The following is a 72,089-nucleotide window of genomic DNA, read 5'->3' as shown; positions in this document are numbered from 1 at the left end:
AAATCTTCATACTTAGATTGAGATACGTAATATCTACTATTCGTACGATTAAGTTATGTTTATGTTAAATTGTAATGATTCAAAGCTCGGCTATGTCGTTTTTGTATAGGCTCGGAAATGACCTGAATATCAAGAGAGCCATCGAATCTAGACGACGTGAAAGGCGTTACAACACACCGACCGGTTAAACAATAACTTTGCGTTATAATTCATTAACCTGATCGGTGACCGGATGGAAAAAAAAGTTTTTTTAATTTTTATTGCTTAGATAGGTGGGCTGTGAACTCAGCCCACCTGGTGTTAAGTGGTTACTGGAGCCCATGGACATCTTCAACGTAAATGCGCAACCCACCTTGAGATATAAGTTCTAAGATCTCAGTATAGTTACAACGGGTGCCCTACCCTTCAAACCGAATCGCATTACTGCTTCACGGCAGAAATAGGCTAGGCGGTGGCACCTACCCGCGCGGACTCACAAGAGGTCCTACCACCAGTAAAAGCTATTTAGAGAGCTACTTTTCCAGCTACCAGTAGAGTCCGAGCTACTTTTAATCTTACCTTCGTTGAAATTAAAAATACCTGTTGCGTTCTTTAATATATATATATTAATAAGTGAAGCAAAAACTTTGTACCCATTTTTACGATAATTGCGCGGATGGAAGAGTATGCAATTTTTCCACAATTATACCTATATAATATAGAGAAGCAGTGCAGAATGTTTCTTTTTTTTTTTAATTACCCTTAAAAAATACATTAAATCAATAAATAAAAACAATTACACATACTACCATGTGTTTGACACACACACGCATGCATACTATAAACTTTTCTTATTGCCTATAGTCTGTCGTCAAATTGAGAATAGATTAAATATGTAATGTTTATCTTTATTAATATCTGTCTATAATGTAGTCCTGGCGAAATCTGTGATTATAGAAGTATAATAGTGTACAAACTTATAATTTCAATGAATTATAGTCGAATTTCGATCACCGGGGGACCACTAGTATTGTTTAAAATCTAGTTTTCTTAACTAATTCTGATTTCGGAAAGTTGGCGAAAGAGTTTTGTTTTGTATTTGCCTATTTTGGCCGCATCAAAACCACGCAATCCGCTTTGAGCTTTACATTACATTTGCAAATTCCAGGGGTGGGGTGGCTTTGGCGGTGTCGCTCGACATCGCCAATGCGTTTAACACCCTGCCCTGGTCCGTGATAGGGGGGGCACTGGAAAGACACGGAGTGCCTCCCTACCTTCGCCGGCTGGTGGGTTCCTACTTGGAGGACAGATCGGTTACGTGCACCGGACACGGTGGGATCCTGCACCGGTTCCCGGTCGTGTGCGGTGTTCCACAGGGGTCGGTGCTCGGCCCCCTTTTGTGGAATATCGGGTATGACTGGGTGCTGAGAGGTGCCCTCCTCCCGGGCCTGAGCGTAATCTGTTACGCAGACGACACGTTGGTCGTGGCCCGGGGGGGTTGTTTTGCCGAGTCTGCCCGTCTTGCTACCGCTGGGGTGGCGCATGTCGTCGGCAAAATCAGGAGATTGGGCCTCGACGTGGCGCTCAGTAAATCCGAGGCCATGTGGTTCCACAGGCCCCGGAGAGTGCCACCTGTCGATGCCCATATCGTGGTTGGAGGCGTCCGTATCGGGGTCGGGGTGCAGTTGAAGTACCTCGGCCTCATTCTGGACAGTCGTTGGACCTTTCGTGCTCACTTTCAGAGCCTGGTCCCTCGTTTGTGGGGGGTGGCCGGCGCGTTAAGCCGGCTTCTGCCCAACGTCGGGGGGCCTGACCAGGTGACGCGCCGTCTGTATACGGGGGTGGTGCGATCAATGGCCCTATACGGGGCACCTGTGTGGGGCCAGTCCCTGACCGCGGGGGTGGCGAAGCTGCTGCAACGGCCGCAACGCACCATCGCGGTCAGGGTCATCCGTGGTTATCGCACCATCTCCTTTGAGGCGGCGTGTGTACTGGCTGGGACGCCGCCTTGGGTTCTGGAAGCGGAGGCGCTCGCCGCTGACTATCAGTGGCGGGCTGACCTTCGTGCCCGGGACGTGGCGCGTCCCAGCCCCAGTGTGGTCAGAGCGCGGAGGGCCCAATCTCGGCGGTCCGTGCTGGAGTCATGGTCCAGACGGCTGGCTGATCCTTCGGCTGGTCGTAGGACCGTCGAGTCGATTCGCCCGGTCCTTGTGGATTGGGTGAATCGTGACAGAGGACGCCTCACTTTCCGGCTCACGCAGGTGCTCACTGGGCATGGTTGCTTCGGTGAGTTCCTGCACCGGATCACAGCCGAGCCGACGGCAGAGTGCCACCATTGTGGTTGCGACTTGGACACGGCAGAGCATACGCTCGTCGCCTGCCCCGCATGGGAGGGGTGGCGCCGTGTCCTCGTCGCAAAAATAGGAAACGACTTGTCGTTGCCGAGTGTTGTGGCATCGATGCTCGGCGACGACGAGTCGTGGACGGCGATGCTCGACTTCTGCGAGTGCACCATCTCGCAGAAGGAGGCGGCGGGGCGCGTGAGAGACGCGCAAGCCCGCCGCCGTCGGGCGGGGGCCAGGGAGGCGGATCTCGCCCAAGCCCTGGCCCTCTAAGGGTTTCGGGTCCCCTTCACATGTCGGTCTGGGGACCGGCGAAGGGGGCCTAAGAAGACGACGTGCAAGCTGCTCTGCACGCGTTTTACGCAAGAGCATCCGGGTGATGGAAGGCCGGCTATCCTCGACCCACGCTGGTTCTGACCCAGCGGGGTATTCCGTAGGATAACCCATTCTAACCGGCGTCATCTAGGCGGGCTCCGGATAGCCTGCCGACCGAGAGGGCTGGTGGTCGTGGCGCCGACGACCGCCAGTCCGGCGTCCCGAGGGGGAGGGTGATGGGAGAGATGTGCTCCGCACTAAACGCTTCACTTTCCCCCCTTTGCCTTTTCATGGGTTCTGTCTCATGCGAGGTTCGGACGCGGGTTGTTGAGCGACAGGAGGTTTTAGTCAGTTCGACTCCGACATGCCCCGCCCTTCATCCCCAGGGGAGGGCGGAAGTCCGGCGATTTCCTCCTGACAAAAAAAAAAAAAAAAGAAAAAAAAACATTTGCAAATAGCATCTCCGATTTTACACGTGAGTTTATTTTCGTGAAATTAGCCCCTACAATTGAGGCCGTCAGCGTAAAAGTGACCTAAGCTTACTGTAGTTAGTATGGAGATAATGAGGTATAAATTTACTTTTACATGACTTCGTAGCCCAAAACAATATGCGCAAAAATAATGGTTACAAAGCCATCTGTTATCTATGCGTGAAACTAAGGATAAACCGTTTTTTGCATCAAAATTTATTAGGATTTAAATAAATTGCTATATATAAACACGAATATGAAAAATTGTGGGTTAGGCCATTTTTACGCTGGCGGCTTCAATTATCATTAAGTAAAAGTAAAATCGTTGATTTATTAATTAAAGAAAAGATTGATTTAAGACGGGAAGAGGAAGTAAACATTTTTTTATAAAGAAACTGTAATAATGACAATAAATATTAATGTTAATTTTAAATGCCCAGCGAAGCGGGCGGGCACAACTAGTTTATTATAAAACTTGTCACGTTCTGATTGAAGACTCTTATTCAATTACTCACCTACATAATTTTCGTATAATATTACATATTATTAGAGTCGTTTGATGTTCGTTAAAAAAGAATAGAGCGGTATAGTTACGTGTGAAACAAAACTCTTTATTATTTTTTCAAACTTTTTATTTTTATTGTTTAGATGGATGGACGAGCTCACAGCCCACCTGGTGTTAAGTGGTTACTGGAGCCCATAGACATCTACAACGTAAATGCGCCACCCACCTCGAGATATAAGTTCTAAGGTCTCAGTCGTCGTGGCCTAAAGGATAAGATGTCCGGTGCATTCGTGTTGAAGCGATGCACCGGTGTTCGAATCCCGCAGGCGGGTACCAATTTTTCTAATGAAATATGTACTCAACAAATGTTCACGATTGACTTCCACGGTGAAGGAATAACATCGTGTAATAAAATGAAGTCGTCGTGGCCTAAAGGATAAGATGTCCGGTGCATTCGTGTTGAAGCGATGCACCGGTGTTCGAATCCCGCAGGCGGGTACCAATTTTTCTAATGAAATATGTACTCAACAAATGTTCACGATTGACTTCCACGGTGAAGGAATAACATCGTGTAATAAAAATCAAACCCGCAAAATTATAATTTGCGTAATTACTGGTGGTAGGACCTCTTGTGAGTCCGCGCGGATAGGTACCACCGCCCTGCTTATTTCTGCCGTGAAGCAGTAATGCGTTTCGGTTTGAAGGGTGGGGTAGCCGTTGTAACTATACTGAGATTTTAGAACTTGTATCTCAAGGTGGGTGGCGCGTCTACGTTGTAGATGTCTATGGGCTCCAGTAACCACTTAAAATCAGGTGGGCTGTGAGCTCGTCCAACCATCTACGCAATAAAAAAATAAAAAAAAAAAAGTATAGTTACAACGGCTACAACGAAGGGTGGGGCCCTTCGAACCGAAACGCAGTACTGCTTCACGGCAGAAATAGGCGGGGTGGTGGTACCTACCCGTGCGGACTCCCAAGAGGTCCTACCACCAATAAACTAGTAATATAGTGTTATTGTGGGCGGTGTTGTAGTTGTGACTTTTGAGGGCCTTAGTATTAACTTTACGCCAAATGTACAGTGAGCTTGCCTTGCGATTCTGTAAGGGCTGTTTGAAAGCTCGCACGTGAATTCGACGTGAAACCCGAATCTACACTAGCGCCCCTCGCGGGAGACCATGATATTTAAGAAACATAAACAGTCGTCCGTATTCTAAAATATACTTATAATAATAATAAAGTCATTCATATTTCACACAGATCCAGATTAATACATTTAGTTAACAAAAAAGAAAAAGGCAAATGGAGGTTATATGTGATGATGATATATATATATTTTTTTATTGCCTTTGTAGGCAGACGAGCATACGGCCCACCTGATGGTGAGTGGTTACCGTCGCCCATGGACTACAGCAATGCCAAGCGCAGAGCCAAGCCGCTGCCTACCGCTTAATACTCTCCACAAGCCTCGTTTGAAGAAGGACATGTCATAGCGCTCGGGAAACACCGTGGAGGGGAGCTCATTCCATAGCCGGATGGTACGTGGCAAAAAAAATCTCTGGAAACGCACTGTGGATGACCGCAGTAGCTCCAGGTAGTATGGATGAACTCTACTCCGGTGGCGGGCGGTGCGATGGTAAAAACGAGACGTTGGTATCATCTCGAATATGATGTTTGAACGACTATAATGTTCCAAGAATAACTAATTTAATCTAGGCAAATCTCGAAACATTCAATCTAGGCTTGATCTACATTTTAATTCGGAATTATGTAATATTTTTTTTTAAAAACACATTTTCTTAATACTTTAATCATGTTTTGTGTTAGTCTTAACTCATTTTATATATAGTGCGTTTTTTATTCAAACTAGGTATTTAAATTTAAGAACCTCTTTATAGTATTTACGATTTATGGTTTTAATTGTCTCACTTGACGTAGTCGTCAATTAGAAAACAATTGGCGCATACTTGTGGGAATTTAACAAGTTACGAAAGCAAACCCTTTGTCTAGTCGCCGACGAATAAAACGGCAGAACACATAAGAGAACCAGTCTGTTAATTTAAATAAACTAAAAAAACATTATGACACTAGTTAAAAACCCATATTTATTTCTGTTAAATCAATTGTTTTTTTTTGTTTTAGATCCGTAAATAATAGAACGGAAAATTTTTAACACCTTCCAGACTTCTAAATAGTATGCATAGTTGATAATACAACAATTTCTTGTTGTAATCATAGCAGGATCACTTATGGCCTGGTTTGTCGGCCAAGCATGTTGTTTGTGATTTATTTAGCTTTACCGATAGGTGAGGAGGTCCGCGAACACAAAAGTCAGTATTAGCGATAATCGATTAGAATCCAATGCGACTGACGGTACGTTTGAATACGTCCGTATTAAATTAAGTGATTTAACTTATCAATTAATCTGTCTCGAGATATATTGTGCAATATATGTTTTTTTTAGATCGATCCCCGAATGGGGCCTTAGAACTCATGTCTTGTCCTTCCATCTATACAATAAAATAATAAAAAATTTAGCAACTCTTATACCTATATTAACATAAGCGGTTTCTTGCCGTTTAATTTTAAAACCCATAGACACAGCCCACTGAGTTTCTCGCCGGATCTTCTCAGTGGGTCGCGTTTCCGATCCGTTGGTAGATTCTGCGAAGCACTGCTCTTGCTAGGATCAGTGTTAGCAACTCTCCGGTTGAGCCCCGTGAGCTCACCTACAAACGTTAGGGTGAAGCTGAAATAGCCTCTCAAGGCTATCGGCATAGGTAGGAAAAAAAAATTTTAAAATTTTCAAAATTAAAATAGTTGAGTCATTTCCCACAAGATGGGTGTGTGCGTGCGTCTTGAATTTCTTTAGGTAACGAATTTAAGTCTTCGAATTTAATTGATCGAAAGCGCGTCACGATGATCCTCTTATCGTTACCGCCTCTATCTGTAAGCCCGAACAAATCGACGAGGCAACGTGAAGCCGCCGGAACTTCTGAGTGGGTCACGCTAGTGGTGGTAGATTCAGCGAAGCACTGCTCTTGTTAGGGCTATTGTTAGCAAATTCTTTCAGGTTGAACCTGCAAGCTCACCTATCCATCCGTGCGTAGTTAAAGTAGCTCTGTAGGCATTATAGACGAATAAGTAGGGAAAAAAGCGAATGTTAATTTATGCAAAACCACATATGCACTTCATAGCTGAGATTTAAAAAAAAAAATGACTCGTGTTGGTTTGCTAGCAGATGTTTTCCTCAAGTGCCGATTAGTCATTATTTTTTTTACTGTAATGTGGTCGTTTGCCGCTCTTTTACATAACAGCGTTCAGGTGACCAACGTTATCATTGCGTAACGCCGCTACAATGTACCATTTCTCGTATGATACAGATTACACGTCCGAATCGACTGAATTTATCTTGAATGATGTTGCATTGTGCATAATTTGCACATTTCGACATTCTAGTACTGTAAGTTTTGGTTCTGAGAAACGTTTACAGAAATTTCGCCATTTGTGAATAAAGAATGTGTAACTCCTTTCAAAGATTTATTTATTCATTTAGTCTAAATATAGTAGTTATTCTATTGAATTTATGGAATCTATTTATTGTATTTAATATTGTTTTATGAATTTGGTTTTGGTTAATTTGTTAATAAATAATGGTTTTCTTTGATTTTGCTAAGTTGTACCAGTAGATGTACATGTAGGTACCTTCAAAAAACCATAAATAAAATTATAAGGAGATAAAATGACTCCATTTTGTTAGATTTTCTGTCATCTTTTTTATATATAATTGCGCCTATCTTATATAATTAACGTTATTCCTGAAGTTTGATATGTTTTTTTCAAGATTGCTTAACAATTAAGCTATAAATTATCTGGTCCAGTATCTAGTAGGACTAGATACCCTAGAGCAGTGATTCTCAACCACTGTTCCGCGGCACTTTTGTGTGCCGCCAAATTTCAAATGTGTGTCGCCAAATTTCAAGTGTGCCGCCAAATTTTGCGAATATATAATAATGTTAATATTATTAAATTATATCATTTTAAAAGAAAAATATTTTAAACATGAATATATATTTTAATCCACAAAAAAAAATGATAGTATATTTTAGTTTATTTCGTATATTAAAATTTTTTGATAAACTATTTATGCAGTGTGTTGTAATCATAGACCTATATAGTAGGGACACGACATATTGTTCTATACGTACAATTGCTTATATAAATAGCACCCATTTTGAAGGCACACACATAAACATATATCTTTCTCGTTCTTACTCAGCACTATAACTCGCAGGAAAACAATATAACAGTATTTCAGTGCGTACATAAAATGAAACATGAATATACGTAAATGTCTCCGTCTCCGTCTAATGAGGCCGAAAATCCGCCATGTTTAGCGCGCCAAATGTCATTGTCACGTCAGTTCGGCCGTCTGTTTTGGGTTGTACATTATTTATTGACTTTGATATCGATTTAATATGATTGCTTATATAAAATTTATAATTTTATCATGCTTAAAACATACAAAAATAATAATTAAAACATATTTTATAGGATCTCAAGAAAGTCGATGCCCCAAAACTATTATCTATATATATTTAAATTCATTATGGAGCCCTCATCCGAAACATAGATTATACACTTAATATATTTGAATCCGAAATATCGGACACCATTTTTCAGTCGGAATCTATTCATCATGACACTAATCATAAATACCTCTTTAAAATATGTCATCAAAACATATTTAGACATTCTGTTTAGATATTTCGGGAAAAAGGCTACCGACAAAATCTCTTCGGAACTATTTAAATAAAATAGTTTTATTCCGCAGTGAGTAAAACACTATTGTAAATTCGTTAAATATTTATTAATTATGTGATTTTAGAGAGGAAGTCACAAGGAATGACGTTTGTAATTTCATTAACGAATAAATGTTCTGTAGGTGTTTTTTTTTATCAGGCGGTCCCTTGATAAGTTTAAAATTTGCGTGTGGTGCGGTAGTGCGGTGCACCTTCCTTGAGGTGCGCTGCGGTAGTGTGTTACGGACTTTAGAGTCAGCAAAACAATTAAAATAGATTGTAATAGTCTAAGAAAAACACGTACTCAAAATACGATAACATTCAGCATGCTAGAAATGGGCTGATGGCACTGTACTATGCCATATCTTTATGTTTTGCGGCAAACGACAACTTTATAAAATCAGTGTAGCAAATTTTAAAAATCGTCATATCGTTTACTTGGAAAATTTGAAGCACGAACTCGTCTTAGATTTCACATAATATCTAAATCACATCATCTTTGCACATAACAATATACTTACTTCCTATTAAAGTATAAATTCTACAAATACATTCATACTCAACAATATTTAAAATAAAATAAGCCAAGAACGTTTATCGATAAAACCTACTAACATTAAAATCTTCTGGGAAGCGCTAAAGCCGCCATGTTTTGTGGCCAGATGACGTCACAGTGGCACGAACATAGACCTATATAGTAGGGACACGACATATTGTTCTATACGTACAATTGCTTATATAAATAGCACCCATTTTGAAGGCACACACATAAACATATATCTATCTCGTTCTTACTCAGCACTTTAACTCGCAGGAAAACAATATAACAGTATTTCAGTGCGTACATAAAATGAAACATGAATATACGTAAATGTCTCCGTCTCCGTCTAATGAGGCCGAAAATCCGCCATGTTTAGCGCGCCAAATGTCATTGTCACGTCAGTTCGGCCGTCTGTTTTGGGTTGTACATTATTTATTGACTTTGATATCGATTTAATATGATTGCTTATATAAAATTTATAATTTTATCATGCTTAAAACATACAAAAATAATAATTAAAACATATTTTATAGGATCTCAAGAAAGTCGATGCCCCAAAACTATTATCTATATATATTTAAATTCATTATGGAGCCCTCATCCGAAACATAGATTATACACTTAATATATTTGAATCCGAAATATCGGACACCATTTTTCAGTCGGAATCTATTCATCATGACACTAATCATAAATACCTCTTTAAAATAGGTCATCAAAACATATTTAGACATTCTGTTTAGATATTTCGGGAAAAAGGCTACCGACAAAATCTCTTCGGAACTATTTAAATAAAATAGTTTTATTCCGCAGTGAGTAAAACACTATTGTAAATTCGTTAAATATTTATTAATTTAAGTGATTTTAGAGAGGAAGTCACAAGAATGACGTTTGTAATTTCATTAACGAATAAATGTTCTGTAGGTGTTTTTTTTTATCAGGCGGTCCCTTGATAAGTTTAAAATTTGCGTGCGGTGCGGTAGTGCGGTGCACCTTCCTTGAGGTGCGCTGCGGTAGTGTGTTACGGACTTTAGAGTCAGCAAAACAATTAAAATAGATTGTAATAGTCTAAGAAAAACACGTACTCAAAATACGATAACATTCAGCATGCTAGAAATGGGCTGATGGCACTGTACTATGCCATATCTTTATGTTTTGTGGTAAACGACAACTTTATAAAATCAGTGTAGCAAATTTTAAAAATTGTCATGTCGTTTACTTGGAAAATTTGAAGCACGAACTCGTCTTAGATTTCACTTAATATCTAAATCACATCATCTATGCACATAACAATATACTTACTTCCTATTAAAGTATAAATTCTACAAATACATTCATACTCAACAATATTTTAAATAAAATAAGCCAAGATCGTTTATCGATAAAACCTACTAACATTAAAATCTTCTGGGCAGCACTAAAACCGCCATGTTTTGTGGCCAGATGACGTCACAGTAGCACGAATTTTTTGTTGACGTTTCATTTCCATAGGTATCCTACTTCAGTGGTTGTAATAAGTAAATAATTATTTTTATCTTTTTTTTTGTATGCCGCCAAATTTTGAAATCGTTAAATATATGCCGCAACAAAAAAAAAGGTTGAGAATCACTGCCCTAGAGGCAGGATCTAGGAGGAACTATGACGAAAATATCAAAAAAATCATATTCGATTTTTCTCAACTTGATTCGGTTCCATTTATTTTTATTTATGATTAAGTATTGTTAGACGTACATATTATGTATATACGAGTAACTCTTATAAAGTACAGCGAATCACAGTTCGGGACCAGTAGCTGTAGATCATGCGTGATTTGTATCGGACTATATTATTTACATATTATTATATATTTTATATATTTTTTGCTTTGCGCGTATTCACGATCATTTGACGCGCGAGGTTTGCGGTCTCAATAGAAACGTGGGGCCGGCTAGGCGGCTGTTCGTTTTGTTCGTGTTGTGTGGGGCGTCTCCGAAACATAAAACACACGAAAATTACAAATATGTAGGTATTACGTATTTTTTTCGGTCGTCGCTAATTAAGCTGTAGCGTGCAACATTCTTTTTCTTAATGGATTTTATGACCTGGTAACTAAGACCTGTAAGTCAGTCTTATTTTAATTTATATTCATATTTTTATGAAAAATTATATTATGGAGTGAAATGAAATGAAGGTGATTAATTGGAGACATTAATCAGCTGGGATGAAATTAAATGAAATGAGATGAGATGATATGGGATGAAATACTAGGGTCGGCAGACTAAAGCACATAAGTCAAAATTTTCAATTTATTTTTTATTACATCATCGCTTTACATTTTGCTCAACACACAATCTGACTAAAGCACATAAATCAAACTCAAGTATTTCATGGCGTATTCAAGCGGCGTTCTGTATCAACCTTATCAAATCCTAATATAATCAAACGAACTAAAAAACATAACTGGACTTATGTTCTAAGGAACACCATAAGTACAAAGTTATTAACGTAAAAAGTCTGACTTATGTTATAAAGAACATCAAAATGTAACATTTCTTTAGAGAAAGTGGTTACTTAAAAATATTTATAACGTAAACAATACTTCGGTAAGTGGTTTTAATTGACTAATGTTGTCGATTGTGCACAGTTTGTTGGTTAGTTGTGTTAGTTAGTTGTGTGTGAGTGCTTAAGTACTTTAATTATTTAAGATGAATATTCAAAGAGGCAAGAAATTAGTTGAAATGGCGTTATCCACTCATCTGGAAAGCAATGAAGGCATATTTTCACATATCTTCAAAATTATGATTTGCAAATTACGTAATTATATTAATATTATATCATTATAAATAGATAATTGTCTTGTCCTTTTTTAGAAAATGTAAATCAACAGTCGATTTTGAACACAGAGAACCTAGTAGTAGACGATCCTATACCGTCAACATCATCAGGTCAAGTCAGTAGTTTAACATACTATTCTGTACTTGACTTCTCTAGTGATGATTTTGTACGAGATCCATGTTATGAATCACCGAGACTTCTAATCACATCAAGTTCAAGTACTTGTGATGAAATTTCAGTGAATCCTAATGTGTCTCCAAAAAAGAGTATGCGTACTATAAAAAGAGAAAAAATAAAACGTAACTTAGGACAGGCATACAAAACTTTAAAAGGAAAATGTACATCAGATCGCAGTATGAAAAAAAATTTTTTTTGAGAAAAATCAAAAAAAAGCCTGCTGAGTTTGTTTCGCCGGTTCTTCTCAAGAGTGTGGCTTTTTTTGGAACCGGTGGTAGAGATAACATTGTTATTTATATTTTGACATTCAACAAGTGTGTTACACTGACATCTAAGTTGAAATAAATGATTTTGAATTTGAAAGAGTTACCTGTTTGCAGAATGAAATGTAAAGAACGTATACCATTAGCTGATAGGCATGCCATATTTACAGAATATTGGCAAATGGGGTCATATGTAAAAAGATCTGCATACTTGAGGTCTTTAATGGAAATTCAAGATAAATCTAAGCAAAGAATACGAGCTATAGAACCTGAAAACCAAAAGCTTAGAATGAAGACATAAAAATACTTTTTTACTGTGCATGGTAAACGTGAACCTGTCTGCCGAGAATGTTTAATGAAACCGTTAGATGAAAGTAACAATTTTATAAAGACAGTTGCTATGAAAAGGAGATCATCCATAGGGGGTGCTCAAACTGATGATATAATATATATACAGCCATTACCCATATCCATCGAGAAAAAAAATGATTTAATTTCGCTGCTCCCTTTAATACTAGATATTTTCCATGAATTTTACATAAGTCTTCCCACGTTGGAAACTTTACGAAATACTGATCCGAATTTTAATTAAATATTGAGTTGTTATTTATATTTATGACTTATATTATTATAATATATATCTTAATTGTTGATCTTTTTCACTTAACTCATACTATTATTGTGTTCCTTATAACTTAAGTCATCTAATTATTAAATAATCACATTTACATTAAAATATTTAATTTTAATAATAAGTTAGTGTTATAGACTTATATAATTCAAATAAACATTATTAAGTTTGTTAATGTATAAGATTCTAAATAGTTTTTTTTAATTCCTGTAAAGTAGAGTTTTTTGACTTATGTGCTTTAGTCTGCTGACCCTAGTCTCAGTAAAATGGTGGTCATTTACTAAGATTTTTTCAGTGGACTTTTTGGAGGATCCCGAGAAGTTACTTCTAGCGGCTTTGTTTTATTTTCCCACATTTGTGCACTTTAACAGACATTAAACAGTTAATAAACCACCGTTATTACACATTTAAACCTGAAGAAACACTAAATAGACAAAATAAAAAAAATCACACAACTTCACTCCTCGCGCTCCCGCCAAAAAGTCCCGTGCAAAAAAAATTTTTAAAGGGGTTTTATGACCTGGTAACTGAGACCTTTAAGTCATGTCTTATTTTAATTTATATTTATATTTTTATGAAAAATGATATTATGGAGTGAAATGAAATGAAGATGATTAATTTGAAACATTACTCAGCTGGGATGAAATGAAATGAAATGAAATGGGATGAAATATAATCTCAGTAAAATGGTGGTCATTTACTAAGATTTTTTCAGTGGACTTTTTGGAGGATCCCGAGAAATTACGTCCAGCGGCTTTGTTTCATTTTCCCACATTTGTGCACTTTCACAGATATTAAACAGTTAATAAGCCACCATTATTACACATTTAAACCCGAAGAAACACTAAATAGACAAAATAAAACAAATCACACAACTTCACTCCTCACATTCCCGCCATAAAGTCCCGTGCAACATTCTTTTTTTTAAGAGATTTTATGACCTGGTAACTAAGACCTTTAAGTCATGTCTTATTTTACTTTATATTCTTAATTTTATGAAAAATGATAATATGGAGTGAAATGAAATGAAGATGATTAATTTGAGACATTAATCAACTGGGATGAAATTTAATGAAATGAGATGATATGGGATGAAATATAATCGCAGTAAAATGGTGGTCATTTACTGAGATTTTTTCAGTGGACTTTTTGGAGGAACCCGAGAAGTTACGTCCAGCAGCTTTGTTTCATTTTCCCACATTTGTGCACTTTCACAGATATTAAACAGTTAATAAACCACCATTATTACACATTTATACCTGAAGAAACACTAAATAGACAAAATAAAACAAATCACATAACTTCATTCCTCGCGTTCCCGCCTAAAAGTCGACCGTGCAACATTCTTTTTATTTTTTTTTATTTTTAAGAGATTTTATGACCTGGTAACTAAGACCTTTAAGTCATGTCTTATTTAACTTTATATTATTATTCTTAATTTTATGAAAAATGATAATATGGAGTGAAATGAAATGAAGATGATTAATTTGAGACATTAATCAACTGGGATGAAATTTAATGAAATGAGATGATATGGGATGAAATATAATCGCAGTAAAATGGTGGTCATTTACTGAGATTTACCGTGCAACATTCGTTCGCACTCGGGCACAGACTATACACTTAATATTTGAATCACTCGGGTGTCATCGGAGTTCCCGAACGCGCAGGTGTCCCGTGACGTCATGCAACAAAATTCGCGCGCGTCGATTTAAGTTGAATGTAAAAACGTAATTTTAGTTTTAATTTGTATCTTCTAGTGCCTAGCGTTGTTTACTTTACTTTTGGTTTATATTTTAATATTGTACATATTATAGATATTGTTGAAATGGTGTGTTTGACTTTTATATGTTAGGAGTAAAATATCCCGCGAATGCGAGGGACAATTAACAAACCACAAAGCTACTTTTACGGCTTAATCTTCCTGTATTAATGAACGAATAGCACCAAACGCACCATTACCAAACCCTACAAACGAACTAATAGTATTTTGATACTATTAGTTCGTTCTGTGTGAAATGAAACGTAAAAGATGAGATTATTTAAATAAATAAATAATAGAATTTATTCAAATGTCGAATAACAATAAAAAAACGAGAGATTAAAACCTAAAATTATATTCATATATTCATAGTTTAATAAAGGCACAATTTTTTCCTATTAGTTTAAGAAAATAGCTAATTCTCGTTTGGGCTCCTTGAAGTAAATTTGTCACTGTTTGCCATTTTAAGAAATGATTTCAAATTTATTGTGCACTGTCAAAACCTAATCGGATTACAAGCGACTTTCTCTCGACAAATAGATTGTGATCCAGGAAGCTAAGCTATAATGAAACTCAAACAAAAATATTACCGCGTTACATAAAATCATCGTGGTCTGCCTCTTACCATTGTTGGTGTTCTTCCGCTAATGGATTAATTAGGCGCTAACCGGTCGTATTGTGACCCAAATATACGGTCGTGAAGCTTATTAATAACAGAGTGAGATACTGCTATTCATGCATGCAGGCTTCTAATATCCCCTTTGTTGTTATTTTCGGAAGATATACCGCGAAAATGGTCTGTATTCGTTAGATTAAATTGGGTTTGTAAGTTTATTGGACTAGACTTTTTTATATAGCTTAGCTGGGGGGAAGAGCTCACAGCCCACCTATTGTTAAATGGTTACCGGAGCCAAGAGACATCTACAATGTAAATACGGCCACCTACCTTGAGATATGAGTTCTAAGGTCTCAGTTTTCACAGTACAACGGCTACTCCACCCGAAATTCAAACCGAATAATATATAAGGTTAATTCTTGAAAGTTAAACACGTTCTTAAATTATTACACATATTTGGCTTACATCATAAAGTTGCGAAACAACATACATTCTGAATCCAGTTTTCGATCGGAAATGCGAACCTATTCGTTACTGATACAGGATGTTATGTATATATGTATATTATATATGCTATAATAAACTAAATTAATGTCGTTTATTGTCCCACTCACTGCCACTGTCTATCTATACATTAAATATAAGACAAGCCAAGTTAGTTTCGCGATAGGAACTCTTCTGAGTCCCCACGGGTAGGTACCACCAACCTGTCAGTGCCGTGAGGTAGTAATGCGTTTCGGTTTGCAGGATGGGGTCGTGCTATAAAAACTGAGACTTCGAACGCTTGTCTCAAGGTGGGTGCTGTCACTTACGTTATTGAGTCTTTTTTTTTTTTTGTAACCATTTAACACTAGGTGGGTCGTGAGCTCGTCCACCTATGTAAGCACACACTACCAGTAATTAGGTACGCAAATTATAATTTCTGCCGGTTTAATTTTTATTACACGCTGTTTATTACTTCACCTCGTGAGTCATTCGCGAACTCTTCTTAAGTACGTACTTCATTAGAAAAATTGGTACCCGCCTGCGGAATTTGAACACCGGTATCGACCGGTTAATAAGTACCAAATTTCGAGTTAATCCAACGTTTTGAATGGGGTCAAAATCATGTTCAAAGATTCCGTTACAAACATACATACGTCTGAAGCTAATAAAAGCGTATTAAAAAGCAATGTGTTTACGAGTCTATTTCATCGCAACTTTTCAATGTCTGTACAGATGTTAATGTATGGGATACGTAATTACTAATTGATTATAAATATTAGTCGTCTTATGTTTTTGAACGGTCGAAATATTTTTTTGAGTCTGTGTTTAAACTGGTATGGTGGGTACTCACCTAGCCGTGTAGCACGTAACGTAACAGATACAGTATCCAGTGAGTACGTAAGCACGAGCCCGCTGCGAGCCGCTCGCGGAAGGAGCGCAGCAAGTTCGCAGTGACCCGCCGAGTGGCGGTATCACTGCGAACACAAAGGCGGCTCGCAGTGTGCTCGTGGCAGCTCGTAGCTAGATACGCTGTGGACCGTGGACAAGTCGTATCCACTTGCAGGTTGATACAGTATCTGTTACGTTACGTGCTACACAGCTAGGCGAGTACCCAGCCGTACGTGTATATTGTGCAGGGTGATAAAGACAAAGACACGACAAATTTGAGACCCGTTTAATGTGAGAAGATTTGACACAGACTAATCTAATCCCAACAAAAAATGCTTTAGGCAAATACCTTTATATATGTACACCAGTGTTTGATCATTTGCTAACAAATATTGAACACACAAATAATACAATAAAACGTGTTGATCAAATAAAACAAAAATAATATCACAATAAAAAATTTTATTCTCTATATATAACATCGGACCAATAATCGTTCAATGAAACTGTACATTACATGTATATAGTATGTTTATATGCTATACAATGGCATATTATATATTCATCGAGTTGGATTGCTAAATTGTGTAAATTAGTTTATAGAAGTTACAACAATGGATTAAGGTAACAGCCCAATTACTTACAATTCAGTTCGATTTTGTCACCAAAGATACTCTATGTATTACATAATCGATAATTTAAGCATTCCAACCGGATGTTTAAAATTTTATCATAGCAACACCATTACCATTACCGTTAGCGTAACACAATGCTATGATTATTTTCTTACCTGATGTCCGAATTACGTAAATCGATTGTTGTTATCGGCAATATCGATTTTGGCCAATGCCAAATCGATTACCGACAATAAATAAAACGAGATTACAAGAAAACAGACTAACGCAATATCATTCTACAAAAAACATTTATATATATATAGGAAAGTATTTTTTTTATATAGTAAATGAAGTTGAAAATTCAATGAATTCGGACATCAAATTTGTGTATAAGTTCCTTGTTGGCTTTATTTAAATGAAATCATCGTAGTCGTCATCGAAATTCCCATATGATTCGTATTGATTGAGATGAGCCTGAAACGAGAAAAGTGTAAATATATAAATACCCAAGATTGAGAAAATAGTGAAAATTGAAAAAAAAATTACGAGTGAGCTCAACGAGTTTCTATATCGAATATGAGATTTAGTGCAGTATAAATGATCCGTTTAATTGGCTTTATATGCGACTAGCCGTACTCGCCCGTTTCGCTGGGCATTTAAAATTAACATTACTATTCATTGTCATTATTATTAGGGAGTCCAACACTCATATAAATATTAGCCTATCTATTAAGTACATGTATTTTCTACATGGATACCAAGTTTCAAGTCAATCGGATGCACGGTTCAGTAGTTATAACGGAACATTCGTAAAAACCACTGTAGATGTATATATTAGTATAGATAGTATAGATGTGCATTATATTTGCGAACGCCTACTTTCTTAGCGTCAGAAATTCACCGGATCAATGAAGTTATTGTAATATTTAAAGCTGTTAATCACACTGATCATCTCACAATCGAATGAACAACTATCAATATATTTTTCCAATTTAGCAATTGCAATGTCTAATAATACCAACAAAGTTCCATCCGTAAAGAATTGGAATGACTTTAAATGTTCAAGAGACGCTATAAGCATTAGATACTGCACATTCTTGCAAGGGTAAATTTTGTTTCAATCAAATATTTTTGTTTTTGCTTCACAAAATCAAACTGGCTAAAAATACAATTATTGTTCAAGTATAGATTAGGCACGAACTTGACCTATGTCGATACTAGCGCGGTCTGTTATCAGCTTATCGACAGCCTACACTTCCTTATCAATCACGTTTATCTTTATCACACGAATTATCGTTATTTCGTGAAATTTGCACGGTAATTTGACAAAAGTTTTCCTTAGTACAAACACAACCTTTTTTCAATGTAAATTGTCTGCGCTAATGCAAAATTCTGCTGTTTATAAACATCAAAATATTGTAATTGGATTATTAAGATGTGAAGTCAAAGGACTGTGTGTTTTGAGCTGTTTTTATTTTTTTTATTCGTATTGTAGACTTTAGGGAGATCACATATCATGCGGATACTTTAACTCATGTGAACTGCCTACATAAAATAATAATACATACAAAAACAATACATGTAATAATTTAGTCTCTGATTTAAACTGGAAAGTTGACTGTTTGTTATAGATATTAACAGGACCGCTATGCCCATCAGAGCTGACTGATAACGCAACCTTACAACATTCCTTAATTACTGGATATTCGAGTTACTAATAACTAAATAAAAAATAAACTCACATTGTCCCCTTCAAGTTTTAACTTGGCCTTGCCCTTGCCCTTTGTGGCCTTCTTAGTTTTATCATTCTTTTCTGCCTTCTGTTTTTCAATATATAGATTATCGACAGTCAATTTTATTCGTCGTATATCCGCTGATGACACTGTAATTATAGATATTCATTATAGATATTCAGATGACATTTCTTGTAATATGAAGAGTTCTAAGTATAGTAAGATTTTTTTTGCTAATGTCATTTTAAGTGATAACTGATTTTAGATGAGATCTTGCGTACCAGATTAATTTGGATATGTTTTTTATTGCATAGTTGGGTGAACGAACTCACGGCCCATCTGATGTTAAGTGGTTACCGGAGCCCATAGACATCTACAACGTAAATGCCGCCACCATTGGTGACCTCTGACAATGAGAAGATATTTACTTCACGATGATGATTAGGTATTAAGCAGAACCAAGCCCCATATTAAGCATGAACTATATATTTATTTATTATTGGGTGAATGAGCTCACGGGCCACCTGGTGACAAGCAGTTACTGTGACATCACAATGTGAATGCTGCCACACTCCTTGAGACATGATGTCTAAAGTCTAAATTGTGCAGTACAACGGCTAACCGAGTAGGTTCAAACTGAATGCATTACTTTTTCACAGCAAAAATCAGCAATCTGGATTACAAACACAATCAGTGAAGTCATAAATAAACAATGAATTTTTTTACTTACTCTGGACTAAAATATTCTTGACTAGGTCATCAATGAATCCTGGAAATTCATCCTTGGCTTTATAGAAAGTGATCTTCTTTGTAAGGAGATCAGCAAACTCTGTGTACTCTTCTTTTGTAGTTGGGTGGAAATTGTCAAGTTTACCAATGTTACCTTCTGTTACACCTGTAATCATTTTCATGGGTAAGTTATCTAATCTGATAACTACACATATTGTAATAAACGCTGTCTCATATCACTTGAGGCAGTTTTAAAACATGCCAAGAAATTGTGCCAAGTAATCTTAATATATATTTTGGACAAACAATCATTACATTTGCTAGTAGTTTTGAACACAATAAAATACGATTATTGTATGAGAATATGAATGTTTGTTATATTACTCAAAAGCCTTATTATTATTATAATGTATCGATTATTGGAGGAATAATTATTATTGCTCAAATTTATGCAATAATAAATGCTATTGATACACCACAACCAGTAAACATAAAAAAGCAGTGTATTTATATCTCATATTTTCCTCTTCATGTCGTAAAAGACAACTAAGGATTTCACTAGAGAATGGGTGGTATAAGTATTCTCTATATAAGATCAGCATACTATGAATGTAAATTGACATTTAATGGGAGAAAGGCACAATGTAAGCCCACACAGGTAGATACCATCATCCTGCCTAATTCTGTCGTGAGGCAGTCATGAATTCTGATTTGAACAGCTATTACACAATTCAATGAAGACTATGATTTAAGGCGGGTGGTAGCATTTATGTTACTATGTTTGTAGGCTCCTGTAATCATTTAGATTTACAGTTCACCCCTCAACCTCTTAAGAAAAGTCATAATTCACCCATTTTAAATACACTTTCACATACAATTAACACTTTACATAAGTATTAACTCTCTAAAAAGATCATATGACAAAATAAATTAATTTGAGGATCATAATTAGAAGAAATATTAATCTCTTATGGAGATATTGAAAGCTAGATATATCATTAAAATCTTAAACGTTCAATGCATCATGCCAATTATTTAACATGCAGCGATTAGCCTGATATCTCATAAAAGCATAATGGCTGCTGCACAACAGATAAAAGCAGGGTGGTAATACCTACTTATGAGGGCTCACAATAATCCACTTCACTACAATTTTTTTTTATTGCTTAGATGGGTGGACGAGCTCACAGCCCACCTGGTGTTAAGTGGTTACTGGAGCCCATAGACATCCACAACGTAAATGCGCCACCCACCTTGAGATATAAGTTCTAAGGTATCACGTATAGTTACAACGGCTGCCCCACCCTTCAAACCGAAACGCATTACTGCTTCACGGCAGAAATAGGCAGGGTGGTGGTACCTACCCGCGCGGACTCACAAGAGGTCCTACCACCAGTAATTACGCAAATTATAATTTTGCGGGTTTCATTTTTATTACACAATGTTATTCCTTCACTGTGGAAATCAATCGTGAACATTTGCTGAGTACGTATTTCATTAGAAAAATTGGTACCCGCCTGAGATTCGAACATCGGTACATCGCTCAACACGAATGCACCGGACGTCTTATCCGTTAGGCCACAACGACTTCATTATATTAGGGATTATAAACCCTCTTTTAGAATGTCTACTAATTATTGCTTAAAATGAATCTTATTTTGGAATCCACAAACTGTAATTAATACGAGCACACCAAATCAATCAAGCATACCAAAGGTTTCCATGGCTAGTCGCAAATCTGATTCTTCCTGTAGCTTCTGCTGGCGAAGTTTCTCAGCCAACTTCTGCTCTGGAGTCATTTCTTCTGCAGTCTTCTCTGTCACGAGACGTTCAGCCTTCTCACGTTCTTGTCGCTAGTAAAATTTTATAATTTAAATATTATGGATATTATATCAATTCAAGAGCAACTATAGCCTGTCAATTCTATGAAGTTATGAAACTATGTTCATTTTTCTGGTGAATTATCGTATTTTAGAATTGGTTATTATCCCAAACATGATGTAGGTCAACCTTTAACTTAATATTGTCATACCCTATACAAAATTTTAATACAAGTTCCTCATGAATTGCAAAGGGTGTTGAATGCTGTGCAAAAGAGTCAGGGCCTCACATGACCATTGTCTGCACACAATGATCTCTGTATACAAGGTAATCATATTGCCTTATGCCACCAGGATTACAGAGGTGATATCAAGCAACACCATCAACATAAAGTGTTTATAATCCATACTTTGCATAAAGCGGCAAGATCAAGTCTCAAACTGAGATATTGAGGATGAAGGTAAATAGTATTGAAGTACTGCTAACAAGTGTGGATGACTCTAAGTTTCCTAAATTCGTCTTTTACTAACAGCTGAATTATGAACAGTGAGCACCTGGAGGGCAATGATAATGTTACAGGGGATGTTTTAGAATGTCATCTAACTGTGTCTAATATCTCACACGATGGAGTCCAGAATGATGCAGATATGCTCACAAAGCTCTCAAGATTTAAAAAAAAAGTGTATACAAGATTTAGACCCTACTGCCTTATAAAGAAGACACATTCAAAGCCTTCCTATACTTTATGTAGAATGCTGATGGGCTGTTGTATTGTGCACCCTGCAACAGACCCTTCAAGACAAAATGTGGCTTCTCTAACCATATTTGAGCACATAATCAGTCATAACCAGATGTTGACACACAATATGTCAAGGAAGATGATATATGATGACTGAGTGGGATCGTCAGCTATCATTACTGAGTGAACAATTGCTAGCAAAATATTATTTTTAAATTCTACTTTTTATGTTACCTAACAGGAACACCCTCACTAGCACCAGATCTCTTTTCTGTTGTTTTTTAAATATTAATAATGAATGGGTTCTTAATATATTTTAATTATTATTCTGATATTTTAGGCTGTCAAATGAATTTAATATTAATTGCAAGGTGATGATAATCCATGAGTAATCTATCTTGTTAACCTTCTTTATGCATACTGGAACCTTGATATTTATTATAAACTATTTGTATTTTAATTGTCCTTTTTAATTATTTTTTGTATAAATATTTATAGTTGAAATTTGCATCAGAGTAACTGTAATTTCATAATATAATAAGTTATCTCCACGAATTTTATATAAATAAGCAAATCTATATAATAAGCGTAATGACTTTTGCAAAACAAATTTTAGACAAACACTGGCTAATGTTAAACTAGATAGGTATCTAATGACTATGTGAATCTAATTTATACATAGATGGGTACAATAAAAAGCTAAATACAATTCTCTCTTCTGTTTGTCAACAGATTTAGTTTTTTTATTTATCAATTTTTTCTTCACTATTAATAAAAAAAATACCATTAAATATCAGTGTCTATATATATTAAGTCTTAAATTTTACAATAGACTATATAGATTATTTTTCCTTCAAATCTTATTTCTATTTTTGGTATGTATACAATGCAATTAATTGTTTTAAAATTATTTTTAGACAACTTTTGGTTAATCGAGGATGCAATTGTCTTCAACAATGCTCAACATTACCAAGTTTATGTGTAACAAAACTATTAAGTTCATGTGTTAAAATACCACTAAATGGGTAGTAATTTATGTTACCATATAATTATAATTATCTATTCTATAAACTAGATGCTATTCTAGTAGAGTTTAGAGTTTAAAATCCCAAAATCATTAAACATATGTTTTAAAGGCACCATACCTCTCTTTCGGCTATTTTATCGTGTATTTTCTTTTTAGGTTTCGGTTGTGGAGGTGGCGCTGCTTCAGTCTTTTCTTCGTCTTTCTTTTCCTCCTCCTCATCCTCCCAGCTTTCCTGCGAATAAAGTCTGACGTCAACACGTAGGCAGTCATTTAGGTTATGTACTGTTTTAAGAAGATTCGTAATACATTTTGAAGCTAGAACACTGTATACAAACTACTTGGCACAGCAATGATTACCTTTACGTTATCATCCTCGTCTTCCCCTTCCCATTTGTTGGAGGCTGCCAACGTGGTCGGGAGTTTGGGCTCGAAGTTATCTGCGTCTGGAATGTACCACGATTGACATTACGAATGTAGATATTTACAAAATCTATTTTGTTATTGTATTAAACAGTACGTACCCCATGACACGTCCATTTTTAGGACTCCAAAGTCAGCAGCTGAATTAATATGAAAACTTTTCACCTGAACACCAAAATCGGACAACTATCGACAGTGACTTATCACTCACAAGATGTCTCCAGAGTCGTCGTTTTCTAGACAACAACAAAACTCAAGTGTAATTCGTCAAACTGAAGACGATTTTCTGCAATTATCACGGTCGGATTGAAAAACAATGAACAAATGACATAATATTGGCGAAGCCCCAACAGACGTATGTTCACAAATTGATTTAGAAAAGTAAGAATCCATTGCAGACGATAATTCCCGATTTACTAAAATTTTCAATATGGCCGACAGTGTTATATTTTATTTATCCCACGAAACAGGCGAAAGGATCTTAGCCTATACTGAATCTTTTTAAGAAAAGTCTTGTTAGTTATCAGTATAAATGGTGAAATGAAACGAATAGCAAAATATTGCAATTTAAAAAAAAATGTTTTGTATTTTAATTTAAGAGTAAAATAACCTTTCTCGAGTTAATGTATTTTCCTAATTAAAAAGAGTGTTCTCGTTGTGTATTTTGAAGCTCCCAAGACTATTTCGTACTCATTTAGCCGTTTTAGCTAATGAAACTAGAAAGACCTTGGGACCGCCAGCTATCCCTACATCACAAAAAATAGATTTCAGTCTATTATAGTTTTCTTTGATGTGTTGTATTGACAGAAATATTTTTGTACGCATTTAAAAACACCAGACAGTACATACATTTGTGTGTGATGGTGTTATGCCGGCCACTCACATGTGCGCAAATATTCGTACATTGTACGAATGTTTGCAATTTGCGAACCCGTTTGCGCTTCCTCCTTCACTTGTTTACGAATGTCTCACGAATTTCTCCTCCTTTTTAATTCGTCAATAAAACATTGAAGAGAAAAAGAGTTTTGAATTCTTTCCCAGACATCATTAATAGCCATGCTGTTTTTATGGGATTTCTTTTGATGAAGATACGTTACACAGTAGACGTCACGATCTATGAAAATAGCGAAACGTCCGTTGCCTTTGCAATCCTGGGCGCAACTGGCCACTAGACATGTGTAAGTAATGCGAGTGATATTACTCCGGTAATATTACTCTACGATGTAATGCAACATCACACATTACGCGAAGGAAACAAACATCACACTATCACCCAACATGTTTCTTTCTTTGTCGTGTAATGTTGCATATTACACGAACGGAACCGAGCGAGCGAGACAGACCGATCGACCAAAATAAATGAGCAAGCGACACGGAATTATTCCTAGTGATTTTGAACCGTATGCCCTGGCCGCTATAGTCGGATTTTTTATTAGACGAAGTAAACTGACGTTTACTGTGTTGTCAGTTTTTGATGAAATAAAAATAGTGTTGTGACAAAGTGAACGATTGAAAAAACTCCTGAATTAATGAAATTGCCTCGATTGTCTAGTGAATAGTTAGTGTGCCGAACTGCCGATATCGGGCACGGGGTTCGAATTTTAGCCGTGCTTTGTACATACCAACGAGTTTTCGACGAAACATTATGTTCCTATGGTATCTACCTGTACTGAATACCGAGTGTTTTAAACATTAAGAAAAACATTGCGAGGAAGCTTGTAAGACTGTCCTATTTCCAATGCATCATATAGTTGAAACTATAGATGTATAAAATATAACAATTATAGGTACATAGGTAATGAAAATAAAAAAAACTGAATGTAGTTACATACTACTAGTAACATATTATTATATTGGATCACTTTAATACAATTTTATTGTAAAATATAAATAATATTCTTTTATAGTTTGAAATTAATGAGTAACTCTTCACACTCATTGTTCATTTATGTGATTGAACGAGAACTGAACGCATCACTATTACTTTAAATATAGCAACATTATTTCACAAAGTGACATTAGCTACTGTCAGCTGGCTTCGTCTAATTAAAAATCCGACTATAGGTACATTTTTATACCTATGGTACGTCTGAATTTTAATATAGGTATTTGTGTTTATATTTTTCATGCGGCCAGCCAGTAGTTCCCCGCAAGTAGTTACTTAATTTTTAATTCGCAGCTTTTGTAAAATCGCTAGTCGCTCGTAATTGTTTAGTAATATTTCATATTAATTTTTGTGTTTGAATTACTTAAGCACTTGTTTGAAAATAGTTTTATTATTTGTTTTAATGCGTGTTTAATAAGTGAAAGAAAGAACGGCGTCTAAATGAAAGTACAGTCCTCTTTGGATGCACTTTGAGGAGACCGCACCGAAACAATGCATCTACTGCTCTCGTATATTAACATTATTGTCGAGCTCAATTTGCAGTCTAAGTCGCCATATGAAATCCGTTCATCCCGCAATAAATTATATTAAGTAAAAAATAAAATTATTATATTATTAAGTAAGTCAATCTCTGTCAAGTAATTTAACAGTGTATTACAATACAAAGTTCATACTTTGTATTGTAATACACTACTGTAATGACACATCCGAAACATTACCTAAGTGATGTGTATGAACACATCACTTAAGTAATGATTCGGGTGTATAGATACAATGTATTCGTCGTCACAGTATCTATTGAACGCACCGAGTAATGTTAAGAGTGATGTGTAATGTTTTCGAGTAATATCACCTGTCTGTAAAAGTGATGTCATATCACATTACATTGTGAAGTGATGTTTTGCGCAAGTCTACTGGCCACACGAATGTGTGGGAGACTACGCGAAGGATCGCAGTTCGCGCGCTTTGATGTCTGTTAAAAAACCGACACGGCTTGGAAAACCACGAATGCAGCGAAAACTTTGCTTAATAATTTGCAAATGTCGTCCTACACTTGCGGGTTTGCGTATTCGTGCGAATGTGAGTGACCGGTGTTAAAGCATGTTGAGATGCACTCAACGCGGAGCGGTGTAGTACTGGGGTGGACGTAATTGAGGTATTGGTTGTTGCGTATTCGATGTTGTACTCGTCTTTTTTTTGACCTACTTAAGGCTACGTGTAGAACGAGCTTATGGTGGTCATCCTGGTTAATTTGCAAACATTAGCCTTAACAAGGACAGTGCTTGGCTGAATCTAACCCGGATCGGAATCGCAACCCACTGAGAAATTCCGGCGAGAAACTCAGTACGCTGTGTCTGTGAGTTAATTTACTCGCCGAGCCCTTCGTCGCTTGAACGGGTTCAACGAATAAGTTGACCGATGCTTGTAATGCCTAAAAGAATCGAGAGTGGTTATGAAGGATCGCTGCGCTTGTTTAAATGGGACGGTCGTTTGAACGGTGCCGCCACAAGAAGTATTGCCCATGGGCCCTGAATATTAAGTATACGCTTAGATAGTATATTATAATAAGTACACCAGGTTGATTGTTGCCTCCTGTTTATCACCAAAACTTCACAGCGAAATAATTGACGGTTAATAGTCATCTAAGTGCGACATCTATTGACAGTTTTGTAATTTTTGTGTTTTTTTCCTTTAAAGTGCTTGAAACTGTAGCCGGTGTCGACTAATAGATGGCACTGTTCTGTTGGAGCGAATTACAATTTGTGAGGTACTTACTTAGTGAGGTTAGCTAGTTTCTTAAAATAAATATTGGGCAAAGAAGACCCCACCACAATTTTGATACTTACGTTTACCATTTTACGACTTTAACGATTTAAATCCGAACTATGCCATTTTCTGTAACATTTTATCATTATTGACTTTGTAATTCCTTAAATACCTAAAAAAATAAATATTTGTCGGTCGTTTCCAGTAAATCGGTAAAAAAGACGATTAAAATTTTCTATACCTAATATCCCAACAATAGTTTTTGAAGTTTGATACTGGTGGTAAGACCTCCTGTGAGTCCACGCACGGGTAGGTACCACCACCTTGCCTATTTCTGCCGTGAAGCAGTAATGCGTTTCGGCTTGAAGGGCGGGGCAGCCGTTGTACGAGACCTTAGAACTTATATCTCAAGGTGGGTTGCGCATTTACCTTCTAGATGTCTATGGGCTCCAGTAACCACTTAACACCAGGTAGGTTGTGAGCTCGTCCACCCACCTAAGTAATAAAAAAAATAAAAATAAAAAGTTTTTGAAGTAAAAACAGGTGTAGCTAAAATAGTTCAAAGCATGACCAAGCAGTTTAAATTCTTCAATTGATACTGAAAATGGCGAAACGGAAGATCGACTTGTTTATCGAAATAAAAAACGAAAAGGAATTTAAAAACATATTAAGGACGAATGCTGAAGCCCTTATCTGTTAGTCACAAAAATATAGGATGAAAAGCTATTCGTTGATTTGATTAAGTAGTTGTCGTAGTTGCGAAGGGAGTTTTTCTCAGGTCTCGTTTGAAGAAGTACATGTTATACACAGAATTCTCGCAAAGTCTAGGAAAGCTAGTTCATTTCGTAGTTTGATATGACCTGACAAAATTGTTCGTGGAAAACGCATTGTGGACCAGCGTTGTATTAGATGATCATCAAGGTAACATAAGTGTTGTCCGGTGGCGATTGCTGTGGCGACATGATGAATATGTTGGTATTTATTTAAATAAGTATTCCAGCAGAATATTGGAAGCTAAATGCTAAATACTTTTTCAACATTATTTTAGAATTTTACCAAGAATTTTTATGGACGTGTAGCTCACGGCTTAGTCGGTGTCAAAAGGCACTTTCACTTATGTGACTTTTTCAGCACATACCTACTGTCTCTATTTTAGTGGAAAAACTCCCTATTTTAGTGAAATGAAGACCCTAAAGATCGGATTCAAGAGCGTTTTACAACTGGTATAGACAAGGCATTGGTAGCAAACGATTTATGCTCAGAACTTGCTGCCACTGAATATGCAAATTCGTAAATTATATTGATTTCTTTATATTAGGTGCCGAAGTGTATTGCCAATTCGTAGGCGCTTGTACTGCACTCGATAGACTTTTCACGATCATCAAGTACGATTGGAGCAATGGGAAAATTATTCTGCTGAAGGTAAATTTTTATAGGTATTTAAAATTTATAACGTATTATTTTCTTATTAAACTGAACTCAATAGATTTTTTTGTTTCGCTCACTTCATTTTCTATGATTTACGTTTTACAATATCGTGCCTATTTCATACCGCGAAGCTAGTAATGGGTTGTTGATACACGAAATATGGCAATATTAAGGATAAGGTAAAGGCTACTTCTTGCTTTAGACTTCGGAAACTTCTTTTCTATGAAATTATAAATACTACATTTTTTTTTTAAAGCTTAGATGGGTGGACGAGCTCACAGCTCACCTGTTGTTAAGTGGTTACTGGAGCCCATAGACATCTACAACGTGAATGCGCCACCCACCTTGAGATATAAGTTCTAAGGTCTCAGTATAGTTCGACGGCTGCGCCACCCTTCAAACCGAAACGCATTATTGCTTTACGGCAGAAATAGGCAGCAGGGTGGTGGTACCTACCCGTGCGGACTCACAAGAGGTCCTACCACCAGTAAAGCGCGGTAACGCTCCGTGTTATTATTGCTAACAATTTTTGTGATCTTTACGAAGTTTTATTTCAAGCGTAACAAAAAAAAATTTAAGCATGTCTACGTTTATATTTTTAAAAAATTATATTATTTATATATTATATATATATTATTTGAAAATTATAGGTTTTTGATTTGTAGGTGCCGTCGGATGAAGTGGATTCATTACGGAGATTCCGCGATCAAAGCGAACCAGTGTACTTGTTTATTTTTGTAAGTTCTTTTTTCATTAACGAAAAGAACAAAACGTTGGACAACTATTGTCCGATCCCCCCTTTTCTGACTTAAAATTTGAATAACTTTTTTTTCATTTAATCGTCACTACGAGACATTTGTTTCTTCTGTTTTAATTTAAATGGAATTGTATCTATACTGTATTTTGACAGTACCGATTTTTGTCATGTTGTGTACATATTTGCAATCTATATATTAATACGGGAAGCAAAAACTTTGTGTCCCTTTTTACGAAAATTGCGCAGACGGAGGAGGATGAAATTTTCCACACTTATAGAGAATATAGAGAAGTGCACAATTAAATTTTTTTTCTAAATAATGCGTAAAATATACTTTATATCAATAAAGAAAACATTACACGCATGCATACTATTTATTGTCAAGTGATTGTCAAACTTTTGTTCTTGACGTCTGTTGTCAAATTGAGAATAAATTAAATATTGTCTGTCTTTGTTAATATTTTTTATAGTATAGTCTTGGCGAAATTTGTGATTATAGAAGTATAAAATGGAATCATAATAGTGTACAAACTTACAATTCCAATTAATTATAGTCGAATTTCGACTACTGCGAGACCTCTAGTCCTTCTAAAACGTCTAATCGATATATTAATGTTTGTTTAGAAACAAAAAGTTACAAACATATTTCGTGGGGTGGACAGCATCAAATTCGCAGAAGTAGCCAAACGTGAAGTGAATATTTACGAAAAGGAAATAGAAGGATACGAGAGCGAAAGACCAACGTATGACCTGAGTGAGCCCACGCCCGACGAAATTGTTAGTCACGATACAATGAATTTAAAACAAATACCAAAATTTTGCTACAATTCTAAAACTTCTAACATCTAAATCAGCCTTTCCCAAAGTGGGCGATAACGCCCCCTTGTGGGCACTACAGGCCTAAAGGGGGGCGATAAGAGACCCAGAAAAAAAGGGGGCGTTGTGTAGATGTTTGGGAGGCGATTTGTAATTTCATCTAAGGGAACTTAAACACCGACTGAGCTTCTGAAAAAATGGGGGCGCTAAAAAAAAGTTATTCTCAAAGTGGGCAGTAGACAAAATACGTTTGGGAGCCCTTGATCTAAATTCTAATTTCACGAACGACTTTCATGATGAAGGAATAAAACATCGTGCAGTAAAACTGAAACTCTCAAAGCTATATTTTGTGTGCCTTTTTAAATTTTTTTTTTTGTGTCCCTATTTGTAGGTTGTTTTTATACCTTTTTTCCCTATCTAAGCTGAAAGGCTATATTATTATTATTATGTATATTGAACACTGCTTCGCCTGAGAAGACGGCAATACACACTCCGGCGAGGTGGGCAACAATCGGCCGGAGCGTTATGGACTATTGGGTGAGAAACCGGTGAACTATACGGGCATTGTCCAGCAAGACTGCCTTTTGAATTTGGGCCACCACCGACTTTTTCTTGAGACCAAGCCTCTCGAGATGTTTTGAGAGGCTTTTAGGGACTAAACCATTCACCGATACAACTACCGGGATTATTTCTGTAGATACCACCCTCCACATGTCGGTCACATTAATAAATTAATTATTAATGTCACATTATTAAACAATCAAAGACCATGTCTCAAGATGGGTGGCATCATTGATGTACATATGTGGGTTCCACTAGCCACTTAACAATAGACGAGCCGTGAAGCCGTTCAACTATTCAGGCAATAAAAGAAGCTCTTATATTTGAGAGATTTGTTCTATAAGAAAAAGTAAAAAAATGCTTAAACCAGATAATTTATCATAAATACTTTGTTAATTACAATTTGTTGAATGATAAAGATAAGAACACACAGCCAGTGTTATAAACGCCTCGTTCGACTTTTTGTCGGGAACGCTAGTAGTGAAATTATGTGCATTATAGGTAGGTACGTAATGTTTTTAATCTCGCATTACAACGTGTAAGCTGACTTATAATCAGTCTTATGGGAACTTATAAATCGATTAGTAAGCATCAAAGAGCACAAGAGGGAGATCTGAAAAAAAAAAGATTTTTTCCCCCACTTATTCACTGATAGCTGGTATTTAACGATAGGCAGAGGCTTGGCTCTGCCCCTTGTCCATGGGCGACGGTAATCACTCACCACCAGGTGGTCCGTGTGCTAGTCTGCCGGCTCGGGCAATAAAAAAAAAGTGTGAGTCGACGTAATCAGTATATTTATGAAATATTGCTCTTTCTGTGTTTCCCGCAACAGTAAAACAATTGAAAGATTGATTTATTTAGACAGTTCTGCGTAAACAGGTATGGTTTAACAAATTATCTATGGAAAAAGAGCTTGAGGTCACCGCCCAGCATGATCGTCGAGTGGCTCGACAAGCTGCCCGGAAGCGACACCGAGCAGAACTGATGTTGAAACATCTAGAGAGAATAAACTTTGTCTTGTTCTGGCCACACTGCAAGCACGCCCATCCAGAGTTGTACGAGCAATGGGATCTAAACGGTGTGTGTTAACGAAGCCGTGTGGTTAGTGCGAGTTTCTTAACGTTTTCGATAGCGTAAAAGTTAGCCCAATTTTGTATGCAGTTGAAACAGCGCCCTCTAGCGGCAAACGATGCCATTCCATACAAATATGAGCTAACTTTTACGCTATCGAGAACGTTAAAAAACTCGCACTAAGCAAATAATAAAAAAAAGCAAATTAACTACACACTTTTTGCTTTTATTCCCCTACTTATTCGCTGGTCTATGAGGCTATTCCGGCTACGCCCTGACGGGTAGTTGAGCCCACGGACTCAACCTGAGAGATTTTGCTGACACTAGTCTTAGGAAGAGTAGTGTTTCGCCGAATCTACTACCAGATTGGAATCGCGACCTACTGTGAAGATCCGACGAGAAACTCAGTAGGCTAAAACTTTTTGCTTCACACGTGATAGAAAAACATCCGTATCGTCACCTATATTCAAACATTTGGTTGAGGTCTCAACTTTTTCCTGTAGGGTTCAAGACTGGTATTGTACATTATCTAGTATTTTAGTGGTGGTAGTGTGTCTTATGATCCCGCCTGAGTAGATACCACAATCCTGCCTATTTCTGCAGTAATGCCTTTCGGTTTGAAGGGTGGGGCAGCCATTGTTTTGTAAAAACTGAGACTTACGGCTCATGTCTAAAGGTTCCTGACAACATTTAACATCTATGCATTAAAAAGTCTTTGCTGATACCATACAGTCAAATGACGTTGATTTAACGGCGAAGAGGTAGCTATTCAGATTTGAATAAAAATACTTTAATACGTTTTTGTGGCAATTTTTCCGTTGCCAACAAATGCCACCGCGTTTTTAATTTGAGGCCTTATACTGGATAAAATACAGTGGCAATAGGAAATTCGTAGTGGTAAGCAGTCGCTGGTATCAACGGCAACTTTATGCGCATTGCTTAAGAAAGAGACCCCATAATTCGAACAGACATATTATGTCATAGCTTTTAAGGAACAATAAAGCCCCAGTCCATAAGAACTTAATATTGGAAATAACTAAATAAACTATTGCCTAGGCATAATAATGATTGGCCGAGAAGAACTTAATCTGACGAAGGAAAAAGCGGAAGATATACTCTATGAAGGAGACGCGCCGATCAATGAGGCGTCAATGCAGATGCTTGTATCAGGCACAGCCCTGGCTATTTGCTTTCGATTATTGGACACCGATAAGCATTTTGTTTGTGAGTTTTATAGATGTTTGTATATTTACACCAGCTTTGGGTATTGTGAGGAATTCTTTTGAACCCCATCTTCTTTTCCCCCATCCACCTGCCATCGTAGATCAATGAGGCGTCAATGCAGATGCTTGTATCAGGCACAGCTCTCGCTATTTGCTTATGCAATAAGCATTTTGTTTGTGAGTGTTATGTATACTTACATCAGCTGTGGCTACTGTAAGGAATTTTCTTGAACCCCATCTCCTTTTCTCCCATCCACGCACCATCACACCTCCCGCCATCGGAGCAGAGTTCATCAACACTACTTGGAATTGATGCCTTCATCTACATTGCGTTTCCAGAGTTTTTTTGACACTTATCATCCGACTCTGGAATGTCTCCACGGTGTTTTTTTATTTTTTATTTCTTAGATGGATGGACGAGTTCACAGCCCGCCTAGTTGTTAAGTTGTTACTGGAGTCCATAGGCATCTACAACGTAAATGCGCCACCCACCATGAGATATAAGTTCTAAGGTCTCACTATAGTTACAAGGGCTGCCCCGTACTTCAAACCGAAACACATTACTGCTTCACGGCAGAAATAGGCAGGGCGGTGGTACCTGCCCGTGCGGACTCACAAGAGGTCTTACCACCAATAATCAATAGAGGCTTGTGGAGGGTACTCAGTATAGGCAGCGACTTGGCTGTGCCCTTGGCATAGCTTGCGTCCTTGAGCGACGGTAACCACTCACCATTAGGCACGTCGTATAATACACGGCAATCAAAAAACAATACCATATCTTTAATTTTATAATTTATAACTATAGGTACCTGTAATTTACACTTTTTTATTAGCTTAACTTGTACTATCTAAGGAATGAAAATTTTCAACTTAACATAAAACAATCTGAAGACGCCCGATTAACTTATAAATTTGTATACGCTTCAGATGACAGTGCAATCAATAATTTAATTACTTCAACTTGATTTTTTGACAAGGATCAGTAGGATCATATGTCTATGATAGTTTTTAAAGTTCTTCTTCGGCTTGTATTAAATATCATATTTTATTTAATTATTATTTTCTAATAGAGATCATCGCCTAAAAAATGACTATTACTTAAATTTTGGAGTAAGCAGTTTTTTTTCCTACCTAATCGAGTATTTGTGTGTTTTTGTGATTTTCAATCCGTGAACAGGACACTTACTACGATCTTAATCGATCCTTAAAAAAACAATAAGCCCAATAAGGAACCGTTAACCTACTTGTTATTAAAACTGTTCTTCTAATTAAAACTTCAAAAATCAATAGGCATTAGAGTTGGGATGGGACACTTAACATCATACCTTACCTAAATATGTTAAAACGTTTTCAGCTTTGGTTCGTAAAATTTTATATGAAGATATCCAACAGTATGACGATGATTCTTCAATTAAATCATTCGGAACTGCTTTTGATCATTACAAGAGTTACAGCCAGACTAAAGAGCAAATTCTTCTGAAGCGGCACGAGGAGAAGGTCACAAGAAAGGTATACCTAATACTCTAGTTACTCTACTAGATATAGCTGCTACCTCTACATAAAATACGAGCGAAAAGTAATAAGTATAGCGAAGCGAGCCAAGTATACTTTAATATTAATCTAATGTGTGTCTCTCAGTGGATTTATCACACGCATTACAATATACACCTATTTTTTATTATAAAATGTCCAAATATCTCACGAACATCTCTCGTGTGAGATTTAAATTAATGTTTTGAAGTTAAAATTGTTTTATATTGTTTTCCAATTTTGTTTCGTTGTACACTTAGGCGGAGGAAAAAGAGAAAAAATCTAGGAGACTATCAGAAATGAAGCGCCTTGCACTGCAAGCTCTTCAAGAAGCAATCGAAGCGAAGAGGGCGAAGAAAGAGCATAGAAAATTAGAATTGCTGAAAGCTGGCGCAAGTGACTCAATAATGTTAAAGATTCTTATGTCCTTTTAAGGTAGACGACGAGTATACAGCCTAATGACATTGATAACCATTGCACATGGACCTCAGAAATGCGAGAGTACAGTCAGAGCTTATCGCTCAAAAAAAGAAGTCGTTTTAAGAATTAAACCAACCTAACCAATGGTAGGTTGTAACATTGTCAAGGAGGCCACAAACACTAGTGTCCCGGGCCCCATTAAGCAGGCCGAATGCAGGTGACATTGGAAGAAGCTGGTACAAAAACTAGACCAAGGTGGTCACGACCATCAGTAATGAGGAAGCGACGAAGACAAAGAACCAATGGTAGCTTGCGGCTTGGCTCGGTAGGCAGCAGCTTGGCTCTACCCCTGACATTGCTGACGTCCATCAGCGACGGTAACCACTTACCGTCAGGTGGACCGTATGCTCGTCTGCCTAGAAAGGCAATAAAAAAACTCAGAAGTTTTCAGTTCAGTACTGTATGTGTTAGCTTCTATGAAATCTCGTAAAAAAACAAGCTTTATGGTATTATTAGCACCATGAGTAAGAGACGAACCAAACTCGTCTTCTAGGGTTTTTATTTTCCTTCAGGATCTGACTGCCTTGCAAAATCTAAAAGAACAACCCAGCGATGATGAACTAAGTTTCGCGCAACCACAGCAGGTATTTAATACTACGCTAATTGCTGTTCTTAAGACTTCGAGAAACTTCTCAACTGTTTGATTTTATCAGTTACTAAAAGAAATTAATATTCTAATTGTTCATACGAATTATATCTTAAATCAACAGCCACAAGAATCGTCCAGTGATACAGACAGTTCTAGTGAGAGTAATGAAGAAGAGTATTTTCCTCCACCGGGCTTGGTTATCCCAGGGTTTTATGCTCCGCCTAACGATATCGCTAAGGCTAATGGACTGGCCGTACTTTTCCCTAAGGTTAGATAGATAACGAAAAAAATAGTTCTGGTGCTAGCAATTTATAATAATATTAAGCCTTAGTTCCTCAATTTTACGTGTAGAATAAAATTTTATATGGTAATTAGATTTTCATGAAACACATTTTATTGCGTTATTAATAGGAACCCGGTCACCGTCCTCGCCCAACCCGTCGCTTGCAACGAAGGGCTCGACGAGTAAATTAACCCACAGGCACAGCCCACTGAGTTTCTCGCCGGATATTCTCAGTGGGTCGCGTTTCCGATCCGTTGGTAGATTCTGCGAAGCACTGCTCTTACTAGGGCCAATGTTAGCAACACTCCGCTTTGAGCCCCGTGAGCTCACGTACACCTCAAGGAGAAGCTGAAATAGCCTCTTAAGGCTATCAGCATAGGGAGGAGAAAAAAAATTAGGAACATAAACAAAAACATTTTTTTTTTATTGCTTATATAATAGGTTGGGGAAAAAATCTTTTCGCATTATGGTATGTATGAACTTGTAATAAAATCTCTTTTTTTATACTATTTGCATCTGGCTGGTTTTGGTATCGTTAAAAGTTTAAATTTTAAAGAAGATAATTCCAAATTCAAATTAGGAAAATGTGTGATTTTAATTTATTTTGCGTACTGTCAAGATGAGTGAATATAATGAAGGAATTCGATACATTTTAAACTTTTACTACAAAAAAGGTAAAAAGACAACACAAGCCGCGAAAAAAATTTGATATGTTTATCGACCTAGTGCAGTATCTGTGAGAGTAGCACGAATTTTGTTTAAGCGTTTTTAATCCGGAAATTTTGATGTCAAAGATCATGTCTCTCTGATCGCCTTATTACGGATAAAATGGATGCCATTTTTGAAAAAGTGGAGCAAGATCGGCATATCAGTAGTTACGATGTAGCTGAAGAGCTGGGAGTTGACCACAAAACAGTTTTGGCGCATTTGAAAAAAACTCGATATTTGGGTACCTCACGAGCTCACTGAAAGAAACCTAATGAACCGTGTATTCATTTGTGATTCTTTATTACGACGTAATGAAACCGAACCATTTTTGAAGAAGCTGATAACTGGTGATGAAAAGTGGATTACGAAAAAGGTCATGGTCAAAGGCCGCCAGGCTTCACAGACTGTGGCGAAACCCGGGTTAACTTGCAACAAGGTGATGCTGTGTGTGTGGTGGGATTGGAAGGGCATTATTAATTATGAGCTGGTACCACCAGGCAGGACCGTCGATTCTGAACTCTACTGCGAACAACTGATGAAATTAAAGCAAGAAGTTGAGAGAAAGCGGCCGGAATTAATCAACAGAAGGGGTTTTTCATAATGATAACGCTAGACCTCACACATCTTTAGCTATTCAGCAAAAATTAAGAGAGCTTGGCTGGGGGGTGTTAATGCATCCGCCGTATAGTCCTGATCTTGCACCTTCAGATTTCCACCTGTTTCGGTCTTTTCAGAATTCTTTAGGCAGTGTCAGGTTAACATTACGAGAGGACTGCCAAAACCAATTGTCGCGGTATTTTGATCAGAAGCCCCAAAATTTCTATAGCGATGGGATCATGTCCCTACCTACAAGATGGCAAAAAGTTATCGAACAAAATGGCACCTACATACTTTAGTTAAATGTAAATAAAATATATTAAAAAGTGTCGTGAATTTTCTTAAAAAATGAGAAGAAACTTTTTCCCCGACCTATTAATTCACAACGCGATACCGTTACCCACTTTGAGGCAAGGGGTCATTCATAGTCTCATAGCATACAGTTTTTTTTGCACACGCATCATATAATGATGGAATATCCCGGTCAGAACAAGAAAGACGGTATACTTCTCTTGGCTATGCCCTTGGCATTGCTGGAATTAACGTGTAAAGTATTTTTCGGTACACGTACAAAAAAAAACATTTTTATTTATTTATAGCTGCTATCGAAAAAGCGATGTGCATAACATTGTTCTTTTTATTTATTTATTGCTTAGATGGGTGGACGATCTCACAGCCCACCTGGTGTTAAGTGGTTACTGGAGCCCATGGACATCTACAACGTAAATGCGCCACCCACCTTGAGATATAAGTTCTAAGGTCTCAGTATAGTTGTTCTAGAGTAGATCGACTTTTTTTTGTTCATGGCCAACCTGGTGGTAAGTTGTCACCCTAGCCCATAGACATCAACAACGTAAATTTCATCACCCACCTTAAACCTTGAGTTTTAAGCCTCCGTTTTTAGTACTTAAGATGTACAGTACATATTTATGAGAGATTTACACCTCAACCCTGAATGTACATATTTGAAAAAGATCGATAAAACGACCGTGAATCGAACCCGGACTTCTTCCTGCGTGCTTAGTGCGAGTTTTTTAACGTGTTCGATAGCGTAAAAGTTAACTCACATTTGTATGCAGTTGGGACAGCGCCCCTAGCGGCAAACGTAAGCAAACGTTCCAACTCCATACTTGAGTTAACTTTTACTCAATACTGCTGTACTCAGTAGCTATACTAGCCATATATTATACTAGCTACAGAGCTATAATAGCCATATACTATACTAGCTACAAAGCTATACTAGTCCTATACTATACTAGCTACAGAGTTATAGATACTAGGCATGTATTATGCTAGCTACAGATATACTAGGCATATACTATACTAGCTGCATAGCTATACTAGGCATATACTATACTAGCTGCATAGCTATACTAGGCATATACTATACTAGCTGCATAGCTATACTAGGCATATACTATACTAGCTACAGAGCTATACTAGGTATATACTATACTAGCTACATAGCTATACTAGGCATATACTATACTAGTTACAGAGCTATACGAGGCATATACTATACTAGCTACATAGCTGTATCAGTTATAGTCCATAATAATACAGATAGTTGCGGAATATGTTACACCGGAGCCGGAGTTCCTTCCGCCGCATGTACTCGTGATGCTGGAGGCTTGGAAACGTCACAAAGCCCTCAAGGTGCTGTCTAAATATGAGAACGCGGTTATCCACGTGAGTTGTACATTACATAACAAGCTTTTTTTTGTTTACGTACGAAATACGTTATACCGTCGGGTATATATTATACAGGGTGTCCCAGAAAGAATGGATAATCCTGAAACAATTCATAGTATCTTGAGTTTCTCGCCGGATATTCTCAGTGAGTGGTGTTTCAATCCGGTGGTAGATTCTGCGAAGTACTGCTCTTGCTAGGGCTAGTGTTAGCAACATCTTCTGGTTAGAGCCCCGTGAGCTCATCTACCCTTCTGAGAATCTAGCATAACCCCACGAACTTACTAGAATAGGTAGGTAAAAAGACGAGTAATAAAACACCGACCTATTTTTACGTTCGATCGACCATGTAACCTTTAATACGGATATAAGAAAATGCTAAGGGTAGAGTCGTTGAATTGGTGGTTGACTCTGTGAGGGAGTAGTCGGCTGAGGCCGTCAGCGCAAAAATGGCCTAAGCTTACCATAGTTATTTTGTAGCAATGAGGTTTAAGTTTTCATGAATTTGAATTTGAGTAGGCAAAAAAACAATACGCGCAAAATATTACATTGTGCACCAAGGGGATGAGATGTCGTACTTTTTTCTCCTACCAGGCCGAAAGTTCGTGAAGTACGGAGCCGGGGTCCAGGGGCGAAGCCCTGGCAGGGGGTAGGGGGGGGGTGCTCCCCTTATTCATAAAAAAACAATTTAATTATTTTTTAATTTTTAAATAAAATACTACTAATTGAATAAGAGCTGTCTGATGAACTCATCTTTGTTTAATACTTCACTATTAAATTTTATTGCTTTTTGTTTAATTCACTTTTACACTAAACACAATATTGCAAATTACTCGAGCACAACAATGGCGGAGAATTTTAGGTGCGTGAGAGCAGACGTAGACACTAACGCGCATGCGCACTTGTACCCAGGGAGGAAAAGGTACACTTTCTTCCCTGTACAGCGGGAGAAAAAGTTAGACTTTCTTCCCTGTACCTGTACTCTCTTTCACTTTGACTCACGTGGACTTTGTACCGAACCAATATTGACGTATTTGGTTTAATAATTTCAAAAATCACATACATATTAATAATTCAAATCGCTTCTGATCTAAGCTATTCGCAATTGTACAGGTCGGCATATTTGAAGCCACCACGCCATACGACGGAGTTCATATTGCATACAGCGTAATGGAATTCGACGCCGATAATACTTCTCAGAAGACGTTAGTAAACAATATCCGCTACACACTAACAAACTATGTTGACGTGTCTTAAAGCCCGCTCCATATTACTCGCAAAGCTTAAATGAAGACGTAAATGTAGAAAGTCGTTTTGTTTAATTGGCTTTGTTTCCAACAGCTCTAGACCTATTACTCTCTATCTATTACGGGTGGTACTCTTGTGAGTCCGCACGGGTAGGTACCACCATCCCGCCTATTTCTGTCGTGAAGCAGTAATGCGTTTCGGTTTGAAGGGTGGGGCGGCCGTTGTAACTATACTTGAGACCTTACAGCTTATATCTCAAGGTGGGTGGCGCATTTACGTCGTGGATGTCTATGGGCTCCAGTAACCACTTAACACTAGGTGGGCTGCGAGCACGTCAACCCATATAAGCAATAAAAAAAACTTAGGTCCGATCTGAATCGTTGTAGAGTTTAACAAGTGTTTAATGACATAGTTTGTACTTTGATCGACATAATAATAATGTCACTCAATACTTTGACAAAAGATTCGGACGAGAGCGCGGTGTTAACAAAAGATTCTCATTGAACGAGCGATTTTACTGGTAGCACGTCCTGTGAGTCCACACCATCCCACCTATTTCTGCCATGAAGCATAATGCGTTTCGGTTTGAAGGGTGGGGCAGCCGTTGTACTGTTAAAACCTTAGAACTTATGTCTCAAGGTGGGTGGCGGCATTTACGTTATTGATGTTGCGCTCTGATGACCACATAACAACAGGTGGGCCGTGAGCTCGTCCACCTAGAAAATGTATACCACTTACATTATCGTATAAAATACTAGCGACTCGCCCTCGTTTCGCTTTGGAAACTGTAATTTATTATTGATTTCTCCACTATTTAATAGGTGTTATTATACACATAAACCTTGCTCTTCAAACACTGTATCTATTAAAAAAAAACCGCGTCAAAATCCGTTGCGTAGTTTTAAAGATTTAAGCATACATAGGGATATAGGGACAGAGAAAGCGACTTTGTTTTATACTATATAGTGATATATTTTTAAGCTATTGCATAGCTTTTATCGCGGGTCATGAGCGCGGTGACCGAATCATGAAATTCTGTAACGAAAAAAACCTTACACCCCTCACTCCGCCTACCATGTAGCTCGCGTTAAACACATTCACACGTTGCGCTTGTATAGTGTTTGTGAATAAGCGCGTGGCGTGACGTCACACTGCATGCGCATCATGAAAAGTCTGCCCATCTCTTCCTTGCGCGGTCTAGCTTATGAGTGTGAAGGGGACAGTTAAGGTTTTGCTTTTATTAATGTTTAATATAGCGTGGTCTTGTTTTATTATTGTTTTAATATTAAATTATCATTGTCTAATTATAATTGCATAAGTTGATAAAAAATGCTATGCAATAGCTTTATCGCGGCAGTTCCCGAGTGCCACACGTTTTTGTTTCAGGGAAAATGTAAAGATAGCGATTATGTTGTCTATCGAGAATGATGTTCCTCTGCTGGAGCTAATGGACTTGAATCCAGTACACGTGAGTCGCGATCCGATGGCAGGCGAGGAAGAATGCTCAGCCATGTTCCCTGTTGATTACGCTGACACGAAAATCGATTTGAAAGATTTTCAATGGAATAACTAATTTCTAATTATGGCTCATTTTGATATTCCTCTCAAACATCCAAAAAACAGGATCACCCGCTAGGCTATATTGTGGAAGTTTTCTGAAAATTTTATCTAAATTAGTGCAGCCGTTTGCAATGTAGTTTATAGGGAACACACACACACTATACTTAAGACCTTAGAACTTGTATCTCAAGGTGGGTGGCGCATTTACGTTGTAAATGTCTATGCGCTCCAGTAACCACTTAACACTAGGTGGGCTGTGAGCTCGTCCACCCATCTAAGCACTAAAAAATAACAGATATCGATTTTTATAAATATAAGGGCACTGGATAAATATGTTGTTAGCAACAAAATAAACAATAACTAAATTTTTAATATGAACGTGTTACAGGTTTTTTTTAATAAAATTTCACTACGGATGTGCAAAGGGTTTTATTTTTATCAAAGTTTCAATACCGCAGTTTATTTTTTTGTCAATACAAATGTGAGATAGAGTTCATTGTACTCTTACTAGTAGTTTTAAAGGATCGCGCAGTCTTTGGGCATAACAGCGTGAGTGACGTCACACCTAGGATTTTCCTGAGGTTTGAAGAGATTCTTCAGCGGCAATCAGTGACATGTTTGCGCCCTTAATATATTGTGGTGGTAAGTACATAAGCGACGGCTACTCACCAGCAATGAGGTTTACCCCCGTAACCGTACTCGTCGAACTCGACAAAGAGTTCGCCGTGCAACCTAACCCATGAATCAGCTCGCTGAGTTTCTCGCCGGATCTTCTCAGCGGGTCGCGATTCCGATCCGGTAGTAGATTCATTTGCGAAGCAGCTACTCTTGAGCTGTTAGATCTCCTTCGGAGGCGCTCGGGTAGCTGTTAGCAAATCCCACCCCTCCTGGCTGAGCCTTTGCTCGCCCACCTGTCCTGGTGAAACTGGAAAGGCCTCCGGGCCACCAGTAATCCTTCAATCATAAAAAAACCAGCAGTGAGGCTGTATGCTTGCATGCCTTCGAAGGTAATATGACCCTGGTATTTGAAGTTAAAGCAGCATTGTGTTGCGGTAGCGGCTGTAATGAAACAGCGAGATGATGACCCAGTAATATGACCATAACCAATAGAATAAATACAAATAAATCTGTCTTAGCGCCTTTGTTTGTTTGTTTGGCCTCTTCAATGCCGGGACAGACACGTAACTTAAATTGTCGAATTACGTGGGTAATAAGAAAAATTGATGCTTTTGTTTTCGTAGTCTCTGACCACCCAATAATTTTCAAGCGTTATGACAAACACGTTACATTGTAATTAAAGTTGTGGTTTCCGCTGATAGCAAATTTATAAATTGTATTAATATTGAATGTAATATACAACATTTGATACTGAAGGGGGCTAAACGAGTATCCAATTATTGGAGTCGCCATTTTGTTTTTTTGCTATCGAAAAACGGTACCTAATTGTTTTAATTTTAATGTAACTTCGACTTTAAAGGGCTAAAGGTTATAGTCACATTACGGTGAGTTTCACTTTATAACATTGAAAGAAGAACAGAAACATGAAAAACAAAATGAAGTCTCTGCTCCGGGGAATTCCCGCCAACGACATCCGTTTAGCACCAGATAATGTTACCTGAATATTATAATTAACATACAATTTTAGGGAATCCCCTCGCAATTAATATTGCTGTTGTCTGCGTTATATGATAGTATAAAAACGCTAATTAGTAAGTAAGAAGGTTTCGAAATTTGTTCGTGAGCTGTTTATAATTAATTGAATGTATGAAAAGTCAAAATGGTGTTCTATTTGAAAAAAATAGTACTTTTAGATATTATTACTAATAAGTTACCTATCAATTTATGAGTTTTAAGTGAGATCAAAGAAATTTGTAAGATAAAAAAGAAGTTCGAATTTATTTATAGAATTCTTAAGATTATTTAAAATCAAATAATTTTTTTGTACCTTTAACCATGATGATGTCTAAACTCTTCTAACGCTTTCGCGAGTTATGCGAATTTCATTAGCAGAGTCTATACTAGAGTATGACACAAAATTTCTTTGAAGTCACGAAATTCAATGATGCGCTCTACCCAGGCAAGTACGATTAAAAAAAAAAACATGTAAAAATTTCAATCGCGAGACCATTGTCTGTAGAATATTGTTTTATGTATACACATATTAATAACAGGCAATATAGCCGCATATATCAGCCTGTTGTCCTAAATGACATCTATACTTCTATTCTATACTAATATTATAAAGAGGAAAGATTTGTTTGTTTGTTTGTTTCGAATAGGCTCCGAAACTACTGGACCGATTTGAAAAATTATTTTTCCATTAGAAGCCGACATTGTCCCTGATGAACATAGGCTACTTTTTTTAAAAAAAATTTTTTTTTTTTTTTTGTTTCATGTGTGTTATAATGTTTCCGAAGCCAAGCGAGGGCGGGTCGCTAGTAATTTTATAAAATCATACCTATAAAAATCAAACCCGCAACATTATAATTTGCGTAATTAGGTACTTGTGGTAGGACCTATTGTGAGTCCGCGCGGGTAGGTGAAGCAGTAATGCGTTTCAGCTTGAAGGGTGGGGCAGCCGTTGTGACTATACTGAGACCTTAAAACTCATATCTCAAGGCGGGTGGCGGCATTTACGTTGTAGATATCTATGGGCTCCGGTAACCATTTAACACCAGGTGGGCTGTGAGCTCACACATCCATGCAAAAAAAAAGGATTATAACTGGATATTTTCAGTTGGCAGTTCCTTATATTAGTGCAGGCGACCACGCGGTCTAAATAAACTACATACCGCCGTTGTAACTATACTGAGACCTTAGAACTTATATCTCAAGGTGGGTGGCGCATTTACGTTGTGGATGTCTATGGGCTCCAGTAACCACTTAACACCAGGTGAGGTGTGAGCTCGTCCACCCATCTAAGCAATAAAAAAAAAAAAAAAACGTAAATTATAATATTAACGAAAACAATAAATCGACCTTTGTACCGTAATTTTGCAAAACATCTAAATCGATGTTTATTTTTAGATGTAATTGCAACATCAGCCATTTCGTTATTGCAAACTATAAAACATGATATGTTTGTGTTTGAGTGAGGTGTCTTTTGAAATTTAGTTTAAAGAACGACTTACTATAGCGCTTAGGATTCACAATGGGTGTTACATCCTGAACTGGTTGGTACGTAAGAAAAACATTTGACTTTGTGGCGTTTAAGAACGCACCTTTTTATGATGCGTAAGCCGGAACGCACGAGAGGCGGGAAAAAGAATATAGTCTGTGACACGGGACCCTTTTTACCGCCAAATACTTAAAACGTAAAAATAATTTGTAATGTGTTAAATAACTAATATAATGTAATTACTTAGAATTGTTTATGCCGCTACAACAATAAAATTTATATTGTTCCAACTGTGGTGTTAATTATATAAAACACGACTTTACGGCGAAATAAAGAAGGGACTCTATACGAACTCCCTCAACTTGTAATGCAATGGCTATGTATTACTCGTTGTAGGGACGAACGTGACTACTTCAACGCGATGATATTATCAACAGTATGCATTACATGACTGTAATCTTCTCCAATGCTATTTGTGACTCTCTGATCTTCTCCGAAATAGGAATATGTATTTTTTTTTATTGCTTAGATGGGTGGACGAGCTCACAGCTCACCTGGTGTTAAGTGGTTACTGGAGCCCATAGACATCTACAACGTAAATGCGCCACCCACCTTGAGATATAAGTTCTAAGGGTCTCAGTATAGTTACAACGGCTGCCCCACCCTTCAAACCGAAACGCATTACTGCTTCACGGCAGAAATAGGCAGGGTGGTGGTACCTATCCGCGCGGACTCACAAGAGGTCCTACCACCAAGGATATTTGAGATTCAGAGGATATTTGACATTGAAGACTTACAGAAGAACTTACAGTCATTGTTATACAAATTACCTCATTGTCATTAGGCAGTAATTTTTTGTGAGCGCTTGCATTGTAGAAATCGATGAAGTCCAAAAATACCTGAAGAAATACCAGAAGAACCGCGCAGGGGAGTCGGATGCTGGTCGCGAGCAAGAGATCTCTGTGAGTAGACATTACTACGCTGCTTATTTCCGCGGCGAAGCATTAATGCGTTCCGCTTAGAAGGGTGGGGCAGCTGTTACATATACAATTGAGACTTACAACTCATATCTCAAAACGGGTGGCGACATTCACGTAGTGATGAATATTAGCTTCGGTAACTACTGAGCATTAGTTGGGCCGTACTGGTGGTAGGACCTCTTGCGAGTCCGCGCGGGTAGGTACCACCACCCTGCTTATTTCTGCCGTGAAGCAGTAATGCGTTTCGGTTTGAAGGGTAGGGCAGCCGTTGTAACTATACTTGATACCTTAGAACTTATATCTCAAGGTGGGTGGCGCATTTACATTGTCTATGGGCCTTAGATTTCTATGGGCTCCAGTAACCACTTAACACCAAGTGGGCTGTGAGTTCGTCCACCCATCTAAGCAATAAAAAATAAAAATTATTATAATAGCACTACTGGAAGAGGTAGACCTAAGAAGGAATGGATGGATTGCGTGAAAGACGATATGTGTAAGAGGGGAGTGAGCGAAGAAATGATATATGATAGAGGAGCATGGAAGAAGAAAACATGTTGCGCCGACCCCAGGTGACTGGGAGAAGGGCGGGAGAATGATGAGCACTACTAGTGGTTGCCCTCCGTGTCGGCCTGAAACAAGCCCGCTCTACCTTAGCGATTTCACTTCATACAATTCCTCAGAAAGCATGGGGTCTTTTAGCGTCCAGTATTAAAAAAAAACTTCAGAGGTGTCAAGGGACACCCGGATGGAACGAAGTTCCTTTCGATTAATTAGTGAAGGAATTGTAATTTTTTTTTTAAGATATAATAATAAATTACGGCATTATGAAGAAGAAAAAAACAATACTATGAACTAAATTACTATTGTTGAAAAGCTATCTCGAGAAACTGTACTTATAACGTGGACCAATCGGATACGAGCAATGTCACGCGATAAGCGCCTACACGTTGTTTGGTCAGAATGACGGATCTAAAAAGTGTCGTGACAACTTTTCGTAAGAATTTTTTCCGTCTAGCCACCTTTCACAACGCGCGATAAGGAACTTCGTTCCAAAAAAAAAAACAAGTTTTGCTTCTACGCGGAAAGATCGCACACAATCCTTGATCGTTCTAAGTGTCTCGATTCTATGGCAGTCAATATCTCTGCGGGTCCAATTTCGCCGAATAAACGAAATGCCGATTTAATTATGTAAGTTAGCTCCGTGCTCACATTCGGACTTTGTAATTACGACGAATATGTTGTGCCTCTCATACAGGTGAGTTATTATTATTATTATGTTCATAGGATTCCCCAGTTCAAATTCAAAATCGTTTATTTCAACTTAGATGTCAGTATGACACACTTGTTGAATGTCAAAATATAAATAACAATGTTAACTCTACCACCGGTTCTAAAAAAAGCCACAGTCCTGAGAAGAACCGGCGAAACAAACTTAGCGGGCTTTTTTTTTTGTTTTTTCTCAATTTTTTTTATTTTTTTTTAAATAAATAAAAATATTTACTCATCAGTCTCAGTTCAGTCTGTCGACAGAGCCGGTATATACGGGCTTTTGGCCAAGTAATATACACTAGCTATGAGTTAATATGCTAGTTTTTATTACTTGTAGTAAGTTTGGTTTTCTTCAAGCTGCAGGAATTTTCTTACTATTACTATTATTATTATTTTGTGTATTAAACACTGGCTCGCCTGAGAAGACGGCAGGACACACTCCGGCGAGGTGGGCAACAATCGGCCGGAGCGTTAGGGACTATTGGGAGAGAGACCCGCGAACTATACGGGCATTGTCCAGCAAGACTGCTTTATTAAAATATTATTATGATTATTACTAACTACAATGGCACTCACACGTTCAACAAACTGTAAGTGAAACTAGGAACATAATATGTGTACATTTGATGTATGCTCACGGTATTGTGGAAAACATATCCTACCGACATTAGAACTTGAATTCCACCACCCACATTGACACATAAGATCGAAGCCTCAACTGCATTGAGTAATGGCTGCTCCACGATTGGAAATGGAACGTGTGACTGCTTGGTGGCAGATATAGGTGGAACGGTGGGTCCTAGCCGTTTGGACTCGCAATACCGGAGTTAACTGTCAGTGTTGTATTAATGCGTCACGTCAGTAGTAAAGAAGTATTGTTTGAGATTATCCTTTCATCTCAATTTTAATATCGCAATAATTTTGGAATGAACTCCCCTCTACGGTGTTTTCCGAGCGCTATGACATATCCTTCTTCAAACGAGGCTTGCGGAGAGTACTTAATGGTAGGCAGCGGTTTGGCTATTCTCCTGATATTGCTGACGTCCATGAGCAACGGGGACCACTTATCATCAGGTGAGCCGTATGCTCGTCTGCCTACAAAGGCAATATAAAAAACAAAATAATCACACCACCAGTAGAGTGAAGTAGAGTTTATATTAGAACGCTGTGCTTATCTGGCACTGGAATTCATACCCTTTCAAAGTGCTTTCCACGGGCTATAACATGTCCATGAGCAACAACGACCACTCATAAATAGTTAAGCTTCTATGAAAGCCAAATAAAAACTCTAACTAATAAATAAAAAGCTCTAATCCTCTCATAAGGAAGATCTTTCTAAGTAAATAGTAAATACGAATTCTCATTTGGACACGAAAGCCTCTCGCGATGAAAGAATAACTTCGTAAAATAAAATCAAACCGGGAAGAAAACTCTCTTTCTCTCTCTCTCTCTTTCTCTTACATACCTTGGCTTTGTTTACAGGGTTTCGTTCCGAGCGCACGGTGCAAAGATGGCGAAAGGTAACAAAAAACATTTATTTATAATTAAATTCAAAAGTAATTCTTTACAACAGATATTATAACTAGTATTAGTGTAGTAATTGTGTATACTGGTCAAACTATAGTTCTACCTTAGGTCGAAGGCCGGGAATTGAGTTAAGAACTTTAAAATATTAAAGACAAAAATATTAACACTAAAAGCAATTGAAAAGTAGATGTAAAGTATGACAGATATTGGAGATATTGTCCGCCATAGACCGTTTAGTAGCAGTCACTGTTTAATTTCTGCTAATTTAGGGTGACAATTCGGGAAATTTTCGCCATGCCCCGAATCATTTTTATTGCTCAGTAGTTGTTTCTATCCCATTGTTGCCAAGCAGACATAGCGCTGAATGGTCACTCCTAATACCTTAGTGATTAAGGCCTAGGCCTAGCTTAAGGTAAGTCCACCACTGAGGTACCAATGAGTTCTCGTGGCACGATACAACGCGTGCCTCTTGTGCGAAGTGAAATGATCGATACTGAACATTTTGGACAATACTACAACCATTCTGAGAGACTAGATCAAGTTTCAATTGCATTCGCTGTCGGGCCCTTTAGGTTCGGAAACTTCTTGGGCGGTGTGACTACTGACTTGGGTCCGAAATAAACAAAGGCCCTTGAAACAAACGCATTTCTGCTTTCTAGCGAAATAGGGAGGTGCGTAGCGACTTACAATACCTTACTGTCCGTAATTATACGAATAAAAATTTTTACTGGTTTTATTTCTATCACACGATGGTGTCCTTCATTATGGACATAGTTCGTGAACATGCATTAAGAACATATTTCATTATAAAAATTAGAAAGACACGATACCTTCTAAAAATTGGCATCAACCTTTAAAAACCAAGTATTCCCAAGTCTATCATTGAAGAGAGCTTTTTTTCTTATACTACAATCCCGTAATGTCTCTCAAAATTGTATAAAATTTTTCGGACTTAAGCTTATTAAACATTTTTTTTTAATTTTTTTATTGCTAAGATGCGTGGACAGTCCACCAGGTGTTAAGCGGTTACCGGAGATCTAGATATCTACAACGTAAATGCCGCCACCCACCTTTGAGACATGAGCTGTAAGGTCTCACTTTACACAGTATTACGGCTGCCCCGCCCTTCAAACCAAAACGCATTACTGCTTCACGGCAGAAATAGGCAGGGCGGTGGTACCTGCCCTTGCGAACTCACAAGATGTCCTTCCACCAGTAATTACGCAAACTATAATTTTGCGGGTTTGATTTTTATTACACGATCTTTAATAGTAAAACAATGGCAATTTCCAGGTTATCAACTTTTGGTTTTCCTGACCAGCCTGGTATTGGTAGCCTGCAACTGCCCTCGTGAGAACATCCACAGCTTAGGACAGTGCGCCTTCAAAATCGAGTGTACTACCAACGTCAGAGGAATACGCCTCCCCAATGAATGTCTAGAGGCAGCCAACTTCCCCGTCACTGTTACCGTAACGCTTAAAAATGTCGCCGAAGATTACTATCCAGAAGACCCAGAAACTAGACTCTTGGGTTTCATTACTTCTTTAAAAATTACAGGGCAAATGCCGAAAACGAATTTGACATTATTGCAATATACATATAGGCTACAGGATTTGAATTTGACAAATAATCAAATTGAGAGAATAGCTGGCTCACCTTTTTACTACCTCGGCAAATTAGAAACCATTGATTTATCTCATAACAGGATAAGCGATCTCGAAGAACTATTTCGTTTTGAAACGCGACCATACAAACTCAACAAATTAGTACTCGCCAACAACAATATAGAAGAACTGCCCCAAGATGCTTTTGACGAACTGTCATCTCTCGTCGAACTGGATCTCTCATACAATCGCATTTCAAACCTGAACGAAGAGCCATTCGCCAATCTATCCAGTCTCGAAACACTAAGACTGAACAATAATTCCATCAAAAACCTAAACGGTGCAGTTAATAACCTTCAAAATCTGAAGCACCTATATTTAAGGGGAAACCAAATACAGCATATCGACGTAGAATCACTTAAAATCATAATACACCTGGAAACGTTCGACGTGTCGAGGAATCAACTCGAAAAAATCAACTCAGTCATGTTCTCGAGGCACTGGAAACACATGGGGGGCCATTCCATTTGTAAAATCATACTGTCCGAAAACCGCATAGCATCATTACCGAATGCATCAATGGAAATATCTGCTAGAAACGTCCGTGACTTGAGACGTTACAGCGTGGATGTGCTGACCGAATTAGATTTGTCGAACAATGAAATAACAGAAATAGCTTACAATGCGTTCCATTCTCTTTTGAAAATGATCTCATTGGATCTATCCCGGAACCAAATTACTGACTTTAGTGTAAACGCTGACGATCTCCAATTCGTAAAGAAACTGAACCTAAGCGGAAACCATATTTTCCAATTATATTACAAGAGCTTCTCGGCAATGGGAAACCTTGAGAATTTGGATCTCTCTCACAACAAACTTTACGAAATACCAGAAACAGCTTTTAAGAATTACTTTAGCCTTAGAATTCTGAACATGACGTTTAATGATATAGACAGCGTTGAGAATTTACGTATAACCAGATTCCATCCCGCTGGAGGTGTTCTGGACTTGTCAAACAACGGCTTGACGCAATTGAGGATACCATATGGTGAAGGAGCCCGTTTGATGATTTTGAGATTACACTCCAATAATATATCAGATGCTAAGCTAATCGAATTGATTCATCAGAACGATCTGAAAAATTTGGATCTCAGTCATAACAAGATACGCGAGCTTAATGACACATCTTTACGTATTCCCGTCAGTCTCAATTATTTAGATATCAGCTTTAACATGATCATTAGAATTGGACCATCATCTTTTTATCGTGCCGGTCATCTGAAGACTCTACGTCTGTCACACAATCAACTGACCAAGATTGAGCATGGAGCATTTCATGGATTATCAGCGCTTCTCAACCTTGATTTGTCTTACAACAAATTTGGGTACTTCAATTCTGAATGGCTGATGGACCTTAAAAGTTTGGTTGTTCTTTCTCTCAGGAACAACTGGATGCATAATTTGGACTATAAGAGTTGGTTTGGCCACAAACCTGACCTGCGAGTGAATATCGAAGGAAATAGATTGTCTTGTGAGTGGCTTAGCGGTGTGTTGCAGAATTTTAATAACGGCTTCCTGAAGATGCACCCTGTCGTGTTGACGCCAACAATTTCAAGCCACTCTATAGAAGGCATTCCGTGTATCGAAAAAACTGAGGTCCTAAGTCAAATCTACAGCAGTCCGATGATGAGCGATGACCGTCTACTTGTGTCGAACCAGAAGATCCTGGAGGCTGTTAAGGAGCAGACGTATTATCTGCGCAGATACGTGATGCGTTCTCTTGTGGAGGAAACAGAAAGGGCGAAGCTGTAAGACTCATTTCTAATAAGTCCAGTTTAATTTTACAGTATCTAGTTTTTATTATGTAATCTCAGTTTAATGCGTTTTTTTTAATGTTACTTACTTTATGGGTCTCACTTCTGGCCTTATAGTCGTAAGCGTACAATATAACATAGAATTATCGTTCGATACAATTAACAGAAAGAATATGATAACTAAGCTGTGTTGTTTTTTTATAAAATATGTCATTTTATGGCTCTTTATGTACACAGTATTAAATGTTATGGAAATAAAAATATTCACAATATATTATTTATGTTGTTTCTCATGGCCTTTGTAGGTAGATGAACATACGGTCCACCTGATGGATTCCATATGGTGATCAACTCCATGGGATTACTCAGGGTAACTGTCACTCGAGGACTTCATTAATGCCGCAGCAGTCGCTCCCAAGAACAACCAAGTCGCTGTCTATGTTTATAATAAGCATTCCTTGTATGTACATGTTAATGGCTATTGGTGTTCCTACTTGAAGTCGTCTTATTTGAAGTCGTGGGGGCCTAAAGGATAAGACGTCCGGTGCATTCGTATCTCGCGATGCACCGGTGTTCGAATCCTGCAGACGGGTGCCAATTTTTCTAATGAAATACGTACTTAGCAAATGTTCACGATTGACCTCCACGGTGACGGAATAACATCGTGTATTAAAAATCAAACCAGCAAAATTATAATTTGCGTAATTACTGGTGGTAGGACCTCTTGTGAGTCCGCACGGGTAGGTACCACCACCTTGCTTATTTCGGCCGTGAAACAATAATGCGTGTCGGTTTGAAGACAACCGTTGTAATTATACTTGAGACCTTAGAGAACTTATATCTCAAGGTGGGTGGCACAGTTACGTAGATTGGCGTTGTAGATGTCTATATGCACATAATCTGTCCTATTATTGAAGATGATATTACCCGCGTTCATTCAGTTTCCGAATGGACTCTCTCGCCTTTTTGCCAAGCTGACATCGCCTTCTTCAAACGAGGCTTGCAAAGAGTCTTTTGGCGCAGGCGGCTACTTGGCTATAAATCTTTTTATTTTGTCGCCTTTCCTGAAGTGAAAGTATAACTTTATATACATGAATCCGCTGTGTTATGACCTATGCGAATATGGACTTTGCTCATACTGCCAGCACGTACGTGGTCTTCCCTTCAATCGTTTCAGTCCCAGTTTACGCAACATACAAGATGGAATGCCATGAGAAACGGAAAGCTTTTCGACGATCTGAGTCTCGAATCTATCAGGACAAAAAACTATAGTCAGCGTCAGAACGGGACTTCGAGGCAGTTGTACGATGCGATAACTCCCCTATTGTGGCTGACGCTATCTACTCCTTATCCGACCTACTGAGAAGCCAGTCACCGCCAGTGCCCTAGACAAGTCCTAATGTACCGACATGATCCATTCACATTATTGTTGTACGCATTTAGTTATAGCGCTGGGATCAGGCAGGTCACGGTATTTGCCGAAGAAATTCTCAGCAGGTCACGATTCTGATCCAGTAGTAGATTCGTAAATTAGCTGCCCTTGAGGTGTAAGGTCTCCTTCGGAGGCACACGGGCCGCTGTTAGCAAACGCCAACCCTCCTGGCCGAGCCTGTGCTCGCCAACCCCTCCTAATGAAGTTGGAAAGGCATTCGGGCTAACAGCTATTCTCCCATCCCAAAAGAACTTTATAAGTGCAAGCGTCTGTGCAAGTGTCTGCGTCGATTGAAATAACGTCAGCATGAACGAGGTTCATTAGCCCCTAAATTGTTACGTCATATTATTTAATAGTACATTATGAAATGTTTTCTTGTTCATAGTAATTCTTTTATTGGGACTTATTATCACAAATAAATTAATAAAGGACAATGGCCAGAGACCATGTAGGTTATCGATGACAATGGAACAATGTTATTGTATTTTGAAGAAAAAAATTGCACATAAAATTAAACATTCACAGAATATACCTAGTCTGTTTGATGGCTGATACTACGCTTCCTGTCAGCGTTACAGATAAAGTTTCAAACACAAGTATATCTTTTTGACCATTAATTGGTTCCGCATAATATAAGATATTATGATCAATATGATCATTGTTCTATTGGTCCAGGAGCCAAGTACAATTTCGGTCAATTATTCCTCTCGAGCGAAACTCCGTAAAATGCATTAGGGACCTATACTATGAATACTCGTGACCGTCAGCTGCGACTCCGTGGGTGGGGCGGGCGGTAGCAGCCTCCCACGCATGGAGAAAAAAAAAGTTTTTTCAGTCATTTCCTCCCATTTGAAATTTTGTCAGATTATAGTCAACCTAGTATTTTGAAGGAAAAGCAAAGTCAGCTGGCCATAGCATGGTGCATTATACGTCAGCTGACTGCTTGAACATGAAAAAAAATAATATATTTTCAATGATTTCCTCTCAACTAAAAATTTACCTGGTGATCGTTTATATTCTACTATGAATGAAAATTAATGTCAGCTTGCTGTATCTCAGTGGAAAGTTTGTCAGCTGGTACCTTGAAAGGTTTAACGCAGCAGCATCTATCACGTCAGTATAAACGTATCAGTAAATGAAAAAACAAGTTTAAAAAAGATACAATTAAAAAATAAGAATTATGAAAAATGGAAATGAAAATGAAAAGGCCAGGAGCGAACGCCTCATTCCCACGTAATGCCATCTAGTAAATAATTCTTAACTTTATAATGTGCCTTGTTGCACAAATGTTCTTTGACAGTTTTCTTAAATCTATGAACAGGTAGTAGTTGAACGTTTTGTAGGATCTTGTTGAAAAGTTGTACACCCAGCCCCCTAAAAGAGTTGCTTATTTTCTTAATTCCAGCCGCCGGCAATGCAAGCCTATGTTTGTTCCTAGTGTTCACATTATGCAAGTCGTAGACTCTGGGAAATTCTTCAATGTTTTTACGCAGGTACAAAAAATAATGTTCTTCTTATTATGAGAAATAACAATGTTGAATTAGCTCACTGAGTTTCTCGCTGGATCTTCTTTGTGGGTCGCGTTTCCGATCCGGTGGTAGATTCTGCGAAGCACTGCTCTTGCTAGGGCCAGTGTTAGCAATACTCCCGGTTTGAGCCCCGTGAACTCATCTAGACGTCAAGGCGAAGCTGAAATAGCCTCTCAAGGCTATCAGCATAGATAGGGGAAAAAAGTTTTGGTTTTACAGCGATGTGTGAAATCAAATCTTTGGATTTACGAATTAAATTAAATCCTTTCGAAATTAAACCTGGACCCGCCTCGATCCACTGCCGAGTATTCGCAGATTTTTTTCCAGATATCAATTGGTTTTCAAACTCCCACAGTGTGCCAACAATTTTTACAGTAAACGTAAAATCAGATTCGAATTTGAAGATTTTGTTTTTATATAGTGCTTTTATTTATATAGTGCTTAGCTGTTATTTCTTACGGAACCCTAAGCATAATCGTTTATTTGGCAAAAACAATCGTGTCTCGTTACACACAGCGTCAGCATTACAAGCGGGTCAGTTTGAAATTAAAAGCTGTTGGTAAACATCGTTATAATATAATTTAATAAAAATAAAAGGTGGACGATTTTGATTCTGGAGCATTCAACGTAGAAGAGTGTAACGAATATCTTTGATGCAGGTATTTCATTTTCTTTTTTTTATTGCCTTGGATGGATAGACGACCTCAAAGCCCGTCTAGTGTTGAGCTGCTACCGGGCCCATAGACATAGGTTTAAGAAAACTATTAAAGAACATCTGTGCAATAAAGCTTACTATAAAGTCAATGATTATCTAGAAGATTTTACAAAGTGGGAATGAGTTGCTCGCTCCGGGCATTTCAATATTGCATTAATTGTTACGATATATTCATTGTAAAAATTAATATTTAAAATAAAATTTATTAAAAAAAAGAAAAAGACATGCCCGCTGAGTTTGTTGCCAGTTCTTCTCAGGACCGAGGCTAGTTTTTGTGAATTGGCGGTAGTTCTTTTTGACGTTCAACAAGTATGTACTTTCATTTAATTTGAATATTTTTTTTTTGATTTGATTTGATTTGATCAACAAAGTAAATACCGACCCACCATGAGACATTAGTTCTAAGTCTCGATTTATAGGTATATAGTAGGACTGCTGCCCCACTGTTCAAACCGAAACGCGCAGACGACAGATATAGGCAGGGTGGTGATACCTATCCGTATGGGCGTAAGTCACACTCATCACTATCCATTGTGTTAAAGTAAAAGTACTTATTTATTATTCGTTTTATTAAAAAATATTAGCAATAATAAATGTTTTCTTTGTAATACTTACAACAATACTAATAGGGAAATTAAATAAGACATTCACACATTCAGTCTGATTTCGAAATCGTAATATATTAGTCAAATGAAAATAATCTTTTATTTATTTATTGCTTAAATGCTTGGACGAGCTCACAGCCCACTTGGTGTTAAGTGGTTACTGGAGCCCATAGACATCTACAACGTAAATGCGCCACCTACCTTGAGATATAAGTTCTAAGATCTCAGACAAGTTCCAAACCCAAACGCATTTCTACTACACGGCAGAAATAGGCAGGGTGGTGGTACCTACCCACGCGGACTCACAAGAGGTCCTACCACCAGTAAAAAAGAGGTCCTACCACCAGTAACAATAGGTCCTACCACTAGTAATCCAGTCACTAATCTAATCACAATATTACTATTATTGTTTAAGTGACTTACGTGGACGTATTTCACGGATGTACTAATCATGTTTCGTCGCAGGGGCGATATATTTTCGTGTAAGTATTTTAATTCATTTCATAACTAAGAATTCAGTAGAGTTGCTTCATATATATTGACGTCCTTTATTTGCTTGGGATTCCATGTGACTAACGATGTATTTTTGAAGGGTCGAATGGAATGATGCTCAATTATATTATATAATAATGTAGTGCCTCAATCGATAAATAAAAGACCTAAACTTTTGTATAAAATAAACTTAAAACAAACAAAAGGAATCCGTCCGACGGTGGACGCATCAAAGGAAAAACAAAATTGTTATTTTTATTTAATTCCGAGCATTTTCATATTTATCTACCTTTTAAACCTTCTCTGGACCACAAATAATTAAAGACCAAAATTAGCCAAATCGGCCCAGCCGTTCTCGAGTTTTAGCGAGACTAACGAACAGCAATTCATTTATATATATATATATAGATTATTAATATGTGAACAGACATAGCAACATAATAAAGTATATTTGGTGGGCAATAGGAAGACAATACAATTTTGAAATAGACCCGCTATGGTGGAAGGTGAATTTAACTCAACCTCAGATAAAGGAAAGCAGCTCCGCGAAGCTAATGTGAGAGATACCAGTGCAGACGGACGCTACAATAAAGCACACTAGACCAGACATAATATACTGTAAGGAATACCCTACAAAAAGGGTATAAAACCGGCGCGCAGCTCCATCACCCGCTCATTTGTCGGTTGACATTCGTCGAGAAAACATCTTTCAAAGACTTTAAGTGTTAATTTAGGAAACACGAATTTTATAATAATGTTGAGGGTACAGTGCCTATAAATAGCAACGCCTTTGCTCGAAACATTCCCCTCCCGACTAGGCGCGTCAATACCCCCGCCCCCGCCGTTCGCCCGATCACGATGTTCGACCAGCCCATACCGTGGGCCCCGAAGGTCAAGTACTTAGGCGTCACCCTCGACAGTAGGATGACATTCCGCCCCCACATTAAGACGGTACGCGACCGTGCCGCCTTCATTCTAGGACGTCTCTACCCGATGATATGTAGGCGAAGTAAAATGTCCCTTAGAAATAAGGTGACACTCTACAAAACTTGCATACGCCCCGTCATGACCTATGCAAGTGTAGTGTTCGCTCACGCGGCCCGCATACACCTAAAAACATTTCAAATTATTCAATCCCGTTTTTGCAGGATAGCCGTCGGAGCCCCGTGGTTCGTCAGGAACGTCGACCTCCATGACGACCTGGACTTAGAGTCCATCAGTAAGTATCTTCAGTCGGCGTCCATGCGCCACTTCGATAAAGCGGCACGACACGAGAACCCTCTCATCGTGGCCGCCGGTAACTACATTCCCGATCCTGCGGACAGAATGGAAAGCAGTCGACGTCGCCCAAAACACGTTATCTCGGATCCTCCCGATCCACTAACGGTGCTTTTAGGTACTTCAAGCACTGGTCACCGTTCTCGTCGAACCCGTCGCTTGCGACGAAGGGCTCGACGAGTAAATTAACTCTCAGACACAGCCCACTGAGTTTCTCGCCGGATCTTCTCAGTGGGTCGCGTTTCCGATCCGGTGGTAGATTCTGCGAAGCACGACTCTTGCTAGGGTTCGTGTTAGCAACATCGTCAGGTTTGAGCCCCGTGAGCTCACCTACTAAAGTTAGGGTTACGCTGACATAGCCTCTCAAGGCTCTCAGCTTAGGTAGGAAAAAAAAAAAAAAAAAAAAAAACGAAACATTCATTCGATCGGCGGCGTTCGTGAGAGAAGGTAGTCGTGGACATGGTGTGCGTGAGTCGTTGTTTTAAGTCTCTGTAAACTTGTGCTAATTGTTATTTTTTTAAATGGTTTTTCTTCTGATTCCTAATATCAGAAGTGGGATAAAGGACTCAAATAGCCCACAGTAGCGTAAAACTCTGAACTTTGTTTTGTTTTACAAAGACTGCTTACTTTGATGCTTTCATACTTTATTTGTTATTTTTCTTGTGTGATTGCAAATTTTAACTGTGATAATGAGACATACTGAAACTCCTAGTACACGGAGGCGACCGTCTCGAGATGATTCTCGTAATCGAAAACGATATTATGCTTTCGCGATCACAGAGATGATAGACAGAATCGCGATGCGAACGATGCGCTCGCGCACGATAGAACCTGTCGCGACACGTTCTAACGATAAGGCGCACGCTGAACAGACCACTGATATTCTACGGACAGTTATGACTCCCATGTCGAATATCGTTGGTTCGCAACAAGGCCACGTAGAATCTAGTATCCCTGGTTCTGAGGCGTCTACCCTCGCCAGTGCTTTGATAAAACTTTAATAGTGATACGGGGCATAATGGGCCCTCAGATTAGAACCGCGAACGCTAATCTACTCACGATTTGATTTCATTTTTAGTGGAGGTCAGGTTAGGCCGAGTCCTCATAGGGTTCAGGCACTAGTTGAGTCACCAGTGACTCGTAATGTCACACATGAGGTTGACTGCATACTTCCGAAGGTGAATTCGGGACTATATTGGCAATGGCAATGGTCAACTCAACTTTTGAGATTACAGCTCATTCTGAACATCACAAAATGCAAGACAACAGACATCCGCCCTGCAGCTTCTGGTAGAAAAGACGCCACCACACCTGTGGTGAGAACTCTAATTAGTGATGTCACGACTGAGGTGTTTCGGAGCCGTGAAGTTCGTCAAGAACTAGGTCAAGGTAGAGCTCATCAATTGATACCACGGAGTGAAAAGCGACATTATGCTCGCGTGGAAGGGCACCGACGAGCAGCAGCCGTTTTTAATGTCGATAATCTTGTTTGGGTAATAACTCACAGTTAACAGGAAATGTAGATCCGGCAATCCGTGGACCTTACCGAATGGTGAGGATGGTACCTCACGGGCATTGTCGCCAGCTCGGGCCCCTCGATGGTTTCTGCGGCAGTAGCACGCAAGCGACGTGCCGGTAGCTGCGTAATGTCGGTCGGCAGGTAAACTTGATTCCGGCATGCGTGGCCCGTATAAGGTTGTCGAAATTCTACCCAGTGGACGTTATACCCTACGGCTGCTCAGCGGCAGTTATGGCAAAACTACGCAAGCAGCTGCACAATATATGGTGTCGTGGCGGGGCGAGTGGACCCCTGAGACATGTGCTGCCTTCTTTGAGAGTCAGTAAAGTTAATAATTATCATTGTTCACAAATATACGTATTCCTATGGTGAACCTGAAGGGTGAGCTATAGATGATTGCTCTCTAGTTACGTATCCCTCACTCGTGTGATTAATTCTACACGGTGAGATGCCTCAGTACGATCGGCCTAGACTGGCGTATTGAGAAGCCTCGGCACGTTTGAGTACTGTCAGCGTGCCGGGAAGCTTCACACGTTTGAATAAACTCTGCGTGTGGAATGCACTCGTACGTTTTTAATACGATCTTCGTACGAGTGGGTCTGGGACCATTTTACGTATCCCTCACTCGTGTGGTTAATTCTACACGGTGAGATGCCTCAATACAATCTGAGCCGTATTGAGAAGCCTCGGCACGTTTGAGTATGGTCGGCGTGCCGGGAAGCTTCACACGTTTGAAAAAACTCTGCGTGTGGAATGCACTCGTACATTTTTAATACGATCTTCGTACGAGTGGGTCTGGGACCATTTTACGTATCCCTCACTCGTGTGATTAATTCTACACGGTGAGATGCCTCAATACAATCGGCCTAAGCTGGCGTATTGAGAAGCCTCGGCACGTTTGAGTATGGTCGGCGTGTCGGGAAGCTTCACACGTTTGAGTACGCTCTGCGTGTGGAATGCACTCGTACGTTTTTAATACGATCTTCGTACGAGTGGGTCTGGGACCATTTTACGTATCCCTCACTCGTGTGATTAATTCTACACGGTGAGATGCCTCAATACAATCGGCCTAAGCTGGCGTATTGAGAAGCCTCGGCACGTTTGACTACGGTCGGCGTGTCGGGAAGCTTCACACGTTTGAATACGCTCTGCGTGTGGAATGCACTCGTACGTTTTTAATACGATCTTCGTACGAGTGGGTCTGGGACCATTTTACAGGGATCACTGGTAACCAAATGCAGAAGACACTTAACGAAGGGCGACGCACACTGGCCCTTGGATAATAACAGGAATATGCGCATTAAGGATGATTGTGCTACTGCGCGCACTGCTCGCGTGCCGCTACCCGCACTCGCTCATCTACTTCTGGCGCGCATACTGCACGCGTTGCTTGCGTGCCGCTACCTGCGCGCGCTCGCCTGCTTCAGACGTGCATACTGCGCGTACTCCTCGCGTGCCGCTGTCTGCGCGCGCTCATCTACTTCTGGCGTGCATACTGCACGTGTTGCTCGCGTGCTGCTGCCTGCGCGCGCTCATCTACTTCTGGCGTGCATACTGCGCGCACTGCTCGCGTGCCACTGGCTGCGCGCACTCTCTCACTTCTGGCGTGCAGACTGCGCGCACTGCTCGCGTGCCGTAACTGCGCGCGCTCGCCTGCTTCAGACGTGCATACTGCGCGCACTGCTCGCGTGCCACTGGCTGCGCGCGCTCTCTCACTTCTGACGTGCAGACTGCGCGCACTGCTCGCGTGCCGTAACTGCGCGCGCTCGCCTGCTTCAGACGTGCATACTGCGCGTACTGCTCGCGTGCCGCTGGCTGCGCGCGCTCTCTCACTTCTGGCGTGCATACTGCGCGTACTGCTCGCGTGCCGCTGGCTGCGCGCGCTCTCTCACTTCTGGCGTGCAGACTGCGCGCACTGCTCGCGTGCCGTAACTGCGCGCGCTCTCCTGCTTCAGGCGTGCATACTGGGCACTGCTTGCGTGCCGCTGGCTGCGCGCGCTCGACTACTTCAGACGTGCATACCGCGCGTACTACTCGCGTGCCGCTTCCTGCGCGCACTCGCCTGCTTCAGACGTGCATACCGCGCGTACTGCTCGCGTGCCGCTGGCTGCGCGCGCTCTCTTACTTCTGGCGTGCATACTGAACGTGTTGCTCGCGTGCCACTGGCTGCGCGCGCTCATCTACTTTCGGCGTGCATACTGCACGTGTTGCTCGCGTGCCGCTGCCTGCGCGTGCTCATCTACTTCTGGCGTGCATACTGCACGTGATGCTCGCGAGCCGCCGACTTCACGGTGCCATACGACTGGCAGTGACGCAGAGGGCGATGTCGCTCGATCTGCGGCCTGCTACTTCACTCGTTGGGGACTATGATGCCTTTGGTCCACTAAGCCCGACGCAGGGAGTCACGAGTAAGGAGTAGTTCGTTTGCAGTCCTGCTGAGCTACTTATGCGCTCTGCCTGCATTTTCAGAATTATCTATCAGGATGGTCGAGCGGGACGCCCGCCACACATGGTGCAGCCTCACATCGTGGTTGCAGACTGGAACTGGGACAGCTGCCCTACCGAACTCTCGGGAGGCGCGGATCTAACAAGATCTTTCGCACGCTTCCGCATCATCGTTACGAGTGGACCCCAGTTATGTGGTCGAGGACGAACCACAGTCAGGAGAGGCCGTGTAAGGAATACCCTACAAAAAGGGTATAAAACCGGCGCGCAGCTCCATCACCCGCTCATTTGTCGGTTGACATTCGTCGAGAAAACATCGTTCAAAGACTTTAAGTGTTAATTTAGGAAACACGAATTTTATAATAATGTTGAGGGTACAGTGCCTATAAATAGCAACGCCTTTGCTCGAAACATTCATTCGATCGGCGGCGTTCGTGAGAGAAGGTAGTCGTGGACATGGTGTGCGTGAGTCGTTGTTTTAAGTCTCTGTAAACTTGTGCTAATTGTTATTTTTTTAAATGGTTTTTCTTCTGATTCCTAATAATACATAGACAAGACAGAAAATAAAACATACTTAATAGATATAACCGTACCATCTGACTACAATATAGGACCAAAAGAACCGAAAAAACTTAGTAAATATCACCCCTTAAAAGTAGAACTAACACGACTCTGGAATACACACACAGAAGGCGCAACAGGCGTAGTGGCAAAAAGTGTACATAGATACATAAACAAATTGGAAGCAAATATAAACATACATATAATACAAAAAGAAGCAGTCATACACACATGCACAATAATAAGTAAGGTTTTGGGTAACACAGTCTTCATAAATTCAAGGGAATCCGAAACTCCTCTTCCCTAAAGGTTTCAGGGTGGGAGCTAGGAACTAAACCGAGTCAAGAATTCGAGAGAAAACTTTAAATAATATAATACAATTACGTAATAATATATGCACTTAGATCGTCTAATCTTGCGATGCATCGGTGTTCGAGTCCCGCAGGCAAAGTACCAACTTTTCTAATGAGATACGTACTTAATAAATGTTCACGACTTCCACGGTGAAGGAATAACATCGTGTAATAAAAATCAAACCCGCAAAATTATAATTTGCGTAATTACTGGTGGTAGGAGCTCTTTTGAGTCCGCGCGGGTAGGTACCACCACCCTGCCTACAAAACTGAGACCTTGGAACTATTATCTCTAGGTAGATGAGGACATTTATGTTTAAGATGTCCATGGGCTCCGGTAACCGCTTAACATCAGATGGGTAGTGCGTTTTCCGCCCACGTAAGCACTTAAAAAAAGTGTTTCATTAAAAAATAGATTTCAGGTGTGACATCAAGCAATATTGTAAAGATACTTGTGATTTTAGTTGGGTGACTTAATGTATCAAGATGGGCCGTGGCCCTTCTAGCATCTTAAAGCTCTAGGGCTCGGGTAGATTAAAACCACTCGAGAAAAATGTTTTTCTCCAATCTTAAAAAAAATCTATTTCTTTAATCTATATCTTGTATATATATATAAATGAATTGCTGTTCGTTAGTCTCGCTAAGACTCGAGAGCGGCTGGACGGATTTGGCTAATTTTGGTCTTGAATTATTTGTGGAAGTCAAGAGAAGGTTTAAAAGGTAGATAAATATGAAAATGCTCGGAATTAAATAAAAATAACTATTTTGTTTTTCCTTTGATGTGTCCCCCGTCAGACGGATTCCTTTTGTTTGTTTTAAGTTTGTTTTACACAAAAGTTTAGGTCTTTTATTTATCGATTGAGGCACTACGAAGTCTGCCGGGTCAGCTAGTCTTTAATAAATATAATATAATGTAATCTATAAAAATAAGTATCTTTTTTTCTTTTTTTAATGCCTTTGTAGGTAGACTAACATATGGACTACCTGATAGTAAGTGGTCACTACCGCTCATGGACGTTAGCAATGTCAGGGGCAGAGCCAAGTCGCTGCCTACGATTAAGTACTCTCTGCAAGCCTCGTTTGAAGAAGGACATGTCATAGCGCTCGGAGAACAACTCGGAGGGGAGGGCTCCTTCCATAGACGCATGGTACGTGGCAGAAAGATCTTTGGAGACGCACTGTCGATGAACGCAGCGGTTCCAGATAATATGGACGAACTCTGCTCCGATAGCGGGAGCTGTGAATCTGCAATTATTAATCCGCAATTTTTTATTTTCAGGTTACCTATTAGTTGGTTTATTATCTTTCGTTCAGTCGGGTCCATGCAGTTTCAGTTTTGACGAGAACGCGTGTAAATACAATATGGTTTGCCATGGTAAATTTAGCGGGTATGGCTGGGATTACTTCTCTGTAAATTATTTTTTAAATAATTATAACTACAATAGCAATTCACCTACTAAATGTGTTAACCAGATGGCAGCTTCTATTTATTCAAACGAAAACGTTTTCCCAATTGCATTAAATTTTCGGGATATTGATTTCAGTAGCAATGATCAGTCCGATCAGTTTACAGTACCCGGATATTCTGGACTCACAGAAAACCTCATTGAGTCTTTGAACATCAGCAGTAACGACATCAGGTTTACGCCGATACTAACTCCTATGGAAAAATTGGTGTCGTTGAATATGTCAAATAACTTTTTGTCAATTGCGCAACTTTCAAATGTTCACGAGCTACCTTCGCTTGCCGTTATCGATTTATCCGTTAATAACATATTGGAAATTCAAACAATTGAAGGTCAATATCCGTACACAAGTTTGAGACATTTAAATTTATCTTACAATTATCTCGTCGGTCTTCCGGATATGATATTTGACGATTTCCGTTTACTGGAATCAATTGACCTATCGCATAATTCGATTGAAGTTTTGTCAAGCAACACGTTCGAAGGTACCAGGAAATTGTTAACGCTTAATCTAGCTTTCAACAGAATATCCGACATAAACACGTCATTATTCAGATTCGTCAATCTAAAAGAGCTCCATCTTCAAAATAACAGACTTGCAGAATTGAAAGCGAATGATTTCGAAAATCTCATAAGCTTACAATATGTAGATTTGAGTTTCAATTCCATAGCTGTAGTCGAGAAGAACGTTTTTTGGAATCTATTAAACATATCACAGATAGATCTGAGTAATAATAAAATACAAGTTATCGATGACGAACTATTCAAGAATACAACAACACTCAAAACGATATTTTTTTCGAATAACAACATTAAATTCCTTCCGACAGATTTGTTTAAGGGCAACGATATCGCGAGATTCGAAATTCAAATGAATAATTTGGAGGGTTCACTGAAAAAAGGCACTTTCAATGGACTGAAATCAGTACTGCACGTACAATTGGATCACATGCACATCAGAACGATTGAAAACTTTGCATTTTTTGGATTAGATAACGCTATTATATTATTGTTGAACGACAATGAAATAGAAAATTTATCAGTGAATAGTTTCAAGACTTTACGGAATCTAGTTCAACTGGATTTATCTAATAATAAAATAAAACACATTGAATTCGAAACAGATGATCTTTTGAGTCTACATGAATTAGTGTTGAGAAACAACTTTTTGAGTTACATAAATAGTGACAGTTTTCAAGGCTTGAATTCACTTTTGTATTTAGATTTATCGAACAACAACATTTCTCGGCTTTACTCGAATTCGTTTGCGTCATTGAAATCGTTGGTAAATTTTGAAATAGGGAATAACCCACTGGTCGGAACCTTGGAGGAACGTAGCTTCGACGGACTCAGCTCTCTGCCAACGCTTGATATATCCGGGACTCTATTGACCGTTATTCAAAATAATTCTTTTGAAGGAATGATAAAATTGAAAAATGTCAATATGTCTCATAGTAACATCGAAAGATTGCAATACAACACTTTCGCTCACACTGGAGATATGGATACCCTTGATGTATCTTACAATATGCTAATAGAGTTCAACTTGAATAACACCCAGATTTCAAGCTTGACAAAATTGTTACTAAATAACAATTTTATTAAAACTATATCCGATAGAACCTTACTTGGACTAACGAGTTTGAAAGAAATCATTCTTACACATAACAAAATTGAACATTTTTCAGATAACAGTCTGTTAGACCAAATGGATCTGAATTTTTTGGACATTTCGTTTAATGATAAACTGGCCTTTAATGCGAATATTGTGAAATCATCCATGTATTTAAACAAACTGATTATCTCGGGTTTGGAACCTAATATATCATTAATTGGCCTCGGAAACTCGTCTGTAGCTATTCTAGATATTTCTTGTTCCAAAATAACAAACGTTCAGAAGTTGCATTTAAACGAACTGAAGAGGCTAGATAATTTGAAATTGTACAAAAATAATATAATTAAATTGGAAGTCGGAGCGTTTTCGGATTTGAAATCTATGAGATTTCTCGATTTGAGCTACAACAAAATTTCTTACATCCAACCTGGGGTATTCAAAGATAACACCCTACTGCATTCCCTTAACATCTCACACAATTTACTGACGCAGATTCAATTCGGCATTTTCAGTGGCCTCGTTTATTTGAGTTCTTTAGATGTATCGTACAACGATTTGGACGATCTGAAGGGTGAAAGATTTTACCAATTGCAGAGTTTAACCACACTGATAGCTGATAATAACAGGATTAGTACAATAAGTGCTGAAGATTTCATGGGTACAAATTTAAAGAAGCTGAGCATTGGCGGGAATCCGTTGCCTTGTGAAATTATCGTAAAATTCAAACAGAATGATGTTCCTTTTGAACTGACTTCGTTGAGAATAGATGAACACAGTGCTGAAAATTTCGAAGGCATCGCATGTAATGTCAATAGACGTACGGAGGTAATAGGTGCCACGGATAGGAGGACTATTTACGGAGAGGAAAATAAAATGCTAATGAAAATCAGAGATATTTTATTAAAATTTACAGAAAATTTTCCCTTGAATAACCGAAATGATAATATTTCTGTCACAGTTAAAAATGATTTAAGTCAAATTGAAAACATTACGAGCAAATTAGAAAAAACTTTAACTGATGACAACGTAAAGTTATATAACGCTACAAATACAATTGCTGATGAAAACAGAAAAACTAACGACTTGTTAGAAAAAATGTTGAGAATTTTATCTTATCGACCTAAAATAATAACAACTAATCCAACGATTGTAAAAGGCAATGCCACTTATGAAAATCTAGTGTCCTATGTGAACGAAATCAAGCAAAACATTGAAGATCGTTTGAAAGAAAGACAGAATGTTTTAAATGATCTTCAAAACGATATTGCACAGTTACATTCTCGAATTGAAATCTTAGCTATGACAGAAGAGCCGAGACACGAGAGACTATCAAAGGCCCAGGATAGCTCACCAGCAACAAACTCAGGTTCAATGTTCACTGAAGTATGTGTCGCGTTTATACTAATCATATTGTTGTGTTTCATTTTATATAAAATATACAAAAAAAAATCAATTTTCAAAAGACGTCTATCTATTAGCACTCGCGTACTGCCGGGAAACATGGAGAATTCCGATTTGTAAAAACAGTTTTTAAAGATTTTCATTAGATTTTAAGCTTCATATTATATTAATAATACATTGTAAGCTTTCTGCGTGTTATGCGTATCTGTTAATAAAGCTTTTATCTTGCTCTCGGCGAAGGTTATTTTTTATGAACTTTCACCTACGTTACTGTGAATATTTTTTACAACTCTTTAGATAAGAAGAAAGTCGTCGCTTTCGCTCAGCGCGTTGGGGACTGAAGATGGGATATGATGGGGCGACTACGACTAATGACGTGTTTTGGGCGATGTCGACTGTTTACCATTCGGTCCACAGGATCGGGAATTACTCCGGCGGCCACGATGAGAGGGTTCTCGTGTCATGCCGCTTTCGCAAAATGGCGCACTCATGTCGGCTGTAAATACTCACTGATGGACTCTAGGTCCATGTCGTCATGGAGATCCACGTTTCTTACGTACCACAGGGCTCCGACGGCTATCTTGTAAAAACGGGATTGTACGATTTGAAGGGGTTTCAAGTCAGTGTGGGCTGCGTGAGCGAACACTACACTTGTATAGGTAATGACCGGGCGTATGTAAATTTTGTAGACCGTCACCTTATTGCGAAGGGACAATTTACTGCGCTTGGAAATCATCGGATAGATATGGCATTAAGGGCTTTCCTACCCTTTAAAAGACAAGTTTCTTCGGCGAAACTACTCTGGTTGTGGTTCACAAAATTCCGGTTAAAGAATCCACTAATCCTGCGTTCTGTATGAATAATGATAGGATAGCATGTAATTTTTTTCATCATCATTCATTTCACAGGTGAGGACACAGAGTGCACCCGTACACTGCGTTGAGTGGTTACTGAAACTCAATGAGGTCAGAGTCTCAATAATGTTATCTATTAATATTACAACACTAGCGACCCGCCCTCGCTTCGCTTCGGAAACATTAAAACACACATGAAACCAAAAAAAAAAAAAAATTTTTTTTTAAAAAGTAGCCTATGTTCATCAGGGACAATGTCGGCATCTAATGGAAAAATAATTTTTCAAATCGGTCCAGTAGTTTCGGAGCCTATTCGAAACAAACAAACAAACAAATCTTACCTCTTTATAATATTAGTATAGATTCCACGCTTGGGACAAATTAATAAGTCTGTTTGTGGAAGCAACGTTTTATTTTATTTTTAGTCTGACAATTACATTACAATTTTGTGGAAATTATAGTCATAAAAGGCGCCAAAGTGCTTGGTTGGTTTTTTTTAAACGATTTTATGACCTGGTAACTAAGACCTTTAGGTCATGTCTTATTTTAATTTTAATTTTTATTCTTATTCTTATGAAAAATGATAATATGGAGTGAAATGAAATGAAATTAAGATGATTAATTTGAGACATTAATCAACTAGGATGAAATTAAATTAAATACGATGAGATGATATGGGATGAAATATAATCTCAGTAAAATGGTGGTCATTTTTTCAGTGGACTTTTTGGAGGATCCCGAGAAGTTACGTCCACTGGCTTTGTTTCATTTTCCCACATTTGTGCTCATTCACAGATATTGAACAGTTAATAAACCACCGTTATTACACATTTAAACCTGAAGAAACACTGAATAGACAAAATAAAATAAATCACACAACTTCACTTCTCGCGTTTCCGCCAAAAAGTTCTGGTTGGTTGGGGAGTGATGGAATGCACAGATCCATTACCATAATGGTAATAGATCGATGCTTTACAGGCAGTTTACAGGTCTTGAACACATTATAATAACTAGAGGTCCCGTAGAAGTCGAAATTCGACTTTAATCAATTGAAATTTTATGTTTAAACATTATTATGTTTCTATTGTTAAATACTATTGTACTTATATCATATGATCACAGATTTCGCCAAAACTACAATATACATAAATAATAATAAAGACAAAAAATATTCATCTATTCTCAATTTGACCACAGACTTTAAACACTAACATAAGTTAGACAATTGACAATAAACAAAGAGTATACATTAAAATTTATATAGGTATAGGTATGTGTTGTGTCAAATACATGGTAGTGTGTGTAATGTTTTCTTTATTGATTTAATGTATCTTTCATGCATTATTTTAAAAAAATATTAGCGTTGTGCACTTCTTTTCTGTATTCTCTATAAGCGTGGAAAATTTCATACTCCTCCGTTCGTGCAATTTTCGTAAAAAGGGATACAAAGTTTTTGCTTCACGTATTAATATATAAATTTTTGAAAGTTCGCATACCTCACGACAGAAATGAGTATTGGTATTTACGCGTGTAGGTATTGGGGCATGCCATTGATTAAATATGACATGAGCTTATTTGTACGATCTTATTCTATTTTATCACTAGCTTTTCGCCCGTTGATTCACCTCCGTGGAATACTTTGCAGGTGTATATTACAAGTTTTTTTTTTTTTTTTTACCTGTGCTGGTAGCCTTGAGAGGCTATTCCAGCGTAACCTTAACTAGTAGGTGAGCTCACGGGGCTCAAACCTGACGACGTTGCTAACACGAACCCTAGCAAGAGCAGTGCTTCGCAGAATCTACCACCGGATCGGAAACGCGACCCACTGAGAAGATCCGGCGAGAAACTCAGTGGGCTGTTCTATGGGTTAGTTCGCTTGTCGAGCCCTTCGTCGCAAGCGACGGGTTCGACGAGGACTGTGACCGGTCAATTCAGGGAAGAGATACATAATAATATGTCCAAGTTGTTCTATGTTTACCGCTAGATGGTACTAATAAGGAGTTAAATTTAACAAGTAAAATTTTATATTTGAACACGATTGTTCAATCAATCAATCTTTTTTAATGTTGCAGCTTATGATGATTCTATCTTATGATTTTGTTTTAAACTACGCTATGCCAATTGAATCATGAACATATTTTATTCCACATCCTATGCGAGCAATGGAATTTGAACATGTAAGAGTTCTCCGTCTTACCGCTAGATGGCAATAGTCACTTTAACTTAAAAAGTAGGTACATAATAAAAGTGTTTTGTTGCATTTTTTCTTTTATCATAAATTCCAAATTATTATTTTTTAAAGTTCGGAATTTCTCCACGAATGTTATTTAGATTATAAGTGACGCAATCGTGTAATAATGTTATTATATTTTGAATGTTCTGAAAATATATTGAAATAAAATATCTTGAGTTTGTATGAAACAATAAAATATTTCCCTTAATGCTAATAAGAATATTACGAAATAACTTGAATAGTCAATTCGCATACGCTTTTAAGCAAACAAATATATATTTGGTATATTTCATAGATTTTAATTAAGTTTATATGTATACATATTTATATTTGTAGATTATTATTTTTAAGTATCCGTTTTAGAAAATTACCAATAGCACATTGTGTTTCATTTACTGTCAGTTCGGAAGTTATCCGAATTAATTTATATCTTTATTATTATGTAATAAAACATTTGAGGTGCCAAAATATACAATTTTAACATAATACTTGTGTTGTTGTAAAAAAATAACAATAAAATGATTGTTTATGTTTCCAAGTTGAAGTCGAGAAAGGTTTTATTTGTTGCTAACAGATGGCGCTGTATGTATTTTTAAAACGCGCTATAGACATGTGACAAAGAAAAATACAAAAGCGTTTCTTCACATTCGCGGGATTATTCGTGAACACAAATGTGTTAGGTACATATTACTTAGATATTTTTGGCGCTTCGCATGGCGAGGCTCAGTACAGTAATATCTAGACTTGCGCAAAACATCACTTTTACAGACAGGTGATATTACTCGAAAACATTACAAATCACTCTTAACATTACTCGGTGCGTTCAATAGATACTGTGACGAATACATTGTATCTATACACCCGAATCATTACTTAAGTGATGTGTTCATACTTTGTATATACACTGTTATATTACTTGACAGAGATTGACTTATTTAATAATATAATAATTTTATTTTTTACTTAATATAATTTATTGTGGGATGAACGGATTTCATAAGGCGACTTAGACTGCAAATTGAGCTCGACGATAATGTTAATATACGAGAGCAGTAGACGCATTGTTTCGGTGCGGTCTCCTCAAAATGCATCCAAAGAGGACTGTACTTTCATTTAGACGCCATTCTTTCTTTCACTTATTAAACACGCATTAAAACAAATAATGAAACTATCTTCAAACAAGTGCTTAAGTAATTCAAACACAAACATTAATATGAAATATTACTAAACAGTTACGAGCGACTAGCGATTTTACAAAAGTTGCGAATAAAAAATTAAGTAACTACTTGCGGGGAGCTACCGGCTGGCCCATGAAAAATATAAACACAAATACCTATATTAAAATTCAGACGTACCATAGGTATAAAAATGTATCTAGCGGCCAGGGCATACGGTTCAAAATCACTAGGAATA

At 38.3% G+C, this 72,089-nt stretch overlaps 4 protein-coding genes, 1 long non-coding RNA gene and 1 pseudogene across 5 annotated transcripts; 5 read left to right on the top strand and 1 right to left on the bottom strand.

Annotated features, from left to right (window-relative positions):
- Nucleotides 1–17,033: 17,033 nt before the first annotated feature.
- Nucleotides 17,034–24,109, bottom strand: eIF3j (eukaryotic translation initiation factor 3 subunit j). Its single transcript, XM_028187501.2, has 7 exons — nt 23,776–24,109; nt 23,612–23,697; nt 23,373–23,486; nt 21,379–21,520; nt 19,669–19,833; nt 18,948–19,087; nt 17,034–17,679 (listed from the first exon to the last, which is right to left on the bottom strand). The coding sequence occupies exons 1-7, from the start codon at nt 23,789–23,791 to the stop codon at nt 17,617–17,619; spliced, it is 726 nt and encodes a 241-aa protein (XP_028043302.1). The 5' UTR covers nt 23,792–24,109; the 3' UTR covers nt 17,034–17,616.
- A 1,460-nt stretch (nt 24,110–25,569) lies between these two features.
- Nucleotides 25,570–26,487, top strand: LOC149500887 (uncharacterized). The gene is made up of 2 exons (XR_016324663.1): nt 25,570–25,738; nt 25,780–26,487. It is a non-coding gene; the product is annotated as an uncharacterized LOC149500887 (long non-coding RNA).
- A 1,443-nt stretch (nt 26,488–27,930) lies between these two features.
- Nucleotides 27,931–41,879, top strand: LOC114240917 (uncharacterized). The gene is made up of 13 exons (XM_089735485.1): nt 27,931–28,021; nt 28,645–28,748; nt 29,420–29,491; nt 30,136–30,288; nt 31,768–31,966; nt 33,016–33,183; nt 34,537–34,691; nt 34,973–35,104; nt 35,705–35,776; nt 35,903–36,049; nt 38,933–39,058; nt 40,172–40,263; nt 41,693–41,879. The coding sequence occupies exons 1-13, from the start codon at nt 27,931–27,933 to the stop codon at nt 41,877–41,879; spliced, it is 1,698 nt and encodes a 565-aa protein (XP_089591611.1).
- A 5,071-nt stretch (nt 41,880–46,950) lies between these two features.
- LOC114253041 (uncharacterized) lies at nt 46,951–52,448 on the top strand. The gene is made up of 3 exons (XM_089735262.1): nt 46,951–47,219; nt 48,716–48,753; nt 50,054–52,448. Exons 1-3 carry the CDS (start codon nt 47,200–47,202, stop codon nt 52,174–52,176), a joined length of 2,181 nt encoding a protein of 726 aa, XP_089591388.1. The 5' UTR covers nt 46,951–47,199; the 3' UTR covers nt 52,177–52,448.
- A 3,162-nt stretch (nt 52,449–55,610) lies between these two features.
- LOC114253030 (uncharacterized) lies at nt 55,611–67,824 on the top strand. Its single transcript, XM_089735159.1, has 3 exons — nt 55,611–55,798; nt 56,875–56,941; nt 64,387–67,824. The coding sequence occupies exons 2-3, from the start codon at nt 56,911–56,913 to the stop codon at nt 67,707–67,709; spliced, it is 3,354 nt and encodes a 1,117-aa protein (XP_089591285.1). The 5' UTR covers nt 55,611–55,798; nt 56,875–56,910; the 3' UTR covers nt 67,710–67,824.
- Nucleotides 59,249–61,090, top strand: LOC149500886 (uncharacterized; annotated as a pseudogene).
- Nucleotides 67,825–72,089: the final 4,265 nt, after the last annotated feature.

The sequence above is a fragment of the Bombyx mandarina genome, chromosome 19 (genome assembly GCF_030267445.1).
Source record: "Bombyx mandarina strain Sakado chromosome 19, ASM3026744v2".
NCBI lineage: Eukaryota > Metazoa > Arthropoda > Insecta > Lepidoptera > Bombycidae > Bombyx > Bombyx mandarina.
Note: the sequence above shows the minus strand (reverse complement) of the source record. Positions and strands in the feature narration are given on the sequence as shown.

What these genes read in the sequence shown, in the direction of transcription:
- LOC114253030 (XM_089735159.1), top strand. Translation starts at nt 56,911, where the DNA reads ATGTTTCGTCGCAGGGGCGATATATTTTCGT. An exon ending in CAGGGGCGATATATTTTCGT is followed by an intron (nt 56,942 to 64,386) that starts GTAAGTATTTTA and finishes TTTTATTTTCAG; the next exon opens with GTTACCTATTAGTTGGTTTA.
- LOC114240917 (XM_089735485.1), top strand. Translation starts at nt 27,931, where the DNA reads ATGGCGAAACGGAAGATCGACTTGTTTATCGAAATAAAAAACGAAAAG. An exon ending in CAGTGTACTTGTTTATTTTT is followed by an intron (nt 29,492 to 30,135) that starts GTAAGTTCTTTT and finishes ATGTTTGTTTAG; the next exon opens with AAACAAAAAGTTACAAACAT. An exon ending in CACCGATAAGCATTTTGTTT is followed by an intron (nt 33,184 to 34,536) that starts GTGAGTTTTATA and finishes AAACGTTTTCAG; the next exon opens with CTTTGGTTCGTAAAATTTTA.
- LOC114253041 (XM_089735262.1), top strand. Translation starts at nt 47,200, where the DNA reads ATGTTGTGCCTCTCATACAG. An exon ending in ATGTTGTGCCTCTCATACAG is followed by an intron (nt 47,220 to 48,715) that starts GTGAGTTATTAT and finishes CTTTGTTTACAG; the next exon opens with GGTTTCGTTCCGAGCGCACG. An exon ending in CGGTGCAAAGATGGCGAAAG is followed by an intron (nt 48,754 to 50,053) that starts GTAACAAAAAAC and finishes GGCAATTTCCAG; the next exon opens with GTTATCAACTTTTGGTTTTC.
- eIF3j (XM_028187501.2), bottom strand. An exon ending in ACTAGCCATGGAAACCTTTG is followed by an intron (nt 19,834 to 21,378) that starts GTATGCTTGATT and finishes AAATGATTACAG; the next exon opens with GTGTAACAGAAGGTAACATT. An exon ending in CAAGAATATTTTAGTCCAGA is followed by an intron (nt 19,088 to 19,668) that starts GTAAGTAAAAAA and finishes CTATAATTACAG; the next exon opens with TGTCATCAGCGGATATACGA.